General features: G+C 45.2%; 1 protein-coding gene across 4 annotated transcripts; it reads left to right on the forward strand.

The window, feature by feature from the left end:
- The first annotated feature begins 8,939 nt into the window (after positions 1 to 8,939).
- LOC147460702 (RING/U-box superfamily protein) lies at positions 8,940 to 50,456 on the forward strand. 4 transcript variants are annotated; one of them, XM_086508418.1, is made up of 11 exons: positions 8,996 to 9,091; positions 9,201 to 9,284; positions 9,375 to 9,407; positions 9,496 to 9,898; positions 10,779 to 10,855; positions 48,650 to 48,818; positions 48,926 to 49,014; positions 49,101 to 49,265; positions 49,378 to 49,455; positions 49,527 to 49,630; positions 49,705 to 50,456. In XM_086508418.1, exons 1-11 carry the CDS (start codon positions 9,011 to 9,013, stop codon positions 49,808 to 49,810), a joined length of 1,389 nt encoding a protein of 462 aa, XP_086364544.1. In that variant the 5' UTR covers positions 8,996 to 9,010; the 3' UTR covers positions 49,811 to 50,456. The 4 variants fall into 4 exon arrangements, with proteins under 4 accessions (XP_086364542.1, XP_086364543.1, XP_086364541.1 ...); XM_086508416.1 differs by having other exon boundaries at positions 8,940 to 9,091; positions 9,201 to 9,898; XM_086508417.1 differs by having other exon boundaries at positions 8,962 to 9,091; positions 9,182 to 9,898.
- Positions 50,457 to 72,089: the final 21,633 nt, after the last annotated feature.

The raw sequence follows: 72,089 nt of genomic DNA on the forward strand, positions 1-72,089 counted from the left end.
TTGCAGCACCTAAATCTTTCATTGAAAAAGATTTGGATAGCTCCTCTTTTAGGTCTTTGATGTCCTGCATGTTAGCACTTGCAATCAACATGTCATCAACATACAACATTAGGATGATGAATTTCCCATCTCCCAAATTCTTCGTGTAGACGCAGTGATCCGAGTTGCATCTTGTGAATCCATGATCCAACATCCATCGATCAAACTTCAAGTACCATTGTCTTTATGCTTGCTTTAAACCATACAAGCTCTTCTTTAATCTGCAAACCATTTTCTCCTTACCTTTTACTTCATACCCCTTTGGTTGAAGCATGTAGATTTCCTCCTCTAAGTCACCGTGAGGGAATGCCGTATTTACATCCATTTGCTCGAGATTTAGATCATGAGCAGCCACAAGGCTTAAGACAAGCCTAATTGAGTTCATTTTTACAACAGGAGAAAATATTTCATTGAAGTCAATACCTTTCTTTTGAGAAAAACCTTTTACCACAAGCCTAGACTTGTACCTTTTCTTCCCACCTTCTTCTTCCTTTAGCTTGTACACCCATTTGTTTTGAAGTGCCCGCTTACCTTTAGGCAACTCAACCAACTCCCATGTTTGGTTGCGATGTAGTGAGTCCATCTCCACTTGCATGCTCTTCGTCCATTCTTCTTTGGATTCATGTTGCATAGCTTCTTCATATGATTCCGGCTCTCCAGAATCTGAGATCAAGAGATGGTTGAAGGAAGGAACAAACCTTTCTGGAGGTCTACTTGCTCTTGTAGATCTTCGGGGAATAGGTTGAGGCTCCTCATTTGGTTGACGTTGTTGCACATTGTCACCGTTTGTAGTCCTTGAGTCTTCACCGTCCTCAAGCTCCATGTACTCATCACCTGTTTCTTTTGTTTGTTTTCTTTCCAAGTAATCTTTGTACATATTTTGTTCGTTAAAAATTACATCCCTACTCCTTAATATTTTACCATCTTCAGGATTCCATAGGCGATACCCAAAGTCTCCTTCTCCATAGCCAATGAAGAAACACTTTTTGGACTTTGCATCTAACTTTGATCTTAGGCTTCTATCTATGTGCATGAAAGCCTCACACCCAAACACTTTGAGAAATGCATAATTCACCGGTTTACCTGTCCATGCCTCTTCTGGAACTCTCCCATCCAATGCCGTTGAGGGTGACCGATTGATTAAGTACACAGACGTACTTACAGCTTCTGCCCAAAGCTCAAGCGGTAGGCTTGCATGTAGCCGCATGCTTCGTGCTCGTTCCATGATTGTCCTGTTCATCCTTTCCGAAATCCCATTTTGTTGAGGTGTCCTTGGGGTTGTCCTTTGCCTCCGAATGCCATTGCTAGCACAAAAGCTTTCAAAAGCTTGGCTGCAATATTCGCCTCCATTGTCAGATCTGAGGCATTTAACCTTGGTACCTGTTTCATTCTCCACAAAGGCTTTCCACCTTTGAAATATGGAAAATACATCGGATTTATTCTTCATGACATAAACCCATGTTTTTCTAGTCGCATCGTCTATGAATGTTACATAGTACAATGAGCCACCAAGTGATGGTGTACTTGCAGGACCCCAAACATCAGAATGAACCAACTCAAGTTTTTTATTTTTTCTTTCATTTCCTGATTTTTGAAATTTTACCCTCTTTTGTTTACCATAAACACAATCTTCACAGAACTCTAAGTCCACTTCTTTCAAACCTGGTAGAAGCTTCTTTGTTTGAAGGATTTGCATTCCTTTGGCACTCATATGCCCAAGTCGGTAGTGCCACACCGCACTGTCAACTTCTGTAGTTGCTGCACAAGCTGAAGGTTGCGTGCTAACAGTACACAAGTAAAGTGTACCGACTTTTTCACCCTTGGCAACCACCAAAGATCCCTTTGAGATCTTCCACCGTTTGTTTCCGAATGCAATGTTGTGACCTTCATCGTCCAATTGTCCTGTAGAGATCAAATTTTTGCGAAGAGAAGGAACATGCCTAACATCTTTAAGCTTCCATTCATTTCCATTAGCAGTTTTGACAGAAACTGTACCTTTGCCGACAATCTCACAAGCTTCATCATCTCCCAAGTATACATACCCAAAATTACCTTTGGTGTAGTCTTGGAAATGTTGCTTGTGTGGTGTCGCATGGAATGAAGCCCCGGAATCTACTATCCAGGAATTAGACACATTGTCTAATGAGAGAATTAGAGCATCTTGCTCTACTTTACCTACCACATTGGCCTCCAATGTTGGCTTGTTGTCTTGAGACTCTGTCTCCTTCTTCTTCTTGGACCAGCAATCCTTCTTGACGTGGCCTTTCTTGCCGCAGTTCCAACATTCAAGAACTGACTTTGTGCGTGACTTGCTCCACCTTGAGCGATCACGACCCTTTTGGTTTTTGAACCTCTCCTTAGGCCTTCCTCTTGTTTCCACTGATAGTGCAGCACTTGATGATTCTCCTGTGCTTCTCCTTCACATTTCCTCGCTTAGGAGAACACCCACAACATCATCAAACTTAAGAGTATTTGTGCCAGAGATAGAATTACTTACAGCCATCACAAGGCTGTCCCAACTATCCGGTAGAGATGATAGTATAAGGAGAGCTCGCACTTCATCATCCAAATTGATTTTCACTGATCGAAGTTGACTTATGTTTGTGTTAAAGTCATTTAGGTGTTCTGCAACTGAACCATTCTGTGCCATCTTTAGATTGAACAAGCGCTTCATAAGAAATACCTTATTGGATGCCGATGGTTTCTCGTAGAAGTCGTCAAGTGACTTCATCAAGTCCTCCGTGGTCTTCATCTCCGAAACATTGAAGGCCACCGTTGACGCCAAGCTTAACCGGATTGTTCCCAGTGTCTTTCGATCAAGGACAATCCATGCTTCATCTGCCATTGTTGCGGGCTTCTTCGCAAGACCGCCTAGTGGCAAATAGAGGTCCTTCTGGTAGAGATAGTCTTCAATCTGCATCTTCCAATGTTGGTAGTTTTTGCCGTTGAACTTCTCAATCTTGAGCTTCCCTTCCTCCACCATAACTCCCACTCAATTCAAGGAATTATTTCCTTGAGATAATTTAGCTACGAGCAAACCTTGCTCTGATACCAATTGTTAGGAAATAAAACGTAGCTAAATAGATAATTGAGTAGATTACTTAATGGAGAGAGACAAATTTATATACACGAGATTATAGAGTAGAGAGAGAGAGAGAGAGAGAGAGAGTACACACGATATACGTGGTTCACCCAATGTGGGCTACGTCCACGGGAAAGCAGCCACTCAATGGCTTTAGTACTTCAAAACAAGAAGTAGTTTACAAAGGGATTATACCCTTAATGGAGCTCCCGCCTTGCTTCACTCTCACCACCTCACACTCACCTTGTTGCATCAACTTCACACTATGAAATGTGTGTAGAAATGGCCTCCTTTTATAGGCCAAAAGGGCTGCCCTCTCTTATGAGAGATAGCCATGTGTAGCCGCCCTTGTGCGAATAAGTCCAAATCGGACCCTCCAATCCGCCCATGTGTGGCCGCCCTTGAGAAGACAAGTTCGCTTTTGAATTCGGCCACCGGCCACCGGCCATTGACTTCCGACCACCGGCCACCGGCCATTGACTTCCGACCACCGGCCATAGGCCATTGACTACCGGCCACTGGCCAACCGACCGGTTGTTTTCCGACCACTTTTTGGCCGCCGTTCGGCCATAATATTCCGGCGAAAAAAAAGTCTCGGGGGCCTCCGCCCCCGAGGCCTTTAAAGTTGCCCCTGATTCTTGTCCGTGAAAATTTTTGGTTTCCGGTGAGTGATTTTCCTTCACGCACGATGGCTTCTCCTCATAATGGGGGCCTTACAAATGTGCGCTTTTACCACAGAAAATTACAAGGGTAAATCAGGCTCCATACTTAACAAATTCAAGGCTGATTTGAATGCTACTTTCAACAAGAAAGATTTGGGACTGTTGCATGATTACTTGGGTTTACAATTTAAGCAGTGTGATGGTGGTATTGCCTTGTGTCAAAACAATTACATAGAGACATTGCTATGTAAGTTTAGACTTGAGGATTTTCCACTCCTATGGAAACAGGTTTTAAGTTGAGTCTACATGATTCTGGCTATCCTGTTGATGTCACTCTTTACCAAACTGCTATTGGATGCCTCATTTATGTATGCAACACGAGGCCGGATATTCAGTTTGCAGTCTCACAAGTCAGCAGATTTATGCATAGTCCAGGGTCTAAGCATTGGCAGGTTGTTAAGAGGATTTTCGCTACCTTAGTGGCACTATACATCTTGGCTTGTTTTATCCCCAAGGGGGGATCATTGCCGCTAGACTTACATGCTTTTTCGGACTCAGATTGGGTTGGTTGTTTTGACATGCGAGTGTCCACAAGTGGTTTTTGTTTCATGCTTGGCAGTTCATGTATATCATGGTTGAGCAAGAAGCAACCTAATGTGGACACTTCGAGTTGTGAGGCTGAGTACAGGGAAGTCTTCACAGCCACAGTTGAGTGTGTATGGCTCAGACGCCTGATTTGGGTGTTGGACAGGACACTGCCAACACTATCTACACTGACAGTCAGAGCGCATTGGCAATTGTGAGATATCCAATTTTTCATGCTCACACAAAGCACATTGAGGTGCATTACCACTATGTCAGGGAGAGGCTCTCAGCAGGAGAGATCAGCTTGGCTTATGTGTTAACACAAGACAACCTTGTAGACTTTTCACAAAGGCTTTGTCTCGTGAGAAGCTCGAAGATTTCCGCAAAGCTTTGGGCTTACTCCCCTTTGTGGACTGATCATGTCCTCAAGGCATGGAACTTCCCTTTACTCGTGTGCCAGCTCTGGTTCACCGCATCGCTCTAGGGGGGATTTGTTACCATATACATGTGGTAGTGATGTGTGTGAACACATTAGGACTGTCGGGGCATTTTTTCCCTCTTTAGGAGGTTTTTTCCCCATGCATTATATATATGCCCATCACTCTAGGGCTATTTATCTTTCCAATGCACACTAAGTAATACTTTCTCTTGTGTGCCTTGAGCTTCCTTCATCTTCTCGAAGCTGTGTGTGTTTCTCTGTTTCTCTGCAACCCTAATTCCAACAATGTGGCCTAGCCAAACTTAAAAGAGGAGGACTATAGTTAACTTTCTAATTAAGGAAGGTCCGATCTAACCTTAAACTTTAGCTTTTCCATTTTATTAATTAAAAACCCTAGTCTCTCCTTCAACTCTACTAGCTTATGTGCAAAACCTTTGCACTATCCTTTGGAGGCTCTATGAAGCTAAACCGAGCTAAAGACTACTTGCTAATGTAGAACCTGCTAAATTAGGATAGACTCTAGTAAAGCTAAACTTACCCTTGGGATTTGAAGCTTCATCCCCTGCGCAAAACCTTAGCACAATCCTTGGGAGGTTCTATGAAGCCGATCCCAAAACTTGCTAAATTTAGGCTTTCTCTGGCAAGTAAAAAACTTACCCTAAGGCTTCACAGACTTTGTACTTGGAGTTTAATGAGTAAATTTAGTTACTTAAAATTTACATGACTAAATTCTATTTTTAGATCCTTATTATTTCTCTAATTAATCTCCTTTGTCATGTACTTTTTATCAAGGCTACTCGGGATATATTTTTTCTCCCTTGACTTTTACCTTTGATTGAGATAACTAAATAACAATTATCCTTGCTTTTTTATAGACTTCTTTTCTTTGGTCCCAAGCCTTTCACCTAACTATTTTTCCCCAGACTTGAGTGGCCAAAATGAGATGGGAAATACTTTTGGAAGTTTATAAATTAATTTTCATGACAAACATATCACCCATGTCTAGTGCTTCTGCTAGCTGCAACTCATATGGGAATTTTGGTGGAAAAGGTAAGAAGAAGATGTGTTGCCATTATTGCAAAGCTAATTGTAAGACAAGGGGAACTAGAACCTAAGAGTCCACCTCCCAACCACCCACTATATAGCATGGCTCCTAGCCCTTTGCCCTAGTTAAACTCCCTTTTCACAATGCGTAGCCCGGCCTTGCCCTTGTCTAGTCCGGCCTTGCTGTTGTCATGACATTACTCCCCCCTTAAAGAAGAGTTTTCGTCCTCGAAAACAAAAGTGGGGAACTTCTTCGTAAGAACACTAACGTTTTCCCAAGTGGCATCCTTCATGGATCTAGTTGTTTGGTTGACCTGAACAGTGTAAAACAAGGGGAACTAGAACCAAGGAGTCCACCTCCCAACCACCCACTATATAGCATGGCTCCTAGCCCTTTGCCCTAGTTGGGCTCCCTTTCCACACTGCCTAGCCCGACCTTGCTCTTGTCTAGTCCGGCCTTGCCGTTGTCCTGACATTAATGATCACTTGATAAAGCAATGTGCTAAGTTGAAGGTAAAAGAATCTAGGAACAAAGAGGTTGGATCTACTCCCAGTGCAACTATTGTTGAATCTTCTATAAATGGAGATTATAATGTTATTGTACATGCAAAGTGGGAATTTAGTGCAGAGTGTACTTATGATCCTTCTGTCCATGATGCATGTATGTTCGGTGGTGCAAAGTCACATGTTTGGTACTTTGATAACGGTGCTACAAAGCACATTACTTGGTCTCGTGACTTGTTTGCCTCTCTCGAGTCTGTCCCTCACAGGAATACGGTCACTTGTGCCAACAATGCCTCTTATTTGGTCAAGGGAGTTGGAAAGATTGTGCTAACTACTGCAAGTGGTAGTTTTTTCACACTTGTTGATGCACTTTATATACTAGGGATAAAAAAGAGTTTTTTTCTATATCTGCACTTTCAGGACTTGGTCTTGTTGTCAAATTTGTGGATGACAGATGTACAGTTCATGATCTCATTTTTGGTGATGAAACTATTGCATCTAGCATCTCGTGCCGTGGACTGTATAAGCTCACTTTGTATGACAAGTGTGGGAAAAAAAATTGCAAATGTAGTTGCAGATTCAAAGGTTGTTTCGGATGCCAAACTTTGGCATCCACGTTTTGGGCATTTGAGTTTTGCAAGTTTGCTATGTTTGTAGAAATTTGATATGGTCGCTTCTTTGCCGCCTCTTGAAGCACCTTCTAAGCATGTTTGTGAAGGTTGTATTTTGGGTAAGATGCAACGTTCAAAGTTTCCAAAGGATGGTTTAGTAAGGGCTACATGCAGGTTACAAATTTGTGCATGGTGATGTTTGTGGGCCTATGCAAACTCCATCTTGGGGTAATCACATGTACTTCGCGACTTTCGTTGATGATTAATCCACACATGCATGGGTGTATCTACTTAAAGCTAAGTCCAAAGTGCTCATGTGTTTCAAACAATTTGTGGTTATGAGACTGGAAATGTCTTTGGATGTACTATGGGGACCCTCCATTTAGATAGAGGGGGGAGTACATGTCTCATGAATTCAATGAAGCTCTTGCTAGTTGTGGGATAAAACACCAATGCACAATGCCATATAGACCTCAACAAAATGCTGTTGCTGAAAGAAACAATCGATAGCTTATGGAGATGGCTACGATGTATAGTCAAGAATCAAGATGTACCACATTCGTTTTGGCTTGAGGCTATCATGTGTGCTACTTATGTACTTAACAGGTGCCCTACCAAGCCTTGCAATCTATGAATCCTTATGTAGCATGGCCTAACAAGAAGCCAACTATCGATCACATGTGCTTTTTTGGTAGTTTAGCTTATGCTTTGGGTTAGGGTAAAGGAACAATGCCTTTACCCCAACAAAAAGCAATGCAGAAAATTGGATGAGAAGGCTATCATATGCATTTTGGTTGGTTACAGTCCTGAAAGCAAAGCTTATAGGTTATACCATCCGCAAACAAAATATATCTTGTTTCATGTGATCTTTGTTATCATGTACCAAAGACAATGATGTAAGATCACATGATATTTATAACACTGTGTTGCATCTTTTTAATGGTGGAAACTTGAATGTAAGTTCCAATGAGGCAAATGGACAGCCTATGGGAGTTTTCAAAAATGTTACATAATCAGCCTATTATTGATGCAGATGTAAATGATGTACTTGATGTGAAGAGGGCTAAGAATGAAGAGGCTACGGGTATGTCAAAATGGATGGTGCATAATTTGCGTGATAGTATATTGGATGCACCTATGTCTAGTCGTACTCGTTTAAGTTCTTGCCATGCATCATATGCATCAGATTGTTATGATTTGACTATTTCTAGTTTATGTAATGAAGGAAAACCTCTTTCTTTTGATGAAGCACAAAATTCAAAATATTGGATGGTTACAATGCAATCAGAATATGATGCACTCATAGAAAATGAAACATCAACTTTATGTGATTTGCCTCCTGGCAAAAAGGGCATTGGCATAAGGTGGGTTTACAAGTTGAAACGTAAGCCAGATGTTGAGATTGTGGGCAACACTAGCCAAGAGCTCAAAGAGCCATGGGATGGACGTGAGTGGCATACATGCAAAACCTCAAGATTCACCACTTTCAGTTTAACGAGTTGTGTTCGCATGGACTACAACATGGACGTGCTGCCTATATGAGAGGATGTGTCCATAGCTTCGACATGGCTTTTCGATGCAAAGAACTCCAGTTCAAATGCAAGAAAGAGAGAGAGAGAGAGCATCTCATAAGATTCTGCCTAAAAAAATGTTTTCCACAAACCGGTACGCCCTACTACTTGATTTGAAATCTTGGCACCACTCTTGATTTCAATTCATCATTTCATCTTGAATCAATGAGCCAACAAAAGATACTAACCACACTACTATTGTTTTTTGTTTAAAGCATGTGTGCATTCGTTAACAAAGAAATGGGACAAGTACCTATATATTTTGCAATTTGCATTACATTATTACAATCAACTATTTTGATCACGTCCCTTGTTCGAGTTAAGGAATTCGCATTACCTAGACTTGAGTCGATCAACTTCGCCTCTTGGATTGATCTCTCACCTCAAGTTTTAAATTTTTGGGTTAATTAAATAGCATGTCAATGGAGGAAATTTGAAGAAACATTCCCAGGATGATGAAGAGTCAAGCGTGAATGTGGATATTGTCAACGAAAACTCTGTGTGTGCGTACGTGTGAGGGTGTGCATCATCGACTCCGTGGTTGCACGCGAATTGTTAGTGTCTCCATCCTCGCAAGCAACCTCAGAAAACTCGCCTTCTTCCTACTCATTTTCGGTTTCTGTTCTTGTATATATTTCTCACAGGCATCTTTTTACTAATTAGGGTTTCGGCCCATTTTGTCAACCGACGCCGCGATCTGCAGCAAGCACAGGACTTTGGGATTTTCATCTGTACATACATACGCAGGTTTTGGTTTTCTATCCATTGATATAGCCTCTCATTTCCGAGTTAGGGTTTTTCAGTACAGCGATCTCCTCGATCTTCATAAATGGACAGCCCTGGTTCATCTGGAGAGCTTCGAAGGCGGAGGTATGGTCTTCATCTTCCACTAAATCTGCTGCAAGCACCGGTATCTGGTTTTCTCGAGCTTCTCGGGGTGTTGAGGGGTTCATCACAGGCGTCAGATCATGAAGCCACAATCACATCGGGGTTGGAAAGGATAAGGGTTTCAAGCACAGGGCCAGATCGAATAAGGGTTTCTTCTTCAAATGGAAGCGGGGTGGCAGATGATGGGACGGCAGAAGTGTCGATTAGGATTATTGGGGCAGATGAGATGGATCAGATTGGAGTAAGCGAAGGTGCAAGCACAAGTTCTGTGCTTTCCTTACCAGCCAGTCCTTCGGATGAAGGCACAAACAATCCTCTGATGCCCACCAATCCGCCTGAAGGCACAGACGTAACTGCCTCTGGAAATCAAAACTCGCAGAGATATGACTTCCAGCAGTTTGCCAGATGGGTCGAACAAGTTTTGCCCTTTTCTTTGCTCCTATTAACCGTCTTCATTCGACAGCATTTGCAAGGTCAGCCCTATTTTACCACATTTTTCTCACTTGATTCCTTGGTTACTCTTGAGGAATATTCTGTTCGTTGTCTGATGCCTAACATCCTATTTCTTACTCTCATTAAGGGTTTAACAGTAACTCTCTTTAGATTTTGGTGTTTGATGAAAGTTTTCTTTGTCTTACATAAGCTGGGTGGTTCTTTACATATCCTCATGCGCACATGCACTCGAAGATGTGGTGCTTGTGCTCATGCTCTCATGCTGATAGCTCAACAAGTTTTTGTTTGAGAACTTCAAAGAGTAGCGAGATTGTAGTAACTCTAGGGTCAATAAAGGAAACTTTTACTTTTAAAAGGTATTCTAAGTTGTCAAAGTGAATTTCTGTAAAGGTTGGTTCTTTGCATATAGTCTTGATTGATGGGCTCAGAGGCCCTTGTCATGAACTATCCTTAACTGACACTTAAAGAACTTTAGATTTGCATGTCTAGAGAGAGATTTGAAAGTAGTGTGCAATCTTTGGATGTACTGCTGCTACACAAATTGGCACCTGTGCTTGGGCGCTGATGACATGACTGCTTAACTTTTTCGTGTCAGGTTTATTGTATGTTTCTCTGAATTTACAAAATATTATTGTCTTTTTGGTGTGGTGCCCTCCACTGAACTCATATTTTGGTTTGCATGTTATTTTTTGTATGGCTTTCAAGTTTCTAGTATGTCATTAGAGATTCTCTTGAAAGTTTCTTTTTGATATTATTCATTCCGGTAGCTCTTTTTGTAGAATGAGGTATTTAATTTTATTTGCTCAAAGGTTTTTTGGTCAGTCTTTGCTGTGGTTCTTTCTTGAAGGATTTTGCTTAATGAAATTACCTGGCTTAAATTAGTCTTCGTTTTTGTTGCAGGTTTTTTAGTCACCTTTTGGCTCTCTCTTGTGTTAGTGAAATCAAATGATGTCCTCCGAAAACAAACTGCATTAAAGGTAACTATAAAGTGTTGCTTGGTTTATCTTCCATTTTAGTGGCAATAAACGATTAACTTAGATGGAGCATCACAAGCTCTACATTGAAAATTTTCCTTCAAATGCGGGTAAAGGCTGCATCATTTTTCTTAACGGGCGATGTGCCTTTGTTATTGGTGTCCACCGTCCATGTTTTTACTTGCTACAGTCTGGACTTGGTTTACATCGCGCTTTGCTAAAATCTTGCTTGCTTTCTTGGCATTGTTTTTGAAGGGCTCATATTATATCTTCATATTGTGTTTGCCGGTTTCTTTCGAAGCTCTTGGTGGATTTGGTTATTATTATTTTATTATTATTATTGAGCCGCATCAAGCTGGTGAAATGTCGTCAGTACAGAAAGTTTCAAGCCTAAGTCTTGCAATTGTTGCTAAATGCTTGAAACCCAGATTGCCATTGGAATGTTGTGCTGTATTAGAAGGTTTCAATTAGGTTTTCATAGACATTCAAATAGACTTGCTAATAGATTGTGCTGCTGCTCTGAGGTGCCTATTTTTCAGAGGTTGCTGAGAGTTCCTCCCCCCTTTGTAGGTGGTCAAGGCTCTTTTTACTCTCTTCAGGAGAGGTTTTCTTTGTTAAAATTATGCATCTCAATTAAATGCCGTATGCGATCCTATATACTTATTTTGTTGTTTTTAGGTTTTTAAAACTAGTTTGACATGAGAGGGATCGGGCAATTCAATTGAGGGGTATATAAGGAACCCGAGCCACTATTGTAATAATCATCTATTTCATTGCTGCTTGTGTCAATTCGATGTCTCTCCCTATGGCTAGCACGGCCTCTATTTCTCCCAACAAACTGATTATGCTCAAAGTCCATCTGCGTGAAAAACTCTGGGTGGATGAAATTCTTGGTGGCTCCTAGGTTGACGAAGATAAGTGCCTTATGGCCACTGATCTATCCAAAGGCTCTGTTTTGAAAGAAGGGGCTTGCCCTTGGAGGATGAACTCCTTGTGTCCTGTCATTAAGTTGATCCTCTTACTAGGCACTTTTAAGGTGCGTTGGTGGGTCTCAAAAGATGGCACCGATAAATTAAGGTCTCTGCATGATTATCGCAAGTTGAAGTGGATAGAGGAGGGCTCTAGGAACTTTAGGAAGAGCTACAAAATTTGTACTTCATCTACTGAGGCTGTCAAATGTGTGGTTGACTCTTCAGATTGAAGAGGAAAATGCCAGTGGACACTAGAGAGGGGCTAGTCGCTACAATCAGCGCTTGAGAAAAATTATTTTTAGAACCATACAAGAGTCTTTGAAAAGAAAAACTAGCATTATTTGAAATATATATTTAAAAAAAAAATCTATATGAGATTTTCCATGTCTTTCTCGCTCTTAATTGGCATTTTTCAATTTCAAAGTGGTACAATTGCAAGCTCAGACATCTCATCATGATGGTAATGCGTTGTTAGAATAGCTATTGTGCAGCCAATTAGGAGTAGCCTGTCAATGCAACCAAGTCCCATAGCAAAGCTCACTATATAGCACCACCAGCTACTTTTTCTACGACTATATGTATGAGTGGCTGCTCTCTTCTTCTTCTTCTTCTTCGTCTTTTCAAGACTCGTCGGATAGATCTTTTAAGTCTCTTGGAATTGTTCCTAGAAGTCTCTCTTTGCTTCTCTCTCGCATGTTCATACAAGAGAAGCGTATTATTTCATAAGTGGCCCTATATTCTATAGCAAGAGATAAGATAATATCGTGATAATATGAAATGAAATGGGGTTGAAATTTAAGCAGCATCCCAGAATATGTAGGTGTGGGAGCATTCCGTGTTGAGGGTGGTGGTATTCTCATGAGGAAAATTGTGAGAGGATGCACTCATGGCCCTGGTCCCAGCATCTGGCCTTGCTTCACATCGTTCTTGATGCACTCACATGCAACCTCCCAGCAAGGCCCATGATCATTGGCTGTTAAGATTTGCGTCGGGACCGGCACCATTCATGGTTGGGCTTGGTTGCCAGCTTATGCAAGACAGCTCGCTCCCCCACCATTTGCTTCTTGAGATTGCACAAGGACTTGCAACATGCATTGTTGGTTTTAGCAGCCAGCTTAAATGGAATCTAGATAAGCCATGCAACTTGTGCATTAACCCTCCGGTTTACTTCTGCCGCTTATCATGCACATGGGGATATAGGGGGAAGGGCTTCTTGAATTTTCCATATATAGCAGACTACTTGGCTTCTTGTACCCTTGCAAGCTTTGCGCTATGCCATGCAAAACGAAGGTATTAAGCTAATATTCAGGAAGAAAAGCACGCAATGCATTTGTCTGATGGCTCTTGCCAATGGCAGTCGAAGGTAGATTTCCACTTTAATTGAAAACTTCTTCTGAGCAGCGTCCCCCACTTGTTCCCCTGCAGGTGCGACCAAGTTCAAGGAAAAACCCTGTTACCTATTCCCACCTTGGGTGCAACATGGCTCTACTACAACCACTCATCATCTAATGTTTTCCAAAGTCGCACACATCTATCTCTCTCTCTCTCTCTCTCTCTCTCTCTCTCTCTCTCTCTCACACACACACACACACACACACACACACACACACACACACACACTTTTTTGTAAACCACTGGTATTAATTTACTAGTGGGAAACCTCAACACGAGGAAAACCCACTAGAAGACCATTTACAATATAAGAGAACACAAGTGTTCTCATGGAAAGGAAGATAAAAACAGTCAAAGAAAATTCTATAGGCATTAAGGGAGATATCTCCAGCCTCCAAGGCATAGTGTAACGATTGCCCAAGCGACAATGTAAAGTGGTGAAAAGGATCAGCCACAGAGCAATGAAACATCTGAAGGTTCGGCTGGTTCCATAGGGCCCACAAAGCCCAAAATCTGACCCAGCCAAAGAATAGAATGCCGAGGGCTGTATCACACCAAAGAGCCAAAACCGTCTATGAAAGGCGCGCGAGAGGAATCGAAGATGAAGGGCAGTCGAGAACCTACGATAGGAAAGACGAGTGTCTACATGCCACAACATGTGCGACACTGATTCCTCAGCAATGTGCAACACCACATCGGGAACATGAAGAGGATGTGATATGCCTTGCCTGTAGGAAGCGACCAAGTGGAAGAGCACCCACCACACATAGGTAAATGCGCTCTTTAAGAGGCAAATGATTCTTCCATATACGAGACAAAGTGCCTTTCCGTGCATTTCCACCACAATTTGGATTCATGAATAGACCATAACTGATTGCCATGCTGCACTATCCAAGCATCCGCTTGTAAGAAGGCATAAACATGGCCAGCGAACAAGTGAGCACGAGTGGTGGAGGCATCAATCCTGCAAACGAGAATCCATGACGCATGGAGGTATTGGGGCAAAGTCCCCAAGCATGGACTGAATCTCCCGCCAAACATGACGATAATGAGGACCCAATATGAATCGCTGAGCCGCATCACAAAAAGACAGAACATGCCCATCAATATCAAGCACTTGTTCAACCTGCCATAGTCCTTTTTGAGAGAGGAAGTACATTTGACGAGGGGAGAGCCGAGTCAGAGTGGCTGAGAAGACCTTACTCCAATGAATACTCTCCAATCTTAGGGAATTCCCAAAAGGTAATTGACGACCATGCCATGACAAACGCATTCTAACAACCCTCCAATCAACAATAAGGGAGGAAGTAAAGGGGCAACCTGGAATACGGCCTCAAGCTTGCCAAATACGACCTCCCAATACGATGTATGCCAATGAATAAAAGCAAGTGTAACAATATTGGCACATAGATAAGAAAGCATTTGAGTCCAAGGTTGCTACAGGGCAACTAGAACGGGGAACAACATGGCTTTCTTGGCATAGACATGTTTTCGCAAATCCAAAATGTTCAATCCTCCAAGGCGCTTAGTAGTGCATATTTTATTCATAGAAAGAAGCCTAAGCCTTAACGATAGAGGAGGTGCGCCAAAAATGATCCATGATACATGACATGAGACTATTCAATCTTTGTTGTGGCCAGGATAAGAGGCAGATAAAACTGCACATAAGCCACAAGAATACATTGAACAATTCTGAGACGCACATGTAGTGGCCAAGTAGATAATTTCCAGTAATGCAATTTAGATTCAAGGCAATGCCATACCCAATCAAGCTTAAGCTTAGCAGATACATTCCATCTAATTTGGTATCCCAAATGACGCACCAGAGTGTGAGAGGAAACAATCTCACCTGGCCATAATAACTTGTGCCATTCATAAGGATTAACTTGGATTTGCGAAAATTAATTTTCAGCCCAGCTGGCAGCCGCCAATCCAAAGAGATGGAGAACATGCATAATTTTCTGTACATCATCATAATGATTCCGAGGTGTGAACAGTGAATCATCCGCATAATTTTGAGCAATAAAACACTTTTCAGATGGAAGTGTTAGGCCATGCATGTGTTCAGCTGAGGTTAAGGACTCTTAATGCATAAACAAAGGATGAGAAGCAATAGCATAAAGCAAAGCATTGAGAGGACATCCTTGTCTGACAGAACGACCGAGAGACCAAGGATCTGTAGTAAACCCATCAAGGAAACCAGCGGATGTGCTATAAGCATATAAGAGATACACCACATGCGCAAGTTTAGGCCCAAAGCCAAGCTTTTGCATTAGCTCAGCAAGGTAGTCCCAAAGGACCGAGTCAAAAGCTTTTTCTATGTCGACCTACATGACCAACACGTCCTGCTTGGTGTACTTTGCACATTCCATATCAAGAATGACGTTTGCCAGATTATCAGTAATTTGGCGTCGTGGAATAAAACCATATTGAGATAGATGTATGCTTGAATGCAGGTAGTCTTTGATACGGTTAACAAGCATCTTGGCCATTAACTTATAGACAACAGGCTGAGAGTGATTGGTCGCCAATGGGAGAACTCCTCACATAGAACCTGTTTCGGCAACAATTTAAGAAGGCCCTCGTTCCAAGAGGATGGCATCTGTTGTTGTTTCCATGCCCTATTCACCATGAATAACAACGGATCCTTGAGATGATTCCAGAATGAAATGAAAATTCCAACACTGAGTCCATCCCAACCCGGGGATTTCCCATGGCCCAAATGCCTTAAGCTGTCCTACAATTCCTCCTCAGTGAAAGGAAGCTCCAGCTCCTATGCTTGCTGTGGAGAAAGGATTGGATTTACGTGCGATAGAAACAAAAAACGCGCATGGTGTGCTTCCTATGAAAGATGAGTAGAAGCCGCAAAAACAGTCCCATAATGTGTCACCAAAGCTTCAGCAAGCTCGTGCATGGAAGAAGTCCACTCCCCATATGGAAGTTTAATTCTTTTGATAGCTTGATTCTGTCTAGTATGATGGAAATGCTTGAAAAGCTGCTTGGAAGCACAACAAAACCTTCATCTTGAAATGCATGATGTCTAGCTCTAGTTTGCCACTTGGTGAGTTTTCTTTGATCATTGAGACGCAATATATTTCGAGCTGAAAATAATTCAGCTAGCTGAGCTTTAGAGAGCTGAGAATGATTGACCAATTGCATTAATGTCTGACATGTACTTTTAGCCTGCTGCACTTGCCTTCGCTGCCGTGACATATAGACTTTTCGTACTCTTGAATGACATGTTGAACTCTCATGACAAAACGGTACCAAGCCGTGTCAATATGACCATGCATCTGGGACAAAAGTGGTGAAATGGTATTCACAATCATATCACGAAAAGTTTCATGTGACAAATATGCATTGTTGATATGTAACAACCGCTTCCTTGATAATGTGGCAGCATCTTGCATGTAGCCAAAGTGTAATGATAAACTTATGGGAGCATGATTCGAGATGCCAAACGTATAATCAATGCTCATTTCACATATATAGTCCTCATATTGTTGCATATGCAGAATATACCATCGGTCCAAGCGAGCACGATAAGAAGACAACGCATTGTGTTGGAAAGTGAATCCTGGATCATTCTTATGCAAAGAATACCACATATCCAATGCATTACATCGTGACATCAGGTGACCCCATGACAGCTTTTCCACGGCTAGCATATGCTCTCTCTCTCTCTCACACACACACACACGCGCGCGCGCGCTCACACACACACACACATGCAACGGTATCTCGGTCGAGGGGCCTAAATCCTAAGAAGCAGAGCAGTAGAAGTAGTAGTAGTAGAAGAAGTTCCCACTAACTTATGTGACCCCGTCCGATGGGGCCCAAGTGACATAAAGGCATTAAAATAAAGCAAGCCCACACACACACACACACACACACACGGAGAAGATGATGTGGCAGCTGTACGAATTCGCGGAATTCGCGCTGATAGCTTGTACGGATTTCCGGATTTTATGCCGCAGAGCTGTATGGATTTCTGCTTTTCCGCTGGCAGCTTTGGGCATCCGCTTTTGGGCCAGGTGCTTTTGAGTTTGAAGGCTTTTCATGTAAACTGCTTTTCATAGGCCAAGGGCCTAAATATGTGCAGAGGGCTCATTCTCTGGCACTCTTCTGGGTGAAGGTGCAGAGTGTGAGTATTGGCACTGTATGGAGTTCAAAGTAATATAAAGAAATACCGAAAGGGGCGCCAAGGTTTGGGGCCAGTACTCTTTGGGGTGGAATTCCGCCACTCCGTGTTGCGTGTGCTCTATCTCTTTCTGTTCAGTTGTTATTTGAAGTGCTTAAAGTTGTTCAATCTATTCTTTTCCGTTGGCTTGTGGTGCCCGTCCCATGACACTTGATGATGTTATGTAAGGTGCAACAGAAGTTTGATAGTGCTCAGGATGAGTGCTCTGAACTGTGCTCAAGGGTTCCTTTTACTTACGGAAGGGAGAGCCTTTCGTTCTTAGAGAGAGAGTGCAAGTGCAATGATCACAAACAAAGTGAATGCTACTCTGAATGAGAGAGAGAGAGAGAGAGAGAGAGAGAGAGAGAGAGAGAGAGAGAGAGAGAGAGAGAGAGAAGAATATGACACTAGATGGTTCTCAAACCTCCCTCCAAGGGCCTCCCTCTCTATGGCGAGAGAGGTCTATGCTACAGTTCACACAAATCTGGTACAATGATCTAGATGCTATGACTTGATGATGACAATGTTGACGACGATGTTGACGATGACGATGACGACGATGGTGTCGTCGTCAAGTCCGGGATTTGCGACGATGGCGACGAAGGTTTCGTTGTCAAGATAGGGATCTGCGATGACGAAGACGACGGTGTCGTCGTCAAGATAGAGACTACGATGACGATGACGATGTTGACGACGATGACGATGGTGTCGACTGCGACGGCGTTAAGGCTGAAAATTGAAAACGCTAGATGCTCTGCTAGGGAACTGTTGCTGTGGCGGTACTGCGGCCTGAATCTGCAACTACTTCGTCGGAATATGGTTGAAATGCAAAAACGCTCGCTAATCTTCTGAATTTTGAAAACGCTGGGCAAGCTGTCTGGTTGCACTCTGCACTTGTGCATTGAGCTTGTCTTCTGTTTTGTGCTTCTATTGAGTGCCCATTGGGTTTCTTTTATAATTTCTTAGCAATTTGTCCTACCTACTTTTCCAACAAAAGTCAATTATTAATAAATAAGTGAAAAATGTGTACTTTGGTAAAATGGGTTTTTGCACTGGAGAATGCTCGTGATGGGTACTGAATGTCATGCTAATGATCCTGGTGTACAATCAGAGGATATGCAACTATTCCTAGTACCTGGACATGCACGGCCTGTGCACAGACTCACAAGGGTGCCATAACACTTCTTAGGCTAACCTGAACCCTAGAACTGGGATAGCTTGTCCACATGCACATAGGGTTAGATGTGAACGTGACATCCCCTCTTTTTTGAAGTGAGGTACTGGTACCGAGCTGTATGGTGTCGAGGGGAATCTTGCGAAGAACTCTTTGCCGGCCCACTCTGATGCGTGGGTCGTGCGATACTTGAACTTCATGAAGGTCTGTAATGCTTGTTTCTTTGGGCCGCGTTGAAAGCGACACAAAATGATCAGTTGCGGCTCCAATGTTCTAGTTGCGTCGATGGTCGTGGGTCCACCTTCTTCAAGAATCTCCGAGGAGGAAAATTCCTGAAACCATTTTTAACACAAAACCATGAACATACCCATTCCATGTAGAGTGACTGGAAAAATACTATTTTCTCTAATTGACCGTGCATGCAATGCAGATGAACAAAGTGACGGAGTGCCAAAGCGTTCACCAAACACACAAAAAGTGGGATTGAAACTTGACTTTTCGACCTACACCTATCAATTGTGGCAAATCACAACGGAAATGCAGATGCTTGATGGACAATCTTGCTCGTGCTCTTTCTGAGACTTGTGTCATGCCAAGGAAGAACATGTAAAAGTGATTGACAAAACGGACAATTGGAAAACAATGTGAATTCCTTGAATGCAAACTTTTTTTCTTTTCCAGAGTGATCCACATACATCCGTGAGTGAATCATGTGCATCGTACAATACGGCATGCCTGTGAAAAGGGAACACTTAAAGACGGTGACGAAGATACAAGAAACCGTCACGAATGAGAAACTTGAACAATGCGTGCTGACTAATCATGCGAACACAAAATACTTCCTGAATGGGTTTTTTGGACCTCGACTTGAGAGCCAAGATCGGTCCTGCGTGATTGATTGTATCTGCAATGAGGTTAGCTTCACTAGAAAAATCATCATCTAAACCATTATCCTTGCGAACAATCACATCTTTATCATACAAAAAATGCGTGTAGTGCTTTGGAAAAGAAAGGACTGAGAGAGTCTCCTTCTCATGTTTCTTTTCAAGCTTCACCTGCACATGAGAAACGGGAGGTAAAGAATAAAGGCCCTTCTCACCACGAATGAACATGGGAGAGTCACTTTTGGCATTTAACGTGAGTGTAATGTCTGCCCAATCAATGAGAGGGTTATGTTCACGAAACCATTGAATGAGATGCTGTGACTTGATGATGACAATGTTGACGACGACGACGATGGTGTCGTCGTCAACTCCGGGATCTGCGACGATGGTGACGAAGGTGTCGTCGTCAAGATAGGGATCTGCGATGACAAAGATGACGGTGTCGTTGTCAAGATAGGGACTGTGATGACGATGATGATGTCGACGACGATGGCTTCAAGGCTGAAAACTGAAAACGCTAGATGCTCTGCTAGGGATCTGCTGCTGTGGCGGTTCTGCGCCTCTGGATCTGCAAGTGCTCCGCCGGACGAAGGCTGAATTCTGAAAAGGCTAGGTTGACTTGTTGAATTTTAAAAATGCTGGGCAAGCTGTCTGGTTGCACTCTGCACTTGTGCACTGAGCCCGTCTTTTGTTTTCTGCTTCTACCGAGTGCCCATTGGGTTTCTTTTATAATTCCTTAGCAACTTGCCCTACCTACTTTTCCAACAAAAGTCACTACTTAATAAATAAGTGAAAAATGTGTACTTTGGCAAAAAGGGTTCTTGCTCTGGAAAATGCTCATGATGGGTATTGAATGTTATGCTAATGATCCTGCTGTGTGCAATTAGAGGGTATGCAACTATTCTAAGTGCCTGGACATGCACGGCGTGGGCACAAACTCACAAGGGTGCCAGAAAACTTCCTAGGCTAACTTGAACCATAGAACTGGGATAGCTTGTCCACATGCACATAGGGTTAGATGTGCACGTGACATGTTATGTTGGGGCTGAAAACAAGGCAAAAACCAGTAAATACAGTGAGCTGAATTTACTGTTTTTGGGCAGGAATCAGAGGGTTTACGCCAGTGCAAGTGAGATCCAGTAGGGGAATTGATTTCGCGCAAGTTTTGGGGTTGTTATGTTGCCGAAATTTGGCCAAATCAGGTAGTATCTAGTGTGATACAGGTAAAGGATTCCTAGGACCTTACTTTGTAATTTTCCCTCTCAAAGAATAAAGAAATACCGAAAGGGGCGCCAATTTTTTGGGGCCTACAGGTTGTCGGCGTCTGCTCGGAGCATTCTAGCTTTCGAGCCGTGTGTGTGCATAAGTGTTAATTCTCGTCGCAGGTTTCCTTTGTAAAGTGCTCTGTGTGTGTGTGTGTCTAAAGTAAAGTAAAGAATTTCGGGTGAAAGCCAACACCTACCGCCCCTTGGGCCGGTTTCAAGGTTCCATTGCCGGGATATCAATCACCTTTTCCCTCTAAGAGTGAGCCTCGATTGTTTTGGGTAAAGACACAGAGTACAAGAACGCGGGATTACACTATGGCAGACAAAGGGAAGGGCATTATGGAAGAGGGTTCCTCTTCACAGGACAGACAGGAAATTCTGCATGTTCGCCCTGCCAAAAAGTGGTCAAATTAGGGCTGATTTTCTGCTGCGTTTTAGGGTTTGCAAGTATGAACCAAGATGAGATAGGGAGAGGTCTCACAGTGGCATATTGGCCACTCAATCTCCTACGGGGGTGATGTGGGTCTGCCAGGTGACACGCTGCTTGCCGATTCTCTGAGGCGATTGCTTGGATTCTTTGACACATCGGTAAATCATCTTGAAATTTGAGCTTACTTGGTCATGGGTGGTACATCAGGTTGTGGAATTATGTTCGTTTGCAGAGGCAAGAGCCTTTTGCACACGTAAAAGTTAAGGGATAGGTTGCAAGATGCTACGTGGTGAAGTTCAAGAACTATCCACCTATGGATGGAAAGTGGATGGAAGAGCATGAACTATCAGAGTCACCAAATGTATTGCAGCTTTACCTCGAGGCCTTTGGGTTATAGCCTACGTATGGCCCAACCCAATGTCTGCAAAGAAGGGGTAATGATAGAGCTAGCACATCAAATGTACTCATGGATTCAGTGCAACAGCTGTTAGGTGCAGCGGAATGCTTGTTTGCGCTTTGCTCAAGATGAGCGCTCCGAACTGTGCTCAAGGTTCCTTTTAGTTCTTATGGAAGGGAGAGCCTTCCGTTCTTAATGGAAAGTGCTATGATCACAACAAAGTGAATGGACACTGTGCGTGCAAGTGTATGAAACTACGAGATAGAGAGAGGAGAGAGATATGACACCAAAAACGTTGTAAAACCCTCCTCCGAAGGCCCCACTCTTGTCGGCGAGAGTGGTCTACTTATTGATTACACAAAGTGGTACAATGTGGATGCAATGGATTGATGCAACTTGGGACTATCCCGACGACGACGACGGTGATGACGACGACGACTTTAGGGCTGAAATCTGTGGTCTTCTAACTGCTGAATTTCGGGGCTGTTTCGGTGGCTGAAAATGACTGTTTTGGCTGCGTTTTCGAGGCTGGACTTTCTTGACCAAAAACGCTGCTGTCTGCAATGCTGTAGGGCTGAAAACAAACGTGGATGTACCTGCTGTAAAAACACTGAATGGCTGCGTTTTTAATGCTGAAAACGCTGAGCAAAATTGCTGAAATCTGCAGCCTGTGATGGCGATCCAAAACGCTAGGGATTGGGGACTGCTAGCGATGTTGCAAAGCTGAAAAACGCCAGGGATGGGGAGGTGCTGAAGATGTCCAAAAACGCTTGGGGTGGGGAGGTGCTGAAGATGTCCAAAAACGCTAGGGTTGATGGTGCTTGGCGGTTCTTGTTGAGAAGAATGCCTGTTGAGCGGGAAGCTCCTGCTGCCTCTTCTGCCCTTTAGTGCTAACTTGGGTTTGCTTATATATTAACTTAGCAAAATTGCCCTACCTACTTTTGTTGGAAAGTCACTTAAAAATAATAAGTGAAAAATGTCAAAAATAGGGAAAATAAGCTAAATTCACTGGAAAATTCCCCTATCTGATTTTGATGGGTTCTGATGGGAATATCGATGATCATGCTGTGTGCAACCAGAGGATATGCATCTATACCAAGTGACAGGGCATGCACGGTCTACGAATAGACTCACAAAAGTGCCAGATCACTTCTAATCTAGACTGTCTGGACTGACTGAACCCTGATCATGCTGTAGGTTGTCGACGGATGGATGTGTCACGTGACATCCCCTCCTTTTCAAAGTGAGGTACTGGTACGGAACTGTATGGCGTCGAGGGAGATCGCCAATAGCATCCGGAATCCTGGAAGGGACACTTCGCCGGCCTACTCTGTTGTGTGGGTCGTGCGGTATTTGAACTTCATAAAGGTCTGCAACGCTTGCTTCTTTGGGCCGTGCCGAAAGCGACTCAAAGTCTTTTGTGGCTCCTTCGATGCTTCAACTGCGTCTAGAGTTGGGCTTCTTTCTTCTTCAAGAATCTCCATGGCTGAAAATTCCTGAAACCATTTCCAACACAAAACCATGAACATACCTATTCCATGTAATGTGAGTGGAAAAAAATCTTGGCTTTCTCAAAAACCGTGCATGCAATGTGGATGAACAAATAGACGGAGTGCCAAACCGTTCACCACATACACGCAAACAATGAGATCGAATCTTTCTCGTATGATCTAGAGCAATCAACTGTGGCAATTCACAACGGAAATGCTCATGCTTGGTGCTCATACTTTCATGTGCTCTGTTTACAACTGTGTCATGCCAAGGAAGAGACATGGAATGTGACTTCTTGACATACATACTTTTCAGCTTTTCATGAACAATCCGCATACATTCGTGCTCATCGATGAGTGAAACGTGCTCACCGTACAATATGTCATGCCTAATAAAAGGGATCACATAAAGACGCTGACTAAAATACAGGAAACGATCACGAATGAAACACTCGAACAATGCATGCGTATCAATCATGCGAACACATAATACTTCTTGTGAGGGTTCTTTGGACCTAGGCTCGAGAGCCAAGATCTGTTCTTCCTGAATAATCGAATCGTCCTGTGGGGGTTCTTTGGACCTCGACTCGAAAGCCAAGATTGGTTCGTCGTGATTGATCGAATCTACAACGAGGTTAGCTTCGCTAGAAAAAGCATCAACTAACACATCGTCCTTGTGAACAATCACATCATCTTCATGCAACGCATCATGCTTGTGAGAAATGACATCTTGATCATGCAAATCATCATGCTCGTCATTATCATTCAAATCATCATGCTTCTCATAATCATGCAAATTGTGTGTCATGCTGTGGAGAAAAAGAGACTGAGAGAGTCTCCTTCTCCTGAATCCTTTCATTCTTGTCTTGCATATTAGCAATGAGAGATGGAGAATGAACAATGTCCTCTCCATGAATGACAATAGGAGAATCATTTTTGGCATTGAGAGTTAAAGTGTTAGCCGCAAAATCCATGAGAGCGTTATTATCACGAAACCATCGAATGCCCAAAATCATATTACATCCTGGGAGAGGAGAAACAACAAATCTTCTAGTGAAGGCAGCTTGTTGAATTCACATCAAGGCACTCATCCGTGATGAGAGCGTCCATACCGAGAACAAAGCCAGAGACCTCGAAAGGAGATCTCGGACTAACTTCGAGGCGGGCTCTCTCAACAAGAGAGGGACTGATCACATCATGCATACTACCTGGTCAAACAATACGACAAAACGTTGGCCCGACGTACGACCATAACATTTAATGAGAGAATCATCAATAGGAGGGTCTTGAGAAACTTGGGGCACACTCGTGTTATCATGAATTGTATTGACAGAGGAAGTGGGTTTTGTGGGTTCTTTAGATTCATTCGATTCAAGCTTAGGACATGTTCTTTTAATGTGACTCTTAATGTGACAATAAAAACAACGACCTTCCTTAGAATAAGTGCTTTGCTCTTCCGACGTGATGTATCCTCCTACAATTCCTTGTGCTACCTTTTCATCTGGAGTAAGCTTACGCTTAGCAATTGTGTTAGCCTTACCCTTAGATTCATTGGAATAATTCTTGTCTGAGGGACTGTTAGAAGATTGGTTAGAAGAGTTACCATTCTTACTGTTCTTACCGTTCTGAGGGTTCTGAGAATTGTGCGAGGTACTTGTTGAAGTCTTGTTCTCCTTAGGCTTTCCCTTGTGCTTCATTTTCTGTGCGAGAGCAATCGCTACCGTCTTGTTGAGATTGATTGGATCGAGCACCTCGACATTGTACTTGATATACTCGTCCAATCCAAAGAGAAAAGCCTCTTTGTGCTCATCATCTGATTTTCGTAATTGAGTACCTAGCTGCAAAATACGATTAGAAAAAGACCTAACCGACATACCATCTTGCTTGAGAGCGTGCCAATCGTCCTTCAATCGTGCGAGGTACTGAGGTGGCATAAACCGCGCCTTGAGCTTGTCTTGGAAATCAGCCTAATTGAAGGAAAGGGGCGTGAATTCGTCGGCTTCCTCTAGGTGCGCGGCTAACTGTGCCTCGTGCCATGCGTGGTACCAATTAATGGCATCACGGCAAGGTACATAGCTGTCATCAAAACTTTGCTATTTCTTGTCTTCCTAATTGTCGCAAAATAAGCATTAAATTGATGCAACCAAGAATGAATAACTGTAGCATCCATCTTACTGTCATACATACTGAAAGTCAACTTCTCTGTGACTGGATGGTTGGAATCCGCATCGTGGCTTGCATCACTCCCACGATCTTTGGGTGGTTCGGTCTTCGCGGCTAGCACTTGTCGAAGCATTCTTGAGTGCGTACCTCTCGTTGAGTTGCACGCTCGGCCTCCCTTTCTGCTTTTCGTTCATTTCTTTCATCGTGCTCGCGTTCAAAAGCAAGGTGATTGGTTTATTGTTGTGCCAACGCAACTCGATTCGCTTCTTGTTGTTGTATTGTATTTCTTTCATTTTTTTTTTTCCGAGAAAAAGATCCTTCTATTAGTTAATGAAAACTGCCCTTAGGGCTACATCCACCTCTGCAAGAGAGGGCTACAACAAGCATGATGGGGAGACTCTCCTAATGAAAAAGCAGCATATATACAATGAGGCTAAATCAAGAGATGGGAGGAGGGAAGAGCCACATAGGTGGACAGTAGTGCCATCTGAGCACCCCCTGGACTATGGTGTAGAAAGGGCAGGGCGCCAGAGTCGAAGGAAAGCCTCGCGGCGCTCCCGCATGCAGTCACGAACAGTCTCTGCTGGTGGCACAGGGCGAGCCTCAAAGATGCGGAAACAGCGGGCCCGCCAAATGAACCAGAGAGCTAGGCCACTGATGAGCTCCCAACACTCCTCTCTCCCACTGCACCACTCCTGTGGAGTAAGCTCTGTAGGTAGGCTGGAGTGTAGGACGCCCCCCCTGCATCACTATCATCATGCTGGTGGAAGATAGCTCAAACTGAAGTGCCGGGCCCGTGAGGGTGGACCAAGCCGCTGTCCCCCAAGTGTACTGTCGAGCCGTGGAGAGGGCAGGCATCAGCCGAAGAACTCGTAGCCACACCTACTGGGCCGATGGACAGTCCCAAAGACAGTGACTGACTCTCCGCCAACTGGTCACAGGCTGCACATGCGGCCGAGAGACCACTATGTACAAGCCAGCTCCCTACTGCTGTGGCTCTGTGTGTAACCAGCCATTGGAACAAAGTGACGCGCCTCGGCTGTCTGGAGTCCCACAGCCTCTGTCAAAAGGCTGCCAAGAACTCGACTGTGAGGCCCTCCTCCTGCCAATGACGTGCTGCAGCGGGGCGGGCCTCTCTCTGTGCTGCAAGTATATGACGTCCAAGCCGAACAGTGTACTGAAAGAAGGGGACTCCTGGGCGGTCTGCAGAAGAGAAGGGGTCCCTCCATAGCCACTCACCAGGATCCCACTGTACTCGTGCTAGTGGACAACACTCCTAAGCCCATAGCCTCCAATGTCCAATCTCAAGAGCTGCTTGGTCAAGGTCTATGACGCAAGTCCTCCCACAGATGCCCACAACTCAGATCCTCTGGAAACAACACTGCTACCTGTGGGGCCTCTACTGCAACTCGTTGTAATCGTCCCCCACCCTGAAGCTCGAAGAACAGGGATGGGACAGTCTCTGAGCAGGCCCTGACTGAAATGAGAACCTCCAGTCGTGTGAAGGCTCCCATCCACCGGGGTTCTATTGGCTCAAAAGGCGTGAGCCACTCAGCTGGAACTGACTCTGAGATGTCTTGACACATGCTCTGCACCCCTCTCATGCCCTGTAGCTGGACACCCTGCACCTCCTCTGACAAGCCTGTGAACTCTAGCCAGTCACCTAGAGAGCGCGCTAGACCTGCTGCCATGGGACCCCAAGAAACATGAGGTCGACTCCCAACCAAGTGGCCTCTCTGAGTGCTAACCATGGGGTTCCAGACGAGGGGTTGCCGTAGGCGCTTCTCCGTGCACGTCGGCTGTCTTTGATCTAGGCTACGTCCTAATAGCTCCCAAGATCGAAGCAAACTCATAGCGAATCGGTCCTCCAGTCTCCTGCTCAAACCAACTCGGCGCAACTGTGTAAAGATCCATCTGGTCAAAGGATGCCAAGGGCCTCCTGACTGAGGCACCCTGGCACGAACCCTCTGCAGCAAGAACTCCTTCCAGGGCTCCTCGCCTGGAAGAAGTCCTCTGACGACGAACTTCCCAAGAAGGGCTCTGCTCTGTTGTGCTGGATCAATGATCCCAAGCCCTACCTGAGGACAAGGAAGTGTGATGACCGACCAAGCCACCTTGGCTCGGGCAATCTGAGTGTCACGACCTGACCAAAGGAAGTTCCTGATCAGCCTCTCTACCAGGCTGATACAAGAACTCGAGAAGATCTAGCAAGAAGTGATGTACCACATAGTCGCCAACAACACCTGGTTGGCAACTACTACTCTACCAGCCAACGAAAGTCGTGCTGAGCTCCAATGTAACAGCTTTCTCCTGATGGACAGGAGAAGAGGAGCAATCTGCTGCTCGGGGGACAAGTCCAAACCAACTTGACAACCCAAGTACCGAATTGCAGTCCCTGGAGGAATCCACCTGAAACCCTCTCCTGGCATCCAATCTGGCACAGTAGCACTGCCAACCCAGAAAGCCACTGTCTTTCTCCAGTTGATCAGTGCGCCCGAAGCACAGCAAAAGGTCTCCAAAGCCTGCTCACATCTGTGTAGATTGGCCTCCTGGCCCTCTAAGTACAAGGCTGAGTCGTCGGCAAACTCAGCGTCCAGAAGCTCATCTCCCCGTATAGGGAGTGCTAAGCCCCTCTGACCAACCTGCTGTGACACCAAAAATCTGCTCATCGCCTCCGCATAGAACAGAAAGAGAAAGGGGGCTAGAGGACAACCCTGTCTGACCGATCGTGTGAGCATGAAGCGCTCACCTCTACCTCCTGCCAAAAGCACTTGACTGTGAGCCTGTCTGTACAAAGCTGACACCCCTCTGATCCAAGCATCTGAGAAGCCCATCCTGCGTAGAGTGCCCTCTAGAAAGTCCCAGTCAACATTGTCGTATGCCTTCTCAAAATCGAGAAGAAGAATCACAAGGTCCTCCCCACGGAGCCGTGCCAGGGCAGAAGCCTCCCAGAAAGTGAAGATGTTGTCAAGGATACTACGTTCCTTGACAAAACCTGTCTGAGTCCCATGTATAAGGCTCTCCAAAAGTGGCTAAATCCTCAAACTCAGAGCCTTGGCAAGAATTTTGTAGGCTGAGTTGAGGATGGTGATGGGGCGCCACTGTCGAATCTCATCCAAGGAGCCACCCTCCTTTGGAATGAGGTAAATCAGGCCCTCACTCATGCTATCTGGCATCACTCCAGTGTGCAGAATGTACTGAAAGGCACTACAAAGATCTGGGCCAAGCAGGTCCCAGTACTCCAAGAAGAAGATGGGAGTCAGCCCATCCTCACCTGGACAGCTACCACGAGGGAGGGCCCTAAGAGCCGTGTGCAGCTCCTCAAGCTGAAGAGACATCTCTAGCCTCTGGCGCATCTCCTCAGTCACAAGACAAGGCATCTGTGCCCAAACCTGCTCCCTGCATGCATCCTGCCGCTCTGACTGGGGCTTAGCCGACAGTAACTCACGGTAAAATTCAGTAGCAACTGCACGCATATCCTCGGGCTCACAAACAACTGACCCATCGGGTCTCCTCAACTGATTGACCTGGGCATGCGAGTGCCGAGGTCCCACTGTCTCAAAAAAAGCACCTGTCACTCTGTCTCCCACCTGTGTCCACTGAGATGCCTGTCGGTGAAAGGCAAACTCATGACGCCTCTCCTCTGTGCAAGCAAGCTCCTGTCGAGCCTGCTGTAACTGCTCCTCCAACCATGGACTGTCTGGATGTTGCTCCTGCATCCTCTGTAGTGAAACAATGCCTCGTCTGAGACGCTGCTCCTCCTCTCTCGCTGCAGCCCGTCGAGCCAGAGACTCATGGAGAAAAAAGTGGCTAAGCTGAGCTAGGCCTAAGGCCACTCTCTCTGCAGGTAAAGCCTGGTTGTCCATGCCCTCTGTCCAAAGAGCCTCTACCCTCTCTCTGAGTGCTGAGTCCAACAAGACCCTCTGTGGGATGCGAAGCATCGTGCTCCCACTCCTCTGCCTGTCTGCCACTGTGAGGATCACTGGTGCATGGTCCGAGAAGGATGTCCCTACCAGGACGCCCACTGATCCCCCCAAGTCACTGAAGTGGTCACTAGTGTAGAAGCGATCTATCCGCGATAGATTCACTCCTCCCACTCTGCGGTCCGACCTAGAGAAGGCAAGACTCTCTGGAGGCTTCACAAAGCCAGAGTGCTGCCATGTATCCGAGACCCTCAAAGTCATACACAACCTCTCCCAAGCTGCTAACTCGACTCCATGCTCAGTAGCATGGCTGCCTCCAATCCTGTCAGAAGGGTCCTCCAACATGTTGAAGTCCCCTCCTACACACCAATGGTCAGCCTGTGGCAAAGACTCAACAATCTGTGACCAAAACTCTGCACGAGCACTCGCCACATTGGGCGCATAGATGTTCTGGAAGCCCACAAGGCCACCTTGAACCTGCAAAGTAATCCACTGAGCCCTGCCTGGCACAATAATCCCTCTGCCCACAATGGCCTGCTGCAATGAGTGCGCAATAGTCATACAAACCCCACCCTGGATGCCTCCGGGTCCAAAAGCAGCTGACCAAAAGGTATCATATCGACCACGCAAAATCTGACCACATCGCCGAATGCGGCTCTCAAACAGATGGTGCTCTTGTAGCATAAGGAGATCAATCTCTCCTCCCACAAGGCAATGCTGAAGCTCTTGACGCAATCAGCCCTTCTGTCGCTAAAACTGGGGCCCACCTAGTCCCTGCACGTTCCACGAGACGATCCTCATGGGGAGCGAGAGAGAACAGATGCTGCCGCAGCAGCAAGACGGGCTATCTTCGAGGCTGGCTTGGATGGGGAGTAATCCGCATCTGAGCGTCCTCTAGATAGGCGAGACTGTAGTGAGTGCCTAGCCCAAGCCGAAGCAGAGCGAGCCGTGCGTAAAGCAACCTCCTCTGTCCAGGAGTCCTCATGAATGTATACATAGCAAGGCAAACACTGCGTATCAACAAAAAAGTACACCACAATGTGTCTACATCCTGCTGAGTCTGGGGGTGTCACCGCAAACTTGGCCAGTGGCCACAAAGTCTGCAGCAAATCTGTGACTCCAAGTTCTCCCAAGTGGTGAGAGAACTCGAGAACTTGTGTATGCAACCATCCCACCACTGAGTCGAGGGACCACTCTGTCTTGGTCCTACCACAGAGGGGGAAGGAGAATTAACTGCTGAGTCCAAGGCCTCTGTCCCCCTAGCGGCGAGGAACAAAGCATGGACCCTGAAGCAGACTGCCTCGTGGTCTGCTACGGAATCGTCGAGAAAGCGAGTGAACCCGTAGTTGAAGAAATCCCAGCGGCGTCGGAGGTCAATGCTCGTCAGACCACGAGGGATAGCTGCAAGGGAAGATGTCTGAATGTGCAGAGGGGGCCGCAAGAAGGGCTGACCCTCTCTCGCTAGGCGACTCGTGGCAAAGGCGTTGCCAAGAGATCTCCTAGCTGCCGGCGAGGGACCAGTCTCCTGAGTCGACTGTGGAACTGGAGCAGGAGGGGGGGGGAGAAGGAGCTGGGGGGGGGGGGGGGGGGGGGGGGAGGAAAAGCGGGGTGGGGCGAAAGAGGTAGAGGGGCGAGGTGGGGAGTGGACGAGAGCAGAGGACGGGGGGGAGGATGAGGAGGAGGAGGGGAACTCTGAAGGGGGGGCGGCTGGCGAGGGTGAAGCGGAGGTGGAGGCTGGCGTAGGGGGCTCCTCCTGCTCAAGAGGACCAAAGCGGTTCCCCGTGGGAACCCACTGCTGCTGAGTAGGCACCTGAGGGCCACTCTGAGTGCCAGGCTGTCGTTGTGGCCCCTGGCGTCGACGGCCACAGGCCTGCTGCCACCCCTCCTCCGCTGGAGCCCCAAGCTTGGAGGGTGACTCTGAATCTGTGCGCTGTGCCGTTGGTTGTGGCTGCGGCCCAGCCTTGGGGCAGGCTGGGGCTGGGGCTGAGACTGAGGTGTAGGTCGTGGCCTCCTCCGTGGACAGGCCTTCTCTAGGTGGCCCATCTGTCTGCAAATGAAGCACTGGTTCGGGAGACCCGCGTACTCCACACTCTGTCTAAATCACCCCCCACTCACCCGAGGCAGAAGGATGACCCTCGGGAGCGCGTGGGTATCTCTGACCAAAACTCGAACTGAGGGGATGCCAGTCGCCTTGGCAGCTACTGATGCTGCCGTACGAGGTGTCTCCAGGACAGTCCGGATGGCGGAGCCAATTCTGGAGAGAAGTGGTAGGTACTCCCTCTGTAAACCCGGAAAGCAGACTGAGATGGGGATGTTTGCCTCCTCTACTAGTACATCCGAAGTCGGGTCAAAACCACGTCGCCACTGTCGAAAGTGGGCTCGTGATGCTCGAATGGCCAGTGGACTCATAGCTATGACCTTGGAAGCCATCTCGGAGGTCTCGAACTCGATCTGGTAGTACCCCCGTCCGAGAATCTGGACATCCAAGATCTTGCCCACCTCTGCAAGAAGGCGGGCCTGGAGAAGGTCACGCAGCTCTCCTCTGTTGGGTCGGGTGCCGAGAATCTTGCAAATGACCGAGGTCGCCTGCAAACGCTCAACCTCTGCGGCTAGGCTCGCTTGCTCTGTCTCGCTGAAAGAGCAAGTCGAATGGTGGGCTCAGCGGAGTTGGGCGAGGGGGCTTCGGAGGAGTCCCTCTGGGGTGGAGCATGAGCCTCCATAAGTGTCTGCTGCTCTGAAGGAGAAGGGCGGACGAGAAGGCTAACGCTTGAGAGCTCGGCAAGAAGAATCCAACGAAGAATCCAACTGCCAGGCAGTTCAAGCGAGGCCTTCGGAGGGGGGGGGGGGGGGGGGGGGGTGAGGATAAGGGGCTGGAGAGGCGAGGGCAGCGGGCAGCGAGCAAGAGGGGGGCAGCGGGCGGGGCTGCACTCTGGCTGGGCTGCGTGCAGGTTGGGTGCAAGCTCAACAGCGCTCACGGACAGCCAACGCGCAGGCAGGGGGCAGCGCGAGGGGGAAGGCGAAGGGGGGCTATGGCGAGGGGAAGCAGGAGCAGGCGGGGATGGGAGGAGGGGAGCGCGCAGGAGCAGCAACGAGCCTTCTTCTGCATTTCTTTCATTGCGTTCCATCATAATGCGAGTCGCTTCTTGTTGTGCCAGCATCATGTCCATCATTGACTTGACCATCATCTCCAGAGGAGTTAGTACAACTCGTGGCGTAGATGGCGAAGGGGTCGAAAAAATCTCCTGGTGGGGAAAAATCTTCGCCGCCTCTCTCATGCTCATCACCTGTATGCGAAGTATCCATTCCGCTTCGGGTGACGACCATGCACTATGATCTTTGGTTCTTAAGTTCACGAGGAACTTGGGTTCTTGAGGATCTTGAGGTTTTCTTTCGCTTGCAAATCGCGTTTGAGAAGAATCTTCTCTTCACCCGAGTTCTACTCTTTTCCGCGGGCGCACCCCTTGGTGGCCTTGCGCTCACACCAAGGTTGCTTTTTCCCACCTCACATTGATTGGCCGGCCGCTAAGTGCACGGTCCGCTCTCAATGAGTGAAAAGAGACAAGGGGAGGCTGGATAGGCCCTTCTTTCTTGGGATTCCTGTCACTCTTCAACAAAACACGATTAGGAATCGACACGCCCAAGCGAACTTGGGTTCGTGCGACTTCAACAAGCCAAAAAAATTCTATGGTTCTTGTGGTTCTTTCCTTGAGTGATACAAAACATTGCCAAAGCTCTGATACCAATGTTAGGTGCAGCGTAATGATTGTTTGCGCTTTGCTCAAGATGAGTGCTCCGAACTGTGCTCAAGGTTCCTTTTAGTTCTTATGGAAGGGAGAGCCTTCCGTTCTTAATGGAAAGTGCTATGATCACAACAAAGTGAATGGACACTGTGCGTGCAAGTGTATGAGACTGAGAGGTAGAGAGAGAAGAGAGATACGACACCAGAAACGTTGTAAAACCCTCCTCCGAAGGGGCTGAAAATGACTGTTTTGGCTGCGTTTTCGAGGCTGGACTTTCTTGACCAAAAACGCTGCTGTCTGTAGTGCTTTAGGGCTGAAAACAAACCTGCTGTAAAAACGCTGAATGGCTGCGATTTTAATGCTGAAAACGCTGAGCAAAATTGCTGAAATCTGCAGCCTGTGGTGGCGATCCAAAACGCCAGGGATTGGGGACTGCTAGCGATGTTGCAAAGCTGAAAAACACCAGGGATGGGGAGGTGTTGAAGATGTCCAAAAACGCTAGGGTTGAAGGTGCTTGGGGGTTCTTGTTGAGAAGAATGCTTGTTGAGCGGGAAGCTGCTGCTGCCTCGTCTGCCCTTTAGTGCTAACTTGGGTTTGCTTATATATTCACTTAGCAAAATTGCCCTACCTACTTTTGTTGGAAAGTCACTTAAAAATAATAAGCGAAAAATGTCAAAAATAGGGAAAATAGGCTAAATGCAGTGGAAAATTCCCCTATCTGATTCTGATGGGAATATCGATGATCATGCTGTGTGCAACCAAAGGATATGCATCTATACCAAGTGACTGGGCATGCACGGTCTACGAATAGACTCACAAAAGTGCGAGATCACTTCTAATCTAGACTGACTGGATTGACTGAACCCTGATCATGCTGTAGCTTGTCCACGGACACATAGGGTTGGATGTGTCACGTGACAACAGCAGTGTACAGTTTGACAAAAGTATGAAGGTCTCATTAAGTCAATTGTACATATGTTTTGACAGTCTTTCTTGCGGATACATGCGATGATAAAAGGGTGCTTACCACACAAGATCATCTATGGCATGTATTTATGGTATGCAATCGAGGACGTTTGCGATTTCAAGAGGGGGCTATGTCACGAGGACGTGGCAACTGCTAACCTTAGTTGTTGGTTTCTTTCCAATGATTTTTGATTAATTTTTGAGACCCTCTTTTTGAAGTTGCAAATGGTCGGACATTGTATGGCCAATGTGAACGGTAGTTTCACCTGCAGACGGGAAGTTGGTCGGCACTGGAATTCGTATAGTAAGAGGATGTCTAGGCTCAGTTCAAGATCATGTAGGTCCCCCCGTCGCACTTAGCAAGTTGGTCGATACTAGGAAGTGAACTCAATAAAGGCACAAAGTCAAGGTTTTTTTTCGAGAAAAGGATCCTTCTATTAGTTAATGAGAACTGCCCGTAGGGCTTCAACCACCTCTGCAAAAGAGGGCTCCAACAAACATGGTGGGGAGACTCTCCCAATGAAAAAACAACATATATACAATGAGGCTAAATCAAGAGATGGGAGGAGGGAAGAGCCACACAGGTGGTCGGTAGTGCCATCTGAGCACCTCCTGGACAACGGTGTAGAAAGGCCCAGGGCGCCAGAGTCGAAGGAAAGCCTCGCGGCGCTCCCGTATGCGGTCGGAGTTGCCTTGTAGTCCCTCAAGCTCTCCTGTGAGAGTATGGATCAGCTCTAGCCAAAAGTCACGAACAGTCTCTGCTGGTGGCACAGAGCGAGCCTAAAAAATGCAAAAACAGCGGGCCCTCCAGATGAACCAAAGTGTCAGACCACTGATGAGCTCCCAACACTCCTCTCTCTCACTGCACCACTCCTTTGGAGTAAGCTCTGTAGCAGGCTAGAGTGTAGGTCGCCCCCCCTGTATCACTATCATCCTGCTGGTGGAAGATAGCTCAAACTGAAGTGCCGGGCCCGTGAGAGTGGACCAAGCCGCTGTCCCCTAAGTGTACTGCCTAGCCGTGGAGAGAGTAGGCATCAGCCGAAGAACTCGTAGCCACACCTGCTGGGCCGAGGGACAGTCCCAAAGACAATGGCGCTGACTCTCCAACAACTGGTCGCAGACTGCACATGCGGCCGAGAGACCACTATGCACAAGCCAACTCCCTACTGCTGTAGCTCTGTGTGCAACCAGCCACTGAAACAAAGTGACGCGCCTCGGCTGTCTGGAGTCCCACAGCCTCTGCCAAAAGGCTGCCAAGAACTCGACTGTGAGGCCCTCCTCCTGCCAATGACGTGCTGCAGCGGGGCGGGCCTCTCTTTGTGCTGCAACTATATGACGTCCAAGCCGAACAGTGTACTGAAAGAAGGGGACTCTTGCGTGGTCTGCAGAAGAGAAGGGGTCCCTCCATAGCCACTCACTAGGATCCCACTGTACTCGTGCCAGTGGACAACACTCCCAAGCCCAAAGCCTCCAATGTTCAGTCTCAAGAGCTGCCGGGTCAGGGTCTATGACGCAAGTCCTCCCACAGATGCCCACAACTCGGATCCGCTGGAAACAACATTCTGCTACCTGCGGGGCCTCTACTGCAACTCGCTGTAATCGTCCCCCACCCTGAAGCTCGAAGAACAGGGCTGGGACAGTCTCTGGGCAGGCCCTGACTTAAATGAGAACCTCTATTCGTGTGAAGGCTCCCATCCACCGGGGTGCTACTGGCTCGAGAGGCGTGAGCCACTCAGCTGGAACTGACTCTGAGATGTCTTGACACATGCTTTGTACCCCTCTCATGCCCTGTATAGCTGGAAACCCTGCACCTCATCTGACAAACCTGTGAACTCTAGCCAGTCACCTAGAGAGTGCGTTGGACCTGTTGCCATGGGACCCCAGGAAACATGAGGCAGGCTACCAACCAAGTGGCCTCTCTGAGTGCTAACCATGGGGTTCCAGACGAGGGGCTGCCGTAGGCGCTTCTCCGTGCACGTCGGCTGTCTCTGCTCTAAGACACGCCGTAAGAGCTTCCAAGATCGAAGCAAACTCACAGTGAAGCGGTCCTCCAGTCTCTTGCTCAAACCAACTCGGCGCATCTCTGTAAAGATCCATCTGGTCGAAGGTTGCCAAGGGCCTCCTGACTGAGGCACCCTGGCTCGAAGCCTCTGCAGCAAGAACTCCTTCCAGGGCTCCTCACCTGGAAGGAGGCCTCTGACTATGAACTTCCCAAGAAGGGCTCTGCTCTGTTGTGCTGGATCAATGATCCCAAGCCCTCCCTGAGAATAAGGAAGCGTGATGACCGACCAAGCCATCTTGGCTCGGGCTATTTGAGTGTCACGTCCTGACCAAAGAAAGTTCTTGATCAGCCTCTCTACCTGGCTGATACAAGAACTTGAGAAGATCTAGCAGGAAGTGATGTACCACATAGTCGCCAACAGCACCTGGCTGGCAACTACTACTGTACCAGCCAGCGAAAGTCGTGTTGAGCTCCAATGCAACAGCTTTCTGCTGATGGACAGGAGAAGAGGAGCAATCTGCTCCTCGGGAGACAAGTCCAAACCAACCTGACAACCCAAGTATCGAATTGTAGTCCCTGGGGGAATCCACCTGAAACCCTCTCCTGGCATCCAATCTGGCACAGGAGCACTACCAACCGAGAAAGCCACTGTCTTTCTCCAGTTGATCAATGCGCCCGATGCACAAGAGAAGGTCTCCAAAGCCTGCTCACATTTGGAAGGATCATGCTTCTCGCGTCTTCGCCGATCCCTCCGGGCACAGCAAGGACCCAGAACACTGGCAAAACCATGCTGTGCGACTTTGGCCTAGAATAGAGGACATCAATGACTCTATTAGATGGACTGAAGTTCGAGAGGTATGCCGCAAGATCAAGCGGCATAAAGCAGCTGGGATAGATGGCATTCCCCCTGAATTTTTCAAGATCCTTATGCAAGACAAGGGAACTAGATTGGATCGATTTAAACCAAATACAGACATGGGAAGAGCAGTCTTCAAACTGCTATGTACTTGGTTTGATTCAGGGAAGTTGCCGGAGGCATCATCTACCTCGGTAGTGGTGTATATCCCGAAGAAGGGTGATCTTTCTAATCCGGACAACTACAAAGGGATTTCTCTTATTCCAATCTCTCTGAAGCTCTTGACCTCACTCGTGATCAATAGGATCTCAGTGAAACTTGAGGAAAGAAACTTCTTCTTGCGTGGTCAAGCCGGATTTCGGACTCAGGAGGAATGTGTGGCACAAGTGATTGCCTTGAAAGAGATTGTGCTCAGACGAAAGGTTGTTAAGAAACCGACGTTTGCGGCATATATTGACTTTGAAAAGGCGTACGATACAGTGCCACACGAGGCGCTCTTTTTAAAGATGGAAGCCATAGGGATTGGAGGTCGTTGCTTGAATTTCTTTCGAGCCTTGTACCAATCTTCCAAGGTCAGAGTGCGGGTGGGAGCGAAGTTGAGTGAGGAGGTCCAAATCGCCCGTGGCGTGCGTCAAGGGTGTCCCGCGTCGCCTACTCTCTTTAATATATTCATTAATGACATCTTGGATGAGAGTGCGACTGACCTTGGGGTGGCTATTCCAGGTCTACTCCTGAAGATCCAGGGCCTGCTTTTTGCAGATGATTTAGTTTTATTTGCGGAGTCTAAGGAGGAGTTGCAGGCTAGTTTAGATAGATTGCATAGTTGGGCGGAGAAGTGGGGGATGAAGTTCGGCATAAAGAAATGCCAGGCGACCGTGTTCAACGGGGACCTTGAGGAACTTATTGCCTTCAAACCCCACATCGGACCTGAGGAGATTCAGGTAGCTTTGGAGTATAGGTACTTGGGCATCTTAATAGACAGCGAAGTCTCGATCGATACTATCCTTAAGGATAGGATTGAAAGTGCACGTAAGTCTTTATATGTCCATAAGCATCTTCTATGCTCTAAGAAAATTCCGATGTGGTCAAGGTTGGCCTTTCTCAAGGCGTGCGTCTTCCCAGTGGCGACTTATGGAGTGGAGATTATGGGCTCACATGACATGAGGAAGTTGAACCCATTAGAGACGCTTATAGCAACTGGAATGAGGTGGGTAGTCGGTAAGGCCGCGAAGTCGAGTTCTGTGGCAGCAGCAACTCTTCACCGGGAGTTAGGGCTCCCCCCCGTACCAGCTTACTGTGCAGGACAGAGGGTACGAGCTTTTACCAAGTACGCAGGTCTAAAGACTTGGATTGCAGATTTGGTTAACAATATACCAGAATGGAACCAATTCAAGAAGTGGACCTGGTGTAAAAGGACAAAGTTTTGGGGGCAGAGGTATATCAACGGCGCTTCTGTTGAAATCGCAAGACAAGAGAGCTGGAAGCTCTGGGAACACTCACATCAATGTGTCTCCCTTGATCCTTATATCGAGAGGAAGTATGAGGACACGCGTGGATACCTCTATAGGCAGAGCATTGGGAAGAACCCCGGTGGGATGGAGGAGAAAGTCTTGTTACTAGCAAGAGTGGATGGCTTAAGGCTTAAGGATAAGATTGAACGGGCACAGTCGAGAACTTGCCCGTTATGCGGAATGGAAGAAGGTTCAAGGTCACTTACGCACTTGTTGGTACAGTGCCCTGAACTGGACAATCTCAGAAGCTCAATACGACCCTGTTTGGAACATGCTAGACGGCTGTTAAACAATCCGAGCGGTGAAGATACCGAAGTGTTACTCCTGGGAGGGGAGATTAGCGGAAAGCGATTGTCAGGATGGGTTGTCCCCTGTGGGGCCCATAATGGTCGTCGTGGACCGCAGCTGAGGAGTGCCTATGCGGATAACGTTGCAGCATTCCTCTGCGGGGCCGTACCGCGATACTACAATGCTCTGGCCCGTGAGGGTGTTGAAAGCTCGTAGGGCTTGTAGTTATTGCGTACGGTGCGGTCTCGCCTAACATGGTCCTGGGGCTTTCCGAGTGGGCCTTGGTGACCATGGTTGGCCGGATCGGGATGCCTCCTTTGAGCCGACGCCCACCTTGGGTATGGCAGTCCTACCGGACATCCGTTGGACGGGGGCCTTTTTCTACCAGGCGAAAATCCTGGAGTACCTGGGCAAGATTCAGTACGGTCTGTGAGTTACAAGGGTTTGTCCCTCTCTCTCAGCCTTGGTCCTTAAATGCATCACTGAATTCGTTTGGTGATTTCCCGACGTTACCCTCGGGTGGCGTGACTAACAAGGGAACATGGACTGACTAACATGGCATGAAAAGACTTTTTACTCCCCCGAGGGGGAAACTTGCTTCCATTCCCCGTTGACATGCCACGATACGGCATGGAAGCGCTTTTCCCTTTGTCGGCAAGTCCGCAAGGTAATTTGTCTTTGACTCGTTTGCGTGCACGCGAAGCAAAGGCAGTTCCTTGCTGGCTTGCCGGCTCTAGCCCAAAAAAGTAAAAAGTAAAAAACCTTGGCAAGAATTTTGTAGGCTGAGTTGAGGATGGTGATGGGGCGCCACTATCGAATCTCATCCAAGGAGACACCCTCCTTGGGAATGAGGTAGATTAGGCTCTCACTCATGCTGTCAGGCATCACTCCTGTGTGCAAAATGTATTGAAAAGCACTACAAAGATCTTGGCCAAGCAGGTCCCAGTACTCCAAGAAAAAGCTGGGAGTCAACCCATCCTCACCTGGACGAGGGAGGGCCCTAAGAGCCGTGTGCAGCTCCTCAAGTTGAAGTGGCATCTCTAGCCTCTGGCGCATCTCCTGTGTCACAAGACATGGCATCTGTGTCCAAACCTGCTCCCTGCATGCATCCTGCCGGTCTGAGTGAGGCTCAGCCGACAGTAACTCACGGTAAAAGTCAGTAGCAACTGCACGCATATCCTCGGGCTCACAAGTAACTGACCCATCGGGCCTCCGCAACTGAATGACCTTGGCATGCGAGTGACGAGGTCCCATTGTCTCAAAAAAAAGCACCAGTCACTTTGTCACCCACATGAGTCCACTGAGATGCCTGTCCGTGAAAGGCAAACTCATGACACCTCTCCTCTGTGCTAGCAAGCTCCTGTCGAGCCTGCTGTAACTGCTCCTCCACCCATGGATTGTCTGGATGCTGCTCGTGCATCCTCTGTAGTGAAACAATGCCTCGTCTGAGACGCTGCTCCTCCTCTCTCGTTGTAGCCTGGCGAGCCAGAGACTCTTGAAGAAAAAAGTGGCTAAGTTGAGCTTGGCCTGAGGCCTCTCTGTCTGCAGGTGAAAACTGGCTGTCCATGCCCTCTGTCCAGAGAGCCTCTACCCTCTCTCTGAGTGCTGAGTCCAACAAGACCCTCTCTGGGATGCGAAGCATCGTACTCCCACTCCTCTGCCTGTCTGCCACTGTGAGGATCACTAGTGCATGGTCCGAGAAGAATGTCCCTGCCAGGATGCCCACTGATCCTCCCAAGTCCCTGAAGTGGTCACTAGTGTAGAAGCGATCTATCCGCGATAGATTCACTCCTCCCACTCTGCGGTCCGATCTAGAGAAGGCAAGACTGTCTGGGGGTCTCACAAAACCAGAGTATCCGAGACCCTCAAAGTCATACACAGCCTCTCCCAAGCTGCCAACTCGACTCCATGCACAGTAGCATGGCTGCCACCACCAATCGTGTCAGAAGGGTCCTCCAACATGTTGAAGTCCCCTCCTATACACCAATGATCGGCATGCGGCAAAGACTCAACTATTTGTGATCAAAACTCTGCACGAGGACTCGCCACATTGGGCACATAGATGTTCAGGAAGCCCAGAAGGCCACCCTGAGCCTGCATAGTAATCCACTGAGCCTTGCTGGGCACAATAATCCCTCTGCCCGCAATGGCCTGCTGCAATGAGTCCGTAATAGTCATACATACCCCACGCTGGATGTCTCCAGGTCCAAAAGCAGCTGACCAAAAGATATCATATCGTCCACGCAAAATCTGACCACATCGCCGAATGCGGCTCTCACTCCTGAAGCATAAGGAGATCAATCTCTCCTCCCACAAGGCAACGCTGAAGCTCCTGACGCAATCGGCCTCGCTGTCGCTGAAACTGGGGCCCACCTAGTCCCCGCACGTTCCACGAGACGATCCTCATGGGGAGCGAGAGAGAACAGATGCTGCCGCAGTAGCAAGACGGGCTATCTTCGAGGCTGGCTTGGATGGGGAGTAATCCGCATCTGAGCGTCCTCTAGATAGGCGAGACTGTAGTGAGTGCCTAGCCCAAGCCGAAGCAGAGCGAGCCGTGCGTAAAGCAACCTCCTCTGTCCAGGAGTCCTCATGAATGTATACATAGCAAGGCAAACACTGCGTATCAGCAAAGAAGTACACCACAATGTGCCTTCATCCTGCTGAGTCTGGGGGTGTCACCGCAAACTTGGCCAATGGCCACAAAGTTTGCAACAAATCTGTAACTCCAAGTTCTTCCATGTGGTGAGAGAACTCTAGGACCTGTGTATGCAACCATCCCACCACTGAGTCGAGGGACCACTCTGTCTCGGCCCTACCACAGAGGGGGAAGAAGAAACCAACTGGTGAGTCCAAGGCCTTTGTCCCCCTAGCGGCGAGGAACGAAACATGGACCCTGAAGCAGGTTGCCTCATGGTTTGCTGCGGAATCGCCGAGAAAACGAGTGACCCGTAGTCGAAGAAGTCCGTGCGGCGTCGGATGTCAATGCTCGTCAGACCACGAGGGATAGCTGCAAGGGAAGATGTTTGAATCTGCAAAGGGGGCCTCAAGAAGGGCTGACCCTCTCGCGCTAGGCGACTCGTGGCAAAGGCGTTGCCAAGAGATCTCCTAGCCGCCGGAGAGGGACTTGTCTCTTGGGTCGACTGTGAAACTGGAGCAGGAGGGGGAGGAGGAGGAGCAGGGGGGAGCGGAGGAGAAGAGGGGCGGGATGGGGTGATAGAGGTAAAAGGGCGAGGTGGAGAGGCGACGGGAGAAGAAGGCGGGGGGGGGGAGGATGAGGGAGAAGGGGGGAACTCTTGGGGGGGGGGGGGGGGGGGAGCGGAGCGGAGCGGAGGAGAAGAGGGGCGGGACGGGGTACCAGGCTGAGTACCAAGCTGACGCTGTGGCCCCTGGCGTCGTCAGCCACGGACCTGCTGCTACCCCTCTTCCGCTGGAGCCCCAGGCTCTGAGGGTGGCTCTGCATGTGCGCTGTGCCGCTTGCTGTGGCTGCGGGCCAGCCCTGGCAGGCTGTGGTGCCAGTCTCGGCCTCTTCCGTGGACAGGCCTGCGCAAGATGGCCCATCTGTTGGCAAATGAAGCACTGGTTCGGGAGGCCCGAGTACTCCACACTCTGTCTAAACCAATCCCCACTCACCCGAGGCAGAAGGATAACCTTCGGGAGCGTGTGGGTATCTCTGACCAAAACTCGAACTGAGGGGATGCCTGCCGCCTTGGCAGTTACTGATGCTGCCGTTCGAGGTGTCTCCAAGATAGACCCAATGGCGGAGCCAATCCTAGAAAGAAGTGGTAAGTACTCCCTCCGTAAACCCGAAAAGCAGACTGAGATGGGGATGTTTGCCTCCTCTACTAGAATATTCGAGGCCGGGTCAAAACCATGTCGCCACTGTCGAAAGTGGGCTCGTGATGCTCGAATGGCCAGTGGACTCATAGCTATGACCTTGGACGCCATCTCAGAGGTCTCGAACTCGATCTGATAGTAACCGGGTCCGAGAATCTGGACATCCAAGATCTTGCCCACCTCTGCGAGAAGGCGGGCCTGGAGAAGGTCTCGCAGCTCTCCTCTGCTAGGTCAGGTGCCGAGAATCTTGCAGATGACCGAAATCGGGTGCAATCGCTCTACCTCTGTGGCAAGGCTCGCTTGCTCTGTCGGCAAGAGAGCAAGTCGAATGGTGGGCTCAGCGGGGTCGGGCGAGGGGGCTTTTGGCGAGTCCCTCTGTGGCGAAGCTGGAGCCTCCATCTGTGTCTACTACTGTGTCGTAAGAAGATGACGCTGGGAGGATGTTGCAATCCGGCACAGAAAGCCCCAAGAATGAAACCGAATGGGCCGAGTTGCAGGGCTGTCAAAGTCAAGGTTGGATCACCAATAGAAAGTATTCGACAGTTGGGTCACATTGTACTTTTGGATGCAGTCCCAATGAGGATAGATGGTCAGATGACCAATGAGAGCCCAACGGAAGCATCTCCTAAAACTTAGGGAATTGCTATTTTGGGCCGTAAAATGTGTTCGCGTCATTACCTTTAGAAGGGCAAGGGGAACATTTTATTACTCTGTTGCAAAGTCAACTGATGCACCAGTTGAGAGATTTTTAAGCAGGAAGCCCCAATGTGGGAAATTGCATACATGAGTGCCAAGTGGCACTTTTTGGTCAATTTACCAAGTTTGGGAGAACAAAACTCGTAACTGACTTTTTGGAGCAGTTTTGGAGGCTGTTAACTATGATTTTCAGCCATTTCTCTCCATTTTTGAGCTTCCCATGACTTTACCTAGGACCAAGGAGCTTATTTTCAGCATTGAAAGGCATGAGATGTGTGTTTGCAGGGCTGTTTTGCTGTGTTTTCAGCGATACACAGGTTTTGGCAGCCATGGAAATCTTCCCCTTTTTGCATCTATTGTATACAGATGCATTACAGGTCAAGGGCAGAAGAGGGGACGCTCGATTTATGCTGGGGGGATGCTTCATTGAGAACCTGTCATAGGTTAAGAGCTATGGAGTGCTTTCTTTCCCTCTCATGTACAGTGTGGTGCTAGGAGTGATGCCCTGCACACTACACACTGCTCTCTCTCTCCCCCTACGTGAAGTTATGTGATGCCCCACAAGAGGGCTCTTCATTTGACTGATGTACAGCTGAGCTGTGTGGGTTCATGCTTTTGTGCTGAGGCAAGAGCCTCCTTGAGCAGGAATAGGGGTAGCTAAGTGCTACTCCAAAGCAGGCACCGGTGAGGGTCATAACCTCACCGTACAGGTGCGTTTTCAGCGCTGTGTATGCGCTGTAAATTGACTGTTTTTCAGCCATACGGACGTGAGAACCATTGGGAATCGTGCCCCACTGGCAGAGGACAGGTAGGGGGCTGTTTGGGGCTGAAAACAGGGCAAAAACCAGTAAATACAACGAGCTGAATTTACTGTTTTTGGGCAGGAATCAAAGGGTTTACGCCAGTGCAAGTGAGATCCAGTAGGGGAATTGATTTCGCGCAAGTTTTGGGGCTGTTATGTTACCGAAATTTGGCCAAATCAGGTAGTATCTAGTGTGATACAGGTAAAGGATTCCCAGGATCTTACTTTGTAATTTTCCCTCTCAAAGAATAAAGAAATACTGAAAGGGGCGCCAGTTTTTGGGGCCTACAGGTTATCGGCGTCTGCTCGGAGCATTCCAGCTTTCGAGCCGTGTGTGTGCATAAGTGTCCATTCCCGTCGCAGGTTCCCTTTGTAAAGTGCTCTGTGTCTGTGTGTCTAAAGTAAAGTAAGAATTTCGGGTGAAAGCCAATGCCTACTGCCTACTGCCCCTCGGGCCGGTTTCAGTTTCCATCGCGAGGAGTCCAATACATGAGCGTTTTTGCATCAGTTTAGCCGAGTGTTTTGCATCAGATCAGCTCAACATTTTTGCACCAAATCAACGTAGCGTTTTGCATCAGATGAGCCCTAGCGTTTGCAATTCATCGACTTGAAGCATCAACACTCATTATTCAACATTTAGCCATTGTATCAACATTTGTGCGAGTAATTATAGCAAGTACTTGTTTTGGCAACAAAGCAAGGGAGCCCTTGAGGGTGGTTGGGACCTGACATGCGGTGTCATCTCTCTCTCTCTCTCTCTCTCTCTCTCTCTCTCTCTCTCTCTCATTGTGTTCAATTCTCTCAAGTGAAGTATACAGAACCTTGTGTTTGTGTGAAGTACTAGATCTGAGCTAAAATCCTTAAAACCCTACTGATGCACCTAACATTGGTATCAGAGCTCTAGATGTGCTTCGGCCTCGCGAACGCAAGGGAAGAATCAAGAACCCAAGGAACCTTGCTTGTATTTTTTTCCTCTCGATATCAAAGAAGCTTTTTGTCCTTGCCCCTAACTAATACTTGCTGCCTACAGATATTAGCCACTCCCACCCTTAGTCCATTGCACATCGGGTGAGCTCCTGCTATGTCTTGGATACCCTTAAGGTGTCACAAGACGGGCACCATGTGCCAACGTTCGAGATTCAAGAGAAGATAAGTGATGTATCCTTCAAACTGAAGTTGCCAGTAACTTGGAAGATTCACGATCCTTTTCATGTGACTCTCTTGAAATTTCAAGGGTGAGGTGCCAGTTGACGGGGAGCCTCAGGAGCAACCTAAAGTAGAAGGGAGCAAGCAGATTCTCGTTCCAGAATAAATACTGGCTCACAAGGAAAAAAAAGAGAGATAAATAATATGTAGTTCTTAGTCAAGAACTATCTCGCATTGAATGCGAAGTGGATGGAGGAGGAGGATCTAGCAGATACTCCTCAAATATTGGAACTTTACCTAGAGGTTCTCGGTCTAGCTTTGAATATTCTGAGAGATCCCGGAGATTAGCAGGGTTGAATCTGGTGCAAACGGGACTGCACAAGAGGGGAGTCACTCCGCTCCTTTGTCATTGGTTACCCAGATGGAATAAAATCATTGATTTCCCTTTGGATTTGAGGGATAGTGATGGGCTCAAAATTCTGTTGTTTAACTTTATGAAAGAAGTACTTTGACATGGTTATATTGTCTTGTGGGTGACTACCATGGGTCTATACCTTGCACTGTCCTTCAAGGGTGAATCTGGGCTTATCTTGGATTCATCTAGGTATATTTTTTAGTCGTATAGCGGACATGCACACTTACATTGTGAAGTTTTAGTCCGAGTTACGACCAATTGATATTGTGCTAATTCTTTCTTTCTTTTGTGGTGCGTATGCCCTATCAACTACCTCGATTACAATTCTTTCAAGAGGGGGATATGTCACAAACTGATGACGTGGCATCATCACCTGGACACCAAAGTCACTTTATAAGTTGTTCCAACTTATGGGTACTTGTCAACAAGGCCGAAGGGAGACAAGAGATTAAAAAAACACTGATTGGACATCTGTACGGACGCCCAAAAATCGCATTGACATGTTGACATGGCAGTCCGTACGGAAATCCAAAAGATGCGTTGATTGTGTCACAAACTATTGACGGACGTGTGGACCTAGTGAAGAACGGAGCAATTGTACGGATCTCTGCAATCTGCGTTGTTCTGATGACGTGGCAATTGTACGGAAAACCCGTGTTTTGTGTTGACAAGATGACGTGGTAGACTGTACGGTTTTCCGCGTTTTGTGTTGATTGTTGACGTGGTTGTCGTACGGATTTCCGTGATTTACATTGGCAGTTTTTGGGCATTGCTTTTGGACCAAATGCTTTGAGTTTGAAGGCTTTTCACTGTAAATTGCTTAGGGCCTAGGGCCTTTAAATATGAGGCCATGGGCTCATTCTTTGGCATGCTTCTTGAAGAAGGTGCAGAGTCCGGAGTACTGGCTTGTACTGTGTTGATGCAATATAAAGAAATACCGAAAGGGGCGCCAAGGTTTGGGGCCAATACTCTCTGGGGTGGAATTTCACCACTCCCTGTTGCGTGTCGTCTCTCTCTCTCTCTCTCTCTCTCTCTCTCTCTCTCTCTCTCAATTCAGTTGTTATTCTTGAGGTTCTTCTTTCGCTTGCAATCCGTGTTAGAGAAGGATCTTCTCTTCACCCGAGTTTTACTCTTTTCTGCAGGCGCACCCCTTGGCGGCCTTGCGCTCACACCAAGGTTGCTTTTTCCCACCTCAGCGGAAGTGAATGTTGAACTTTGCTCAAGATGAGTGCTCCGAATTGTGCTCAAGGTTCCTTTTACTTACGGAAGGGAGAGCCTTCCGTTCCTTTAGTGAGAGAGTGCAATGGACACAAACAAAGTGAATGACACTGTGAATGAAGGTACTGAGACTTAGAGATAGAGAGAGAAGAATACGACACCAGAATGCTGTCAAACCCTCCTCCAAAGGCCCCACTCTCTATGGCGAGAGCGGTCTACTTTTGATTGCACAAATCTCTACAATGCTTGGACTTGCCGACAATGTCGACGACGATGAGGACGACGAGACAGGCTGAAATCTGAAAACGCTAAGGGCTCAAATTTGCAAATCTTTATCTGCTGAATTCTGACTCTATGTTAGTGACGATGTCGATGACGACGACGCGCTGAAACGCAGATGCTGAAATCTGCGTTTTCCGGGCTGAATTTGCAAACTTCGCGGAATCTGCCGCGGGAAGGTGAGATCTGCGAGGTTCGGGACTTGTTCTGTGGAGTCTATGTGCTGAAAACCGAAAACGCTGGTCCTAGGGATGAATCTGTCGCGATGGAATTGCAAAACGCTGAGGATGATCTGCAAACCAAAAATGCTAGGCTGAATTCTGCTTCCTGCGGTGGAAATCTTCTAACAGATTCCCTTGTCTTTTGGTGAATCTGCTAACGCTAGGGCTGATTTGCTGTCTACCTTCGTCGGGAATCTGCAAGTGCAAAAACGCTGGCTGATCTGATGCAAAAACGCTAGGCCTTTTGGTGAGTGAAAACGCTAGAGTTGTCGAGGGAGGGGGAAGTCTTGCTGAGAAGTTGCCTGGATGAACACCAGGTTATTGCTGCCTCTTCTGCCAGAAAGTGCTAGCGCTAGGTTTCTATATATACAAACTTATGAAATTTGCCCTACCTAGTGCCCAACAAAAGTCACTTAAAAATAATAAGTGAAAAATGTCAAAAATAGGGAAAATAGATTTTGTGCACTGGAAAATGCTCCTGATGGATTCTGATGGTAATGCTGTGTGCAACCAGAGGATATGCATCTAATCCAAGTGTCTGGACATGCACGGTCTGCGAACAAACTCACAAAAGTGCCAGATCACTTCCTATTCTAGACTGACTTGATTGAACTGAACCCTGGTCATGCTGTAGCTTGTCCACGGACACATAGGGTTGGATGTGTCACGTGATAGCAAGGCCCTATCATGGAGTAGATATGGTTTCTTCTAGAGAGGATGGAAGCCTGTGCATGGGTTGGTATGGCAAGCCCCGGGGGGGGGAGAGAGAGGGCGGGAACAATATGTGGCTCTGTTGGCGACAAACAGGCTGGGCAAACTGCGACAGGCAGCAGGAGAATTGTGCTCGCAAGGCCAGATTGGCGCGCAAAGCCAGGCTTCGAACAATGGAGAGGACAGGTCCTGCACGCTGATGCTGGCATTAATGGTTTCGCAGCTCTCTCTCTCTCTCTCTCTCTCTCTCTCTCTCTCTCTCTCTCTCTCTCTCTCTCTCTCGCATGCGCGTGCATGCTCTGTGGCACGTGTGCTATCGGCTCATCCAGTTTCCCTATTTCCTCATTGGTGATTCTTTTCAAATGCTTCTGAGCTATTGCATATTGATTCTTCACATTCACACATTCACACACCTCTAATTTTCCTTGAATCTTTCTGGGCATTCATGAACATGTTTGTTGTCAAATACTTTGTATTAGTTGATTGAGCATTTTCCGTAAATACAGTGTTGTTGAAACTTAACTTGATTAACATCTGCATGATTTAATTCTGCATTCTAATGCTCAACTCTTTTAGGTATGTGTCCTACAACCCTAAGAAACCTATTTGTTTCTTTGAGATGCCTTCAAAAGGAAATCAAGTTGAAACACGTCAAAACAACAAAATGTATCTTATGTCTTTTACTCAAGAAGGGCTAACCTAGACGTCTCATACCCAATATAATCTCATCAGTCACTAACCACTGTATACACAACTAGGGTATATGGTGTTGTAACTTGTAGACTTTGGGTTCTGTTGTCTGTGGAGCTTCTTTTTAATATAATCTTGTACTTTTTCTTTTAGGGGGAACGGAAGAGCTCAATTCTTCTCTGCGTTGCAGCTGGGTTGTTCAGTCAAATTGGTTCGGTCTATTGGTTGTATAGGAGGGACGACTTACACAGACCTTTATTTATGCTTCCACCATTGGAAATCCCAAAGTTCTGGCATGCTGTGTTTATCATATTGGTGAACGGTAGGGAAATGTTTTGAATGTGATTTGAACTGACGTTTGAATGTGTCCGCAGATGATGGATCCGTTCTAGTTATGATTTCTAATTTTCTGCTTTGTATGTACTGAAGATATGATGGTAAGACAAGGAGCAATGGTCTTAAAGGCAGGGATACTCATGTACTATAAAAACACGCGAGGTCGAAATTATCGTCGGCAGGTTGTTCGCGCTTAACTCATGATGGGCAGACTTGTTTGAATTTAAGTGATTTATGGATTTACTTTATGTATGGTGAAAATTGGCAGGGCCAGTTGCTCACTTTTGTAGAATATGTTCTGCTTCTGTACCGAGCCCTTCTCCCAACTCCTGTGTGGTATCGCTTTTTCCTAAACAAAGACTATGGGAGCTTCTTCTCATCCCTGACTACTGGATTGTACCTTACTTTCAAGCTCACATCCGTGCTGGAGAAAGTAATTATTCTGCTTTAAGCCTTGAATATGGCAATTTACGTTGTGAATAGAAGGATAGGCAGTCTTGTAGTAAGGATGAGCTGAAGTTTTTTGTAATTGTGAAATACTACAGGTGCATTTGTTTATTGCATCTCTGAAAGCACTTTTGCGGAGGGAAGTGCAGTATGGATCTTATGCAACTGCTGAAGAGGTATGCTTGTTGCCTGCTCAGGAGTGCAAAAGCTATTCATATTAGTCACTCATTGAGGTTGTGTATGCCAGGTCAATGCGGCAGGGGACCTATGCGCAATATGCCAAGAAAAGATGCACGCGCCAATTTTACTCAGCTGCAAACATCTGTTTTGTGAAGATTGTGTATCTGAATGGTCTGTCTTGCTTGGCTTGCTGCCTCTTGCTTTGATGCTGTCTTCTTTCTGTTGTCTTATAGCTGTGTGAACAGGTTTGAGAGGGAGAGGACGTGTCCGCTTTGCCGTGCTGTTGTGAAGCCTGCTGAGTTGAAGTCCTTTGCGGATGGCTCAACTAGCCTCTTTTATCAGATGTTTTGAATAATAATATAAACGTGAGCAAAGCCAGCAAACAGCATATGGAATGCTTGATAAAACCTGAAGGATTTGGGTAAAGGGTCTGCTCAGAAGTGCCGTCTCATCGAGATGGCTGTGTTCTGGATTTGCAGCAAGCAGATGGGAGGTTCTGGTGACAGCAAGAGGTATGTTAACCTCCAAAAAAACTGGTTACAATACGGTGCTGCTTCCTTCTACATTTTTGACGAGTTCTAAAGACGCAGATGGATAGGGAATGGACTAAACGTGCAAGTTCTTTGCACACAAGAGTACATGCTTTATCTTTTGTCCTGCCCTTTTGAGGGTAATACTCTCTGCCTGGTATATTGTCACATAATGGAATAGCCTACTCCTTCACAGCTGTAATGCTTATTTGTCTGAGAACAAGACGTCATTGATTGTCTTTCCTGCAAAATGCAAGATTTTGCAATGATACTTCAGAAAGGTATATGTGGTGTACATGGCATTTGCCTTCGAATAGACGTCAGTGTAGTGATTGCTATACTGATTAAGCCCTGTTCGGGAGCTTCTTCTTTGTTTTCCCAATCTCAGATATGGAAATTGGCAGGTGGTACTTATCTGCTTATCATCTTGATTGAATTATTTTAACATCATCTTCTTTTGGGCACTATCTGCCACCTTGTGTATTTGGAACAGTTAGTTATGGCAGCTCTGCTGCTTTTGTTGGAGAGATTGATGTGTAAGATGTAGCCCATGCTATGAGCGAGCGAGCGAGCGAGAGGTGATTCGGACGTGGAACAAAGGCCTTTGATTGCTGTTGTAGATTCAGATGTCTCAGAAGGGTAACAGAAAGAGTGGCTTTTCCCACTTTGAAATGTGGTAATAGAGATATCATATTTAGTGTTTAGCGTTTGTGACCAGCATGTGCTGGTTGGAGTTGATTTTGATTTGCAATGCCTGATCCTTTTGTCATATAAGGAGTTATTCGATTCAATCCGTGAGTTTATGTGGCATAAAGTTTTCTATGTAAGGAGTTTTTTGACACCATCTGCGGACCCCATCTGTCGAAATAGCCGACTTGCAGTTTTTCTGTGACCAGTCAATTGTGTGAGTTGGTGTGTCAAACCTCTGCAAAAGTAATCTGAGTCTGATGCTTAAACTTAGCCACGCAATGTGCTCGCCGATCTCTTTCTGGGAGCAAAGGGTGTACTATTTTAATGTCTTTATTGAAAGAGGTGGGAGACTTGGGGTTGTCTTCAGTAAAAGCAAAGGTTGTGTAATATGATGGTGGGGTTTCCTTTGAGGAGAAGCCAACATCAAAGTTAAAGAGTTATCAATTATGTCTTATAATAAACTAGGCATTGAAATGAACAATTGGAGAGGATCTCGTAGGTACACGGACCGCCTATAGACAAGCGTCATACGAACCACCTAACCATATCCACCATTCAGTAGCACCCACGTTGTTGGGTAGCGTTCGAGGATGTAGGTGGCACATGCAAGACCGAATGTCCCATGCCACCCGGCCTCACCTCCTCGAGGTGACCGTGCACTCCTAGCCTCACGGGCTCACCATTGGCATTTTGCCAGTGGGGGTCGATGGTTATAAATGAGGCCTTGCCTCCTCTTATAAAAGTGTGGCCATGTTGGTTGGGTTCACATTATGTCCGTCCGGACTCTGAATGCTCTCCTCAACGGTGTCATTTGTTAGATCCCCTCTTGTAAGCGGGGCATAACATACTTCTCTCCTTAAGAACCATTGATGTCCTCATCAATGAAGTGAGTGTATTGAGCTTTCAAAGCTCTCAGTGATTTCCGAAGTAGCGAATCTTTTAGATTGACCCTTCCATTTAATTAAGCACTCATTATAAGCACTCTGGCGTAAGGATGGGTACGATGTTCTTGAACCGGTTCTTGAAGAACATACTCAGTTTGCATATCTTACATTCTCCTCGATAGGCACAATAGTGTCGGCTTCGCCTAATTTTTCTTTAAGGTAGCTCACATGAAACATCGGATGTACACTATCCAAAGGAAGGGCAGCTTATAGGCAACTTGGCCAATTTTCTTTGTGATCAAGAATGGGCTATGGAATATAGCTGAAAGCTTATAATGCTTGCCAGTTTACATGGTCTTGGAATCCTTGGGTATCTTCATATTAACTCATTGCCCCACATCTAGAGTTCTTTTGATTAGCATAAGTAGTAACTCGATCATGAGTTGTCCTATCCTCAGCTAATTTGAGCATTTCTTGCATATCGTACAAAGAAATCATGAGCTTGGTGATCTTTGACTTTCTCTAAGCCAATAGCAATAGGCATTCCTAAGCATGAATGGACTAAATCGAGTAGCAGAATGCTTGCTACTAGTATAGGCAAACTCTAATTGTGGAAGGTAACTTTCTCAATCAGAGTGTCGGTGAGAGACACAAGCTCTCAATATGTCTTCTAACATTTGATTCATCTTTTAGTTTGTCTATTGGACTCGAGATGATCGGAGGATGACATACAACTTTGTTCAAAGGTGAGCAAACACATCTCACCAAAATTGCCTAGTAAACTTAGTATCTCGATTATTGACGATATCTTCTCGCAAACCATATAGCTTATAAAGGAGATCAACAAATAAAACTGCCAATTCATGGCTTTTTAGTGTCAATTTCGTCGGTATAAACTTCACCATTTTTGTAAGTCTATCGACCACAATCCAAATGGCATCATTGTCACGACAAGTATTTGGCAAACCAACATAAAAATCCATAGAAATACTCTGCCACTTGGCGTCAGGGATTCAAAATGGATGTAGCTGGTCAGCTTTCCTAAGGCACTCTGCCTTATTGACCTGACATTGAGTGCATCTCTTCACATAGCTCTCATGTAAGAGCGTATCCTTGGCAATTAGAAATATCGTTTGACCAATGTTAAAGTTCTCTGGATGCTTGGGTGCCCAGTGCTTTGAACGTTATGGCATGCAAACAAAATTTTTTGTCGGAACCTCGTCGAGTTTCAGCATGCATACTTCTCCATTTTTAAACAATAGTCCACCTCTAATGAAATATTGTCACTGTCTCATCTCTCCAGCACGACTCACTTGGGTCTCTGGATCACCCAAGCATGTATACGAGACACACCCCACTTCGACCTCATTCCATATTTTGCCAAAATAGCTATCAAAACAACATATCCTTTGGAGAAAGAGAGAAATTTGTCGAGATTCAACCATAGACGAAGCATTAACCTCATGAATCCGACTGAGTGTGTCAGCAAACGAATTGCTGTTCTGTAGCGAATCTCAAAGTCAAACTCTTGCATAAGCTCAACCCATCTAACCTTCTTGTCTTTGAGATCACCCTATTCACATACATAACACAAAGAGTGACGGTCTGTCCATGCAACAAAGGTAGAGTCATACAACTAGTGTCGCCACTTCCTCAATGCCTAAACCACGACATAAAACACTTTTTCATACGTTGGATAACGCATTTCAGTGTCAATAAGTTTCTTACTTTCAAACATAAGAGGATGGACGTGCTCACCAATCACATAATCACTAGCATCTGTTTCAACTACAAAAGGCTTGCTAGGATTGTCATTAAATAATATCTAATTCTCCTAAGTAATTTTCTCATCTTAAACTGATCATTTAATATGAGGAAGCACCACGGGAGAAAAAGCTAGAATATTGGTTAAGCTGGCAGACCGGCTACAATAGGGATCCAAAGGAGGGAAAATAGGGATCCAAAGGGGGGGCCATCTGTAAAAGAGTAATGTGCAACAATGGGCTTAAAAGACCCTAAGGTTCACCCCATTAAAACTTCCAAAATGCTAAGGTTCCAAAATTCAAAGGTTGTGTCCAAAGGTCAACACTAGGGAAATTGGATGCTCTATGTGTGTCCCAAAAAGTCTTCACAAGTCCTACATAGGAGGGGCGAGCCCTAGAAGTAGGGGATGAGAGAGAAACACACACACACACACACACACACACACACACACACACACACACACACACACACACACACACACACACACACACACACAAGCTTCCTTTACACAAGGGGAAAGAGGGACACATGTCAGCCCCCTAGCCCAGATGCCTACAAGGTGTACTCAAATCCTATTGGATGGCCATGGAGGTGGACCAATGAGAATTAGGCTAGAGTAAATCTAGTTTAATTAATATAAAAATACTTAATAAAAGAACCAATAAGAATTAAGCTCTCTAGAAGACTATTGGACAGTCTTCCAAGGGGTCCAATGACCATTCAACAGCCCAATGGCTTGCCTGATTCCTATTGGCGAGGAGGCAAAGGGGTCCAATGAGAGTTTAGTTGCATTTATTAATTACCTAAATCTCTCACAAAAGGGGAAAGGGGGACACATGTCAGAAGGCTATCACTTATGCTTCTTAATACTCATTGGCTAAGCCTGGAAAGGGCCAATAAAGTTGCAGCATGAGCAAATAGCAAGAGGGGTCAACCAAGAGAGAGAGGGGGACTGATTTTCTCAAGGCAATATCCACACACGCTCACACAAACTCATGTGTGAAGCAAGAAGACTCTCTCTCTCTCTTCTTCTCAAGCTTTAATGGAAAGCTTATCACCTACTCCAAGCTTGTGAGAAGGGAGGCCTACACCAACAACTCTTGGCTTTGTGATGCAAATCCAACCAAAAGCCAAGCTTCAATGCATGCTCATCTCCTCTACCATGCTAATTATTAAGCTAAGCTATGCTAATATGAGTAATTATGTGAGGAGATGTACATCTTTCTCGTAAGACTACTCCTTCTTCCTCTCAATCTACTCTCATACCTCGCTAGCTCTCACCATCTTCAAAGGTGTGTGAGGTAGTGGGTCTGAGACCGTGAGGGAATTGATGTTGTGTTTAATAAGTGTTTTGCTTAGTGCTTGAAGTTCCCATCTTCATTGCACTAGTTAGTATTGAAGGAACACAAAGAATTGTATTGTAAAATGTCTCTCTTGATGGGAGAAACCATAATACAAAGCCTTTTGGAGGGGGGACCGGCTCCATGTAAATCCGGTCCTCAACTGTTGTCAATAGCTTACTTTCTCTCTCTTTTGAAGTATTGTTTATGCTATCTAACTAGGTGTTATACTTTTTGTTGCTCTCTTCACCCAAGCACTCTTGTTATTCTCATTGGGAATCTATTCTAATGAAATGCTCACTATGTTCATGCTATTTTCCGCTACACACAAGCTACTAGGCCATTAAATGTTACATTGGTGTCAGAGCACAAGATTTCTCTTTTCTTGCTCAAGAAGGGAGGTCCTCAAGCTAGCTATAAATGGTTGGTATTATTAATCCATGTGAGCAAGAAGAATATGGATTTTTCAGCCTTGCAGTGTGCCTACCTTTGTGCAGATAACAGGTCATCACCGTCGAGAGCTATGGTCTTAATAGTGGAGTCCTACGGGGCTTGCCTACGGCTTAACAATTATTGAGCTATTAGAAGTTTGATAGGAGCCGGTGCTGTTTTGGTGTTGAACGATCCTCTCTTCTATTCCTTACAATTAATGGTATTCGAGCCACGGGTACAGTAGCTTGAGTGCTTTTTCTAAAGGGGTAAAGAGGAGTAGCAACTAGGGCTTGAAGTGCCAAAGTAGACCTAAAAAGTTTACACCTAAAAGTTGTTAGAATGGCTGACAATAGTAAAGAGAGTGAAATTAATGTTGATAACTTTGATTTTGCTAATGAGCAGGCTACTAGTGATGGCTCTATGCTTGTTAACTATCTTGTTTCTAGGCTTCAACAAGCCATGGGAAATCCATCCCTGCAAAGTGAAGTGCAATGGCAGCTTCGTACTCATGGGATTCTCCAAGCTCCCCACCATGACGAGAGAGTACCTAGGAAGCCTCCTTGTGAGACTCCCAAAAGAGGCCTCTCTCCGATTCGGGAAGAAGAAGAGGATCTATACGAAGGGCTCAAAAATTTGCTTCTTGATGACGCATCTCCTTCCCAAAGGAGAATTCAAGATCCTCCACCGAAGGAACCAGAAAGAAGTGAGTCTCCTGCCACCTCGACAGAGATAACTCCACGAAAACGACGGGCTAAACACTCTCCATCACCTCCAAAACGGAGAAGACCATCATACACTTCTCCTCACCATAATTCAAAGAGGGATGACAAAAATCAAGAGAAGAAAAAGGCGAGAAAGAGGACACCCTCTTCTCCAACTTCTTCATCCTCTTCCTCTTATGAAAGCGATGGTGCTGACAAAGAAGATCAAGGCAAGAAAAAGGCGAGAAAGAGGTCACCCTCTTCTCCATCTTCCTCAAATTCTTCATCTTCTGAAGAAAGTGATGGTGCAACTTTTGAACCATAAAAAAGAAGAGGCCATAGGAAATCCTATGCTGTGTGGAAGAGGTCTTCCAAGCTTAAGAAGTTCAAATAGGGAGGAAAGAGCATCTCTTTCCTTACCTATGATGGCACCTTTGGTGCTACAGACAAAGTCTTGGCCTTTATCCAACAGTTCGATGCGGCGTTTGGAGATGAGGGCTTCACGGAGTCCTCTAAGCTACGCCATGTAGCTATGCACTTTCAAAAGTCCGCCAGGCAATGGTGATCTAGCCTACGGGCCAATGGTGAAGCTCCATGAATATGGAAAGATTTAAGAGCTTCCATTATGAAGCAGTTTTTGGCCAGCGAGACAAAGTACTCACCGAATGGTGAAGCTTGAAGCTCTCTCCCTACGAATCCATTCACAAATACATAAGTTTTGGGACTTACAACTCAAAGCCACTGTCTTCAAAAAGTTGGATTTTGGAGAGCAAAAGCAACAATTTTGTGCGGGCTTAACTGAAGAAATGGTGGAGTATGTCAACTCCGAAAGGCCACACACCATATCGATGGTTATACAACATACTATGGTGGCTTCTCGAATCAATTTCCAAACAGGGGCTAAAAGAAATTCTAAGCCCATGGAAAACAAAGGTTCCAATGAGCCTAAGGGGAAGGACAATGTCCAAAAGTCTCCTAAGGGCAATTCCAACAAAGCTAAGGAGAAAGGAGTTTACAAAGGCAAAAAAAAACTCTCTCTTGAAGAGCTTGAGCGTTTATCGCAAGGATAACCGCTGTTTCAAGTGCGGCGAGCAAGGGCATGCGTATCGCGCTTGTTTCCAAAAGAACACCCACCATGAACCTCCTAGAGCTACCTTGGTCAAAATCCAAGAGGAGGAAACTCACCACAAAAGATCTCCTCTATGCCATGCTTGGGGAAAGGTAAGAGAACATGATGCTTTTATTCTCTTTGACCCTGGTTCTACTCACAATTTTATATCCACAGAGTTGGCCACCAAGCTAGGGATACAAGCTTACGAGATGGGAGATGTCCTAGCTGCAGAGGGTGCTTTCAAAGGGCAAGAAGCTTCAGTCACTTCCTTAATTGGGAAATTGAGGCTCCATGTTTAAAGCTATGTGGACAAAGAGGACTTCTTTATCTCTCCTCTCAAGCACGAGGATGTAATCCTAGGGGCACCATGGTTTGTTCGCATGGTTGCCAATGTTGAATTCCCTGAAAGAAAAATGTTTGTTCGCATGGTTGCCAATGTTAAATTCCCTGAAGAAAAATCTACTTTAGGTTTAGGGAAAAAGATATGTACATAGATGCTAAGCAAATGGGTAACACCATACTCATTGTACATATGCAAGATTTCGATAAGTCAATAAAGAGTTCTATTTCCATGTACATGATTTTTGTTAAAGATTCTCAATATGAACCTAATGCTTTAGCAAAAGAAAATATAAATGATCACAAGGAATTAGAGTTATCCAATTTCTCAAGGGGTTTCAAGATGTCTTTATTGACGACATCCCTTGTGAGTTACCTCCTAAACGAGGAAATGATGACCATGCAATTGAACTTCTTCTAGGAAGTTCACCGCCTAATAAACCTCCTTATAGAGTTTCTCGAGCTCAACAAGAGAAGATTATGGGGCAAGTGCATGAGTTAGTTGAAAAGGGCATGGTTAGGCCTAGCTCATCTCCATTTTGTTCTCTTGTGCTATTGGTGCAAAAGAAAGACGACACATATCGTATGTGTGTCGAGTATAGAGCACTAAATAGGATCACTATCAAGAATAGGTTTCCCGTTCCACGGGTAGAAAACCTATTGGATAAGCTACAAGGGTTTACCTACTTCAGTAGGATTGACCTAAAAAGTGGCCATCATCAAATAAGGATAGTTGATAAAGACATTGTAAAGACCGCATTTTGCACTACGTTTGCTCTTTACGAATACATTGTCATGCCTTTTGGCTTGATCAATGCACCAGCCACATTCAACCGCTTGATGGAGAAGCTATTCAGGCCTCACCGAACCTTTACTGGAGTGTTCTTTGATGATATCATCATCTACTCTAATTCATTAGACGAACACAAGCAACACCTCTGAGGAAAATATTTCAAGTTCTAAGAGAGAATAAACTTTATGTTAATGGAAAGAAAAGTGAAATTTTCTTGCAAGAGATTCAGTATTTAGGTCACATTTTTACTCAAGATGGCATCCAAATGGATCCATCAAAGTTAGAGTTAATAAAAGGATGGCCTAAACCAAGGAATCTTCATGAACTAAGAAGCTTTATAGGTATATGTGCATACTATAGATGCTTCATAGAAAAGTTCTCACAAATTGCAGGACCATTACATGACCTAACAAAGAAAAATGTTAGGTATACATGGTTTGCCAAGGAGAACAATTCTTTCAAAAAGCTTAAAGAAAAGATTATCTCTCAACCTGTACTTACACTACCGGATCTCTTAAAGCCATTTGAGGTCCAATCTGATACTTGTGGTGATTGCCTTGGAGCTGTTTTGCTCCAAGAAGGGCACGCCATAGCCTATGAAATTCAAAGGCTCAACCCTGTTGAGCAAGATTTTGGCATATATGAAAAGGAACTCCTCCCATTTCTACATGCCTTAGACTCATGGAAGCACTATTCATTGGGGACTCCTTTCATTCTGCAAACGGATCACCAAAGTCTTAAGTACTTCATGACACAGAACAAGCTCTCCGACGAAAAAATGAGGTGGGAAAATTTCCTTTTGTAATTTCATTTTCATAATGCTCAGATTGCTGGCAAGCATAATCAAGTAGCCGATGCACTCTAAAGACGGCCGAGAGTGAATGCAATTTCCATAGCAACTCACAATGATCTATCTTCAATGATAGATGAGTATGTTATTGATCCCAATTTTAGAGATGTGATTTCAGCCCTTCCATTAGGGAAGAAAGAGGAACCATTTACCTTACAAGATGGTTATCTTCTCTACGGCAATAGACTATGCGTTACTAACTTACTACGTGAGAAAGTAATGTATGAATCTCATGCTCCTCCTTATGCGGGACATAGAGGGATTCAGTCTACTTTAAAAGGGATTGAAACATATTTCTATTGGCCTACCATGAAAGCAAACATACAAGAGTATGTTTCTAAATGTGTGGTATGCCAAAAGACGAAGTTTGATAGAGGGAAGCAACCTGCATTGCTTCAACCTTTGCCAATCCCTAATTGACCATGGGAGAGCATATCCATGGATTTTATCTTTGGATTGCCTAAGTCTATCCATGGGAATACGGGAATATGGACGATAGTAGATAGGTTCAGTAAACAAGCTCATTTTATACGTGTCAAAAAGACTATCAAAGCCCATCAAATGTCCACCCTCTTCATATCACAAATCTTCAAGTACCATGGCTTGCCAATGTCCATAGTGTCGGATAGAGATCCTAGAATGACCAGTAATTTTTGGAAGGGTGTCTTTGAAAATTAAGAACAAGGATAAATTGCTCTTTGGCCTATCACCCGCAAACGGATGGCCAAAGTGAAATAGCTAACCTAACAATTCTCGATCTACTAAAAGCCTATGTAATGGAAGTAGATCAAAGATCCCAATGGGAGAAGTACTTACCCTTAGTGGAGTATGCTTACAATAAAACTGTACATACTTCCACGGGAAAAACACCTTTTGAGGTAATTGAGGGAAGATCAAAAAGTCCCCTGCTACTTAAGGTACACGGGAAGATCTTCGCTATAGATGCGTATAGTCGAGACCTACAAGAATCTTTCCAAAAGATTAAGGATGCTATCTTTATCTCACCGCAAAGGCAAAAGGCTGCTGCTGACAAGCACAGAAAAGCCCAAGACTTTAAAGAAAATGATTGGGTCTTACTCAAATTTCCCAAGGCTCGATCAAATGCCATGACGGGCAAGAATCCTACGGGACACCTAAAGTACTATGCTAAGTTCGCAAAAAGGTACTATGGTCCCTTCTAGATTCTTAGGCCAATCAATGAGATGGCCTATCAACTCAAGTTGCCGAGCCATTAGCTCATACACAATGCTTTTCATGTGAGCCTACTAAATCCCTACAAAGCAGAGCCACCTCAAGAACCAACTATTGAAGACCCACCGGAGATCGAGGACCAAGAAGAGGTGCTGCAGTCCGAGTCCATTCTCCGACATGAAGACAAGGTATTAAAAGGCGGTAAGACTATCCGACGATATCTTATTAAGTTTAAGAATTATCCTTTTGAAGATGCTAGATGGATGCAAGGCATACAATTAAAGGATAACCTAAACCTTGTCAATGCTTACAATGCTTCCCTAGAGTAATCAAATGTACAAATGTTTAAAATGAACAAAGTTTTTGTCTTATAAGACTCTTTTTTCTTTATTGTGCACAAAAATGAAGTAGTATGCATGCTTAGATCAAGTTTGCGGAGACGACGTCTCCCGAACACCAAGTAGAGCTTGTCACTCTACTATGGAAGATTGATAGGACTAATGTGCAGACATGCTTGTGGTAGCTTAGGTTCTCAAGCGCCAAATGGACTAGTCATCCATTGTGGAACGATGTCGTAGGGTAACATAGGGATTCTCTACCCGTTAGAAAAAGGACTAATGAATATGCTTTATCTTCTCTACCACATAGTCGAGGACGACTATGATTTCAAGAGAGAGGTAATGTCATAATAACTAATATCTAATTCTCCTAAATAATTTTCTCATGTTAAGGTGATCATTTAATTTGGGGAAGTACCAGGGGAGGAAAAGCTAGAATATTGGTTAAGCTGGCAGACCGATCACAATAGGGATCCAAAGGAGAGAAAATAGGGATCCAAAGGGGGGGCCATCTGTAAAAGAGAAATGTGTGACAATGGGCTTAAAAAACCCTAAGGTTCAGCTAAGAATTTCAAAATGCTAAGGTTCCAAAATTCAAAGGTTGTGTCCAAAGGTCAAACACTAGGGAAATTGGATGCTTTGTGTGTGTCCCAAAAAGTCTTCACAAGTCCTACATAGGAGGGGGCAAGCCCTGAAAGTAGGGGATGAGAGAGAAACACACACACACACACACACACACACACACACACACACACACACACACACACACACACTCACAAGCTTCCTTTACACAAGGGAAAAGAGGGACACATGTCAGCTCCCTAGCCCAGATGCCCACAAGGTGTACTCAAATCCTATTGGATGGCCATGGAGGTGGACCAATGAGAATTAGGCTAGAGTAAATCTAGTTTAATTAATATAAAAACACTTAATAAAAGAACCAATAAGAATTAAGCTCTGTAGAAGACTGTTGGACAGTCTCCCAAGGGGTCCAATGAGCATTCCGCAACCCAATGGCTTGCCTAATTCCTATTGGCCATGAGGCAAAGGGGTCCAATGAGAGTTTAGTTGCATTTATTAATTACCTAAAGCTCTCACAAAAGGGGAAAGGGGGACACATGTAAGAAGTCTATCACTTATGATTCTTAGTACTCGTTGGCTAAGCCTGGAAAGGGCCAATAAAGTTGCAGCATGAGCAAATAGCAAGAGGGGTCGACCAAGAGAGAGAGGGGGCTGATTTTCTCAAGGCAGTATCTACACACACTCACAAAAACTCATGTCTGAAGCAAGAAGACTCTCTCTCCTTCTCAAGCTTTAATGGAAAGCTTATCACCTACTCCAAGCTTGTGAGAAGGGAGGCCTACACCAACAACTCTTGGCTTTGTGATGAAAATCCAACCAAGAGCCAAGCTTCAATGCATACTCATCTCCTCTACCATGCTAATACTAAGCTAAGCTATGCTAATATGAGTGATTATGTGAGGAGATGTACATCTTTCTCGTAAGACTAATCCTTCTTCCTCTCAATCTACTCTCATACCCCGCTAGCTCTCACCATCTTTGAAGGTGTGTGAGGTAGTGGGTCTGAGACCGTGAGGGAATTGATGTTGTGTTTAATAAGTGTTTTGCTTAGTGCTTGAAGTTCCCATCTTCATTGCACTAGCTAGTATTGAAGGAGCACAAAGAATTGTATTGTAAAATGTCTCTTTTGATGGGAGAAACCACAATACAAAGTCTTTTGGAGGGGGGACCGGCTCCATGCAAATCTGGTCCTCAATTGTTGTCAATAGCTTAATTTCTCTCTCTTTTGAAGTATTGTTCATGCTATCTAACTAGGTGTTATACTTTTTTTTGCTCTCTTCACCCAAGCACTTTTGTTATTCTCATTAGGAATCTATTCTAATGAAATCCTCACTATGTTCATGCTATTTTCCGCTACACACAAGTTACTAGGCCATTAAATGTTACAAGGGTCCAGAATATGCAATATTGGTGAAGTAGTCACCAAGTGCTTTACAAAATCCCTGTCGAGATAATCCTTTAGCTGTAGTTGAATCTTGTCCTCCTTGATTTTAATAAACCGATAGGGTTTCTTCAAAACCTGCCACCACTTTAATGGCATGATCTACTCCTCTTGAAGGCGGTAAGCCATGAGGTAGATTGTCAGGAAAAACATCCTTGAAATGAGTCATGATTTCTTAGATAAGGGTGGATTCGTCAGAATCTCGAAGTTCAATAAAAGAACACGAAACATATTTACAAAATTCAATGACAGAGGTACCATCAAGTACTAATGAATCAAACCATGCAGATGGTACACACTGATAAAAGTCGACATCAGAAGACTTTGTATAAAACATTTCCTAAGCAATAACAACTGGTATGAAAAACTTATTATTTATTGAATCTGGTTACAAATCCAAATAGATGCATGAGGCATACCCTCTTTAATGAAAACAAGAGAGTGATGTACATAGTCTATATACAATGTAAAACTTGTTTATAATAAAATCATGGAGTTCTTAAGATAACATCTGCTCTATCCAGACACATGATGTGGAAATTTAGGTTCTCTTCGTAATCACTTGAGTGTCAAATCAAGAACCATTTGATTACATACATCTGTATCTTCGTCACGAGCCATTTTGATGCGATCATGGTCATTGTCCCGCATTTGCAGGCGTAATTTTTATACCAATTTTGCATCTACCTAATTATTGAGCTTCCATTATGAAGGAGTACGGTCACAATGTGACCATTGATCTTTATGGCAAAACGGAGATGATCTTGCTTATCAAACAAACACTTCAGTGCTAAAAGTACAATTAGTGAATGAACTATACGCTAAGTGATTGATTTCAACTTGAATAACAACAGAGTTACCTGAGATCTTGTGAATTTGAATTGAAGGGTGTCCTTGCAGTTTCTTGGTCTTCTTCTTGGAGCAGTCTTTAATTTGGTGGTCCATCTGGCCACACCCAAAGCAAGCTCCCTTTTTCACTACATCAGCAATGGAAGCATTCCTTTCTTCTCTTGAGCGCTATAAGAGGTAGCGTCGAAAGAAGGTCTTGATGGTGATTTGAACCTTTGCTGGAATCGAGGTCGCTTCCTTGAAGTGCTCTTGCCGGATTGGTGATCGCAACTTATTTTCTTCTCATAATTCGCTCCATTTATCAAATGAAACGTCCTGGCCTTTGCCACATCATCCTTGACATCAATCATGTCTTTATCCTTAATCAAGGCTCATTGGTAATCTTCATGTAGACCCAAAAAATACATATGTACATTATGTGTGGAATCCACCTAGGTGAAGGTGAGTGCTTCTTTGAAAGCTGTTGTATACTTATCAAAAAAGAGTTTTCATCGAAAAACTCTGTAACTTTGCATAAGATTTCAAAGGATCCATTTTTGTGAAATATTTCTTGAATTTCACTCAAAAATTAGTCCACTTCGTAGGATTTTTTGTCATATCACGCCACTAGGTAAGCACCTTACTGTGCAAATAGAGAGGAATTGTTTGAATCCTCCGTTCATCATGCTCCCCATGGAGATCAAAGTATGTAGTCCACTAATGAAGCCAATTATTTACAGCTAATTCCGTACATTCTTTCTCTTCCTTTGAGAAATTGGTAGCCTTGTACAAAATTGTCGTAGTAGCACCACCTTGTGAATGCCCAAAAGCAAAAATATGTGTCTGCAATTGCTGAAGATGGGTGTCATTCTTGGAAACATGTACAATCGTCGATTGAATTTTGAAAGTAGCAACACATGCATTGAATCCTTGGACGGCTCCTTTGAGAGAGCAAAAACGAATGTTTTTCTGAACATTTGCATTTTTTAGAGCAGATATATGTTGATCGACACTCTGGAAAGTAATTATGATCCATGTATACAGAGCATCCGTGAACCAAATGTGAGTATTACTTGATGCGTCTTGATGTTGTGCAGCCGAGTTGTTTGAATCGTCCGTTCATCATGCTTCCCATGGAGATCAAAGTACGTAGTCCACTGATGAAGCCTATTATTTACAACTAATTTCGTACATTCTTTCTCTTCCCTTGAGAAATTGGTAGCCTTGTACAAAATTGTCACAGTAGGACCACGTTGTGAACGCCCAAAAGCAGCAATCTGTGTCTGCAATTGCTGAAGATGGGTGTCATTCTCAAAAACACGTACAATCGTTGATTGATTTTTGAAAGCAGCAACACATGCATTGAATCCTTAGATAGCTCCTTTGAGAGAGCACAAATGAATGTTTGTCTGAACATTTGCATTTTTCAGAGCAGATATGTGCTGATCAAGAGTTTGGAAAGTACTTGTGATCCATGTATCTAGAGCATGCGTGAGCCAAATGTGAGTACTATCTGGTGCGTCTTCACGTTGTGCAGCTGAGATGGAGGAATCCATGATAAAACTAAGTGAAAAATTGGAATCTCTATGCGAAATCAAGTCTTTTTTGCACTTTTTTCTCGCAAAAAGTTGAACTTTGGGAAGCTCTTCGCATCAGCGTGAGCGTTTGGAGGCGGGCAGGTGATGGCGGAAGCGCGTGAGCACGAGCAGACGCGAGAGAGGAGGCTTGGAAGAGGAACAGAGAACTCAAAAATGAGTTTCTGTTAGTTTTTCAGTCTTTGTAAGTGGTTTTTAATAAGACCTAGGTTTTATACTTTAAAAACGTCAAAAGTTTCCTAGTCATTTAAAAATAAAAGGGCCACTTAAAAAGGATGCAATGTAAAAAACAACCCATCACTTGCGTTAATAGATAGTGAATTCGATTTGTGAAGGGCGCATGGAGAGAGAGGAATGGAATTAAACATGTGCCTTCCTGCTTCTGCCCAACACGTGAAGGAGAGCCCTATATTGGAGCCAACATTGCATACTTCTTGTAATGGAGTTGGCCTATTAACTTAACAGTAGCGGAAATTAATGAGAGTACTTTTGAGAAATTACTTTGTGAGCATAGCGGGTGAACATAGTTGAAGATAACAACATAAACATAGCAATTAGTTAACTTGGCATGAACAATACTTTTGCAAGAGAGGGAATTTAGAGAACCTGACAACAGTTGAGGACTGGATTTATGTGGAGCCGGTCCCCCCTCCAATAGGCATTTATATTATGATTTCTCCCAATAAGAGAGACTTGTTACAATACAATCTTTGTGTTCCTTGTGACCTAGGTGATGCAAGGAAGATGGAAAGCTTCATGCATCACAAGCATAACATAAAATTTGAAGAAAGCTTTAACTATCCCAAGCCTCAGTCCCAAGACCTCAAACACCTTCGAAAGTGGAGAGAACTAGAAGTGAATGAGGGTAGGGAAGAGGAAGAAGAAGCATTTCAAAGGAGAAAGAATTAGTTCCTTTTTATCATAACTCTTCTTGCTAGCATACATAATAGCATTGTAATGAAGATGGCAAGCTTAAGCATTGAAGCATGGCTCTTGGTTGGATTTTCACTCCATAGCCAAGAGTATCGGTGTAGGCTCTCAACCTCTACTTGCTTGGAGAAGGAGGGAGCTCTTGCACTTTTCACAATGCATAATGAGAGTGTGTGTGGGAGAGTATACCCCCTAAGCAACCCCCTAGGTTGCTTTGGTCGACCCCCTCCTTGTAGCTCATGAGTGAAGCTCATTGGACCCCTCCAGGCCTAGCCAATTACAAGCAGGAGGCATTAAAAGCAACAAGGGCAGCCTTGGGACAAGTGTCCCCCTTTCCCCTTTGAGAGAGAGGACTGGATAAATGCAAAGACAATTAATTAATTCTCCTAAATTATCATTGGACCTCTTGGGTGGCCAACCAATAGGCTTCAGTCACACCATGAGGGCAACATGAGGAGGAACTTGACAAGTGTCCCCTTTGCTTTCTTTGTACTAGGCATACCTTGTGTGAGTGTGTGTGTGTTCTTTCTCATCCCCCCTCATGTAGGACTTTCCCACTCCTTGTAGGGATTGGAATTGACCTTTTGCACACCTCAATCTACTCAATTTGGACTTGGTTCCCACCACAAGCTTGGCCCTTAAGCCCCTCAAGCTTGGGCCGGGTTCCCAACTCAAGTACAACCCTAGCATCTCAAGCATGACAAACACCTCAAGCATCCCAATCATCAAGCACCTCAAACACCTCAAGCATCTCAATCATCAAGCACCTCAAGCACCTTAGTCATTAAGCATGACAAGCACCTCAAGCACCTTAGTCATCAAGCACGACAAGCACCTCAAGCTTGGGCCGGGTTCCCACCGGGTTCCCACCTTAAGCACAACCCTAGGTTACCTAAGGTCAAAGGACTTTCACACTCATATTGGAGGTCTTCAATGAAGCTAACTGTAAGGTCTTATGCTCCATTGGTTAGCCTTGCTCTTTGATAGACCATCTCTCATTTGGGCCCCTTTGCCATTAGCCCCGTGTTGAGATAGATCTATAAGCACATGTCTATATTTTAACCCTTGTTCTCGTTTATTCTCCCACATTAAATGATCAGTTTAATATGAGAAAATCATTTGGACTGGTTAGATATTAGATTTTATGACATTATCTATATCTTAACCCCTTGTTCCCGTTTATTCTCCCACATTAAATGATCAGTTTAATATGAGAAAATCATTTGGGTTGGTTAGATATTAGATTTTATGACATTACCTCTCTCTTGAAATCATAGTCATCCTTGTCTGTGAGGTAGAGGAGATAAAGCCTTAGTCATTAGTCAATCTTACTTAGTGGGTAGAGGATCCCTTTTTACCCTACGACATCTGTCCAAGATGGATGACTAATCCATTTGGTGCTTGGGAGACATAGCTGCCGTGGCATGTCTGCTCTTTAGTCCATTTAATTCTCCCAAAGTAGAGTGTCAAATTCTACTTGGTGTTTGAGAGACGTTGTCATCACAAACATGATTCTAAGCATGCATACTATTTAAATTTGTGCTCAATTAAAAAGAGAACTAGTCTTATGAGACAAAAACATGAGTCATTTAAAAGAAATTTTTACACTTGCTTACTCTAATGTAGCATTGTAAGCATTGACAAGGTTCATACTATCCTTAAACTATATTCTTGCATCCATCTAGCATCTTCAAAAGGATAATTTTTGAACTTAATAAGATACCGTTGGATAATCTTACCATGTCGTAGTACCTTGTCTTCATGCCGAAGGATAGCTTCAGGTTGTAGCACCTCTTCTTGGTCTTCAACTTTGGGAGGGTCTTCAATAATTGGTTCACTTGGTGGCTCTCCTTTGTAGGGCTTAAGCAGGCTCACATGAAAAGCATCATGTACGAGCCAATGGTTGGGAAACTTGAGTTGGTAGGGAGTCTCATTGATAGGTTTCAAAATTTGGAAAGGACCATAGTATCTTTTTGCTAGCTTAGCATAATACTTTTGATGGCCCGTAGGATTTTTGCCTGTCGTTTGCCTTAATTGAGCATGAGGAAACTTGAGTAAGATCCAATCATTTTCTTTAAACGCCAAATCCCTTCTGTGCTTGTCAGCAGGAGCTTTTTTCCTTTGTTGAGAGATGGATATAGCCTCCTTAATCTTTTGAAAAGATTCTTATAGGTCACGGCTATACTCATCGGTGGTGAAGATCTTCCCATGTACTTTGAGTAGAAAGGGACTTATAGGTCTTCCCTCAATGATCTCAAAAGGTGCTTTTCGTGTAGAAGTATGTACAATATTATTGTAGGCATACTCTACAAGAGGTAAGTACTTTTCTCATTGTGAGCGTTGATCTACTTTGGTAACATAAGTCTTGAGTAGATCGAGTATCATAAGATTGGCTATCTCACTTTGGCCATCCGTTTGTGGGTGATAGGCCAAAGAGAAATTCAATCTTGTTCCTAGATTTTCAAAGAGACCTTTCCAAAAATTACTGTTCATTCTAGGATCTCTATCTGACACGATGTAGGTAATCCATTGTGTTTGAAAATCTGAGATATGAAGAGAGTTACCATTTGGTGTCCCTTAATAGTCTTTTTGAGAGGAATAATCCATGGATATACTCTCCCATGGTGAATTTGGGATAGGCAATGACTGGATTAATCCAGGTTGCTTCCCTCTATCATATTTGGTCTTTTAGCATACTACGCATTTTGAAACATACTCTTGTATGTCCACTCTCATCGTAGGCCAATAGAAATACATCTCTACTCCTCAAAGAGTAGGCTAAATACCTCTATGCCCCGCATAGGGAGGAGCATGGGATTCATACATAACTTTCTTATGAAGGGAATGGGTAACACATAGCCTATTGCCGTGGAGAAGATAATTATCCTGCAAGGTAAAAGGTTTCTCTTTCTTCCCCAAAGCAAGGGCCGACATTATGTCTCTAAAGTCAAGGTCAATAGCATACTCATCTATCAAAGAGGATAGATAATTGTGAGTAGCTATAGACACCGCATTAACTTTTGGTCGTCGTGAAAGTGCATCGTCCACTTAATTGTGCTTACCAGCAACATGAGCAATATGGAAATTAAATTGTGAAAGAAAATTTGCCCATCCCATTTGTTTGTCGAAAAGCTTGGTGTGTGTCATGAAATACTTAAGACTTTGGTGGTCGGTGTGTAGAATGAATGGAGTTCCCAATAGGTAGTGCTTCCATGTGTCTAGGAGATGTAGAACAGCTAAAATCTCTTTCTCATAAATGCCCAAGACTCATTCATCAGTATTGAGCCTTCGGCTCTCATATGCTATGGCATGCCCTTCTTGAAGCAAAACTGCTCCAAGCCAATCACTACAAGCATCACATTGGACCTCAAATGGCTTTGAGAGATCCGAAAGCATGAGGACTAGTTGGGAAGTAATCTTCTCTTTGAGCTTATCAAAAGCATTTTTCTCCTTAGCAGTCCATACATACTTAACGTTCTTCTTAGTTAAGTCGTATAGTGGTCTTGCTACTTGGGAGAACTTTACTATGAAGCGTCTATAGTATGCGCACATACAAATGAGGCTTCTTTGCTCATGTAGATTCCTTGGGTTAGGCCATGCTTTTATTACCTCTAACTTTGATGGATCCATGCAGATACCATATTGAGAGATAACCTGGGTATTGAATCTCTTGAGGAAAAATTCAGTTTTCTTTTGGTTGAGAAAAAGATTATTCTCCCTCAATGCTTGAAAAATCACTTGGAGATGTTGCTTATGTTCCTCCAAAGACTTGGAGTAGATGATGATATCATCAAAGAACACTCCAATGAATTTTCAAGAAGGTCTAAAAATTTTCTCCATTAGACGATTGAGCGTAGCTGGTGCATTAGTCAAGCCAAAAGGTATGACTAGATATTCATAAAGACCAAACGTTGTGCGAAACGCGGTCTTTAGGATATCTTCATCCACTATCCTTATTTGATGATAGCCACTTTTAAGGTCAATCTCTGAAGTAAGTAGAGCCTTGTAGCTTATCAAACAGATCTTCTACCCGAGGCATGGGAAATCTATTTTTGATAGTGATATGGTTTAGTGCTGGATAGTTCACACACATATGATATGTACCATATTTCTTTTGCACTAAAAGGACTAGAGAACAAAAGGGAGAGGAAATAGGCCTCACCATCCCTTTGTCTACCAATTCCTGTACTTGCCTCATGATCTCCTCTTGTTGAGCTTGTGAGACTCAATAAGGAGGCTTGTTAGGAGGTGAGCTTCCTGGACGGATCTCAATGTGATGGTCATCATCTCCTCGTTTTGGAGGTAAGTCCATAGGGATATCATCGATGAACACATCTTGGAATCCTTTTAGAAAATTAGACAAGTCTAACTCTTCTTGATTCCTACTATTTACATTTGATGAAACATTAGGATCTTTAAGAGACTCTTTGACAAAAATCATGTATGCAGAAACTGAGCTCTTCATTGACTTATCAAAAGCAAGAGGATTTACAAGTGGAATAGTGCGACCACGCTCACTAGTAGCTATATGAATTTTCTTTCCCCTATACGTGCAGTAGATTCTCCTTTGAGGGAACTTCATATTGGTAGCCATGCGATCAAACCATGGGGCCCCTACGATAGCATCCTCATGTTGGAGAGGAGAGATGAAAAAGCCTTCTTTGTCAACATAGCTTTGGACATGAATCCTCAACTTCCCAATCAAGGGACTAATGGAGGCTTGTTGTCCCTTTAAAGCTGTGTCAGCCATTACCATATCTCCCATCTTGAAAGCTTGAATGCCCAACTTGGTAGCCAACTCCGTTATATGAAGTTGTGAGTAGAGCTAGGGTCAAACAAGATGAAGGCATCATACTCTCTTACCTTTCCCCAAGCATAGGAAAGTGATGATCCTTTGCAATGAGCATCCTCTTTTGGAGCTTCGATGGTGGAAGCCCTAGGAGTCTCACTGCGAGCATTCTTTTTGGGACAAGAACGATAGCCATGTCCTTGCTCCCCACATGAAACACTTATGGTCCTTGCAAAAAGCTTCAAACTCATCAAGAGAGAGTTTGTTTTTGCCTTTGTAAACTCCCTTCTCCTTGGACTGATTGTTGTTATTGTTGGAAGTGCCTTGGGAAGAATTTTGAGCATTGGTTTTTCCCTTTGCATCATTTTTGTCTTTGTTTTCCATGGGCTTGACATTATGTGTAGCCCCTTGATGGAAATTGATGCGTGAAGCAACCATGGTGTGATGGATTACTTCGCTAATAGAACCAGGCTATTGAGAGTTTATGTATTCGACCATATCTTTAGGTAATCCCGCACAGAATTGCTGCCTTTACTCGGAAAAGTCTATCTTTTGAAAGACAATAGCTTTGAGATGTAAATTCCAAAACTTGTCTACATACTTGTGGATAGACTCATGAGAGAGAAGCTTCAAGCTGCACCATTCAATAAGCACTTTGTCCTTTGCATCGCTTGCAAGGAATTGATTCATGATGAAAACTCGTAGAGTTTTCCATGTCTTTGGGGCTTCGTTGGTGCCACGAAGGCTAGTCCACCATTGACGAGCTGATTTTTGGAAGTGCATAGCTACATGGTGTAGCTTGGAGGACTCCGTGAAGCCCTGATCTCCAAAGGCCGTATCAAATTGCTAGATGAAGGCCAACACTTTGTCAGTAGCACCAAAGGTGCCATCATAGGTGAGAAAAGAGTTACTCTTTCCTCCCTCCTTGAACTTCGTTAGCTTTTGTGACCTTCGCCATGCAGGGTATGATTTGCGATGTCCTCCCCTCCTGTATTCTCTAGGAGAATAGCTATAGCTTTCATCGGAAGAGGAGGAAGGTGAAGAAGAAGGAGAAGAGGGTGACCTCTTTCTAGCCTTTTTCTTCCTTTGTTTCCTCTCTTCTCTTTTGGAATGACAAGGAGAGGGAATGTGTGTTGATCTTTTCCTCTTGAGAGGAGTGGATGATCGTCTAGACCGCCATTTTCGTGGAGCCACATCTTCAGAGGAACGTAAAGTTTCACTGCTTTCTTGCTCTTTGGATTTGTCCTTTCGAATGGGAGAGAGTCTTCTTTTTTGGGGTCTCTTCAAGAGGCCTCCTAAGCTCTCTCTCCTCTTGGAGAGGCAGGGAAATTCCATAAGCACGAAGTTGTCGAGTAGCTTTGGCTTGCAAAGCAGGGTTGCCCATAGCTTGCTACAACCTAGTAACGAGATAATTCACAAACATGGACGCATCATCATTAGCACCTTCATGTGCAAAATCAAAGCTATCAATGTTCATTCTACTCTCTTGATTATTGTCAACC

Source organism: Adiantum capillus-veneris, chromosome 3 (genome assembly GCF_014529385.1).
Source record: "Adiantum capillus-veneris isolate H3 chromosome 3, ASM1452938v2, whole genome shotgun sequence".
NCBI lineage: Eukaryota > Viridiplantae > Streptophyta > Polypodiopsida > Polypodiales > Pteridaceae > Adiantum > Adiantum capillus-veneris.

What these genes read in the sequence shown, in the direction of transcription:
- LOC147460702 (XM_086508418.1), top strand. Translation starts at nt 9,011, where the DNA reads ATGTGGATATTGTCAACGAAAACTCTGTGTGTGCGTACGTGTGAGGGT. An exon ending in GGAGAGCTTCGAAGGCGGAG is followed by an intron (nt 9,408 to 9,495) that starts GTATGGTCTTCA and finishes GGTTCATCACAG; the next exon opens with GCGTCAGATCATGAAGCCAC. An exon ending in GTTTATCATATTGGTGAACG is followed by an intron (nt 48,819 to 48,925) that starts GTAGGGAAATGT and finishes TATGTACTGAAG; the next exon opens with ATATGATGGTAAGACAAGGA.